Source organism: Ursus arctos, unplaced genomic scaffold, assembly GCF_023065955.2.
Source record: "Ursus arctos isolate Adak ecotype North America unplaced genomic scaffold, UrsArc2.0 scaffold_8, whole genome shotgun sequence".
NCBI lineage: Eukaryota > Metazoa > Chordata > Mammalia > Carnivora > Ursidae > Ursus > Ursus arctos.
Window position 1 is genome coordinate 16,253,179 of NW_026623100.1, and position 71,002 is coordinate 16,324,180.

General features: G+C 49.7%; 1 protein-coding gene and 1 pseudogene across 1 annotated transcript; one reads left to right on the forward strand and one right to left on the reverse strand.

Moving 5' to 3' along the window:
- Window positions 1–1,083: 1,083 nt before the first annotated feature.
- Window positions 1,084–48,036, reverse strand: KCNK12 (potassium two pore domain channel subfamily K member 12). The gene is made up of 2 exons (XM_026486338.3): window positions 47,646–48,036; window positions 1,084–2,091 (listed from the first exon to the last, which is right to left on the reverse strand). Exons 1-2 carry the CDS (start codon window positions 48,034–48,036, stop codon window positions 1,190–1,192), a joined length of 1,293 nt encoding a protein of 430 aa, XP_026342123.1. The 3' UTR covers window positions 1,084–1,189.
- Window positions 48,037–49,134: 1,098 nt separating this feature from the next.
- Window positions 49,135–57,813, forward strand: LOC113268414 (uracil-DNA glycosylase-like; annotated as a pseudogene).
- The last annotated feature ends 13,189 nt before the right edge of the window (window positions 57,814–71,002 follow it).

Below are 71,002 nucleotides of genomic sequence, written 5' to 3' on the forward strand. Positions count from 1 at the left end.
CCACCCCCCGCCTTCCCCCACCTCCAATACAGACTGTGCGTGGAGAAAACAAATTCACATGACTGTCAGTGGGGGCCAAACAGGGTTTAGAATGGGATCTGTCCCCAAAACATTATGGGCTATGGAGCCAAATTCTCTGACATTTGCAGGATGGCTGCTTTGGGCTCCTGGTGCTGCGGAGCCTGACTCAGAGGAGGAGAACCGGGTTGTGGAGGCTGCACTCTGCACCCTCAGGGGGAAAAACGAGCTACTCAACGGGAGTCAAGAAACCAAATCCACACCAACAAAGCAAGATCCTGAGAAGACTCAGACGTTCCTGATTAGTAATGGAAAGCATTCCCAAGGACAACGCTGGTGAAAGAAAGGAGGGTTGGGGGATTCTGAGATGTGCCCCAGCCGCAGAGATCAGCCGGCTGAAGCAAAGCAGGGCTCCTGCAGCCTGAGTGCTCCCCTCCCTGCCGGCCACCCTGGGTTTCTGGCCTTAGAAGTAGCTGCCCTGTGTGCTGTGCGCAATGCACCGACTCCAGGCTGAGAAAGGCCAGCTGAGCCCCTTACCATCCCAATATCCAAATCTCGGGAAGTGCCACAGTCCGCAAGTCGGTGCTATGTTTCATCTCATTGCATAATACTACACCATTCTCCGTGTGTAGCGGCTGTTCTATTTATATACATCGGTAGGCAACATATGGCTCTCCCCACCCCCACCTGTCAAAACTGTGACTACATCACTTCTGACGACCAGAAGGAAGCTGCTAGGCTGGGCCAGGATTCTAAATGCTGCGGAGGTAATTCAGAGCCATGAGAAGTTGCACCATATGCTTTGGGGTTGCCGGCTGCTTATGTGCATGGGGACAGGGTTTAGTGCCAGTCCGCGAAACCCAGGGATGGCCCTCTCCTCGCTGCGGTTTGCACCGGCCGAGGGTCTGGGGTGCCATTCTCTCTCTCACTGGAGGAGAATCTGCTGGGGCCCACAGTTCTTCAAGACGGGACCCACGAGGAAAACTGGCTCCCCCGAAACCTGCCCTGGATAACATCAGGCCTGGCCAAATAGTATTTCTTTAAAAAAAATTTTTTTTGGTTTGATTTTATTGGGTAAAGATTAAGAAAGCGCCAGCGTCTGAGAGAAGGAAAGCAAACCACGGCCGGCGGCACGCTAGCCTGCCGAGGGTCCGTGGCGCGGCCCGGCGGTCTACCTGGAGGCGCTGGTCTCCGCCAGCCGGTTGTTCATGATGCCCAGTGCGCCCACGCCGCCCGAGAAGCCGTTCTGGCGCGTGTTGACGCACACGTTGCGCGGGTAGCCGTTGGCCGTCTCGGACAGCTGCTTCTGCAGCAGCGCCAGCGACACCTTGTTGGAGGCCGTGAGGTCGCGCATGGAGATGAGCTCGCCCGACAGGCGGCGGCCCTCGGCGTCGCTGTCGCGGGCCGCGGGGTCGGCGCCAAGAGCGGCCAGGCGGCGGCGCAGCCGGGAGCCCGGCGTGATGGCGTTGCGCCGGGAAAGGGGCGCGCCGGGCGCCGGGCAGCAGCGCGCGCAGCAGCGGCAGCTCAGCTTGCGCAGCATCCAGTTGAGCACCTGCTTGATGAGGATGGAGATGACGTTGAAGAGCGAGTAGATGCAGCACACGCCGAGCAGGATGAAGAGGAAGTTGCCCAGGCGGTAGAGCCCCTGGTTCCGGTAGGCGGCGTGCTGGCTGCTCACCAGGTCCCCGAAGCCGATGGTGCTGAAGGTGACGAAGCAGAAGTAGAGCGAGTCCACGTAGTCCCAGCCCTCCACGCTGGTGTACATGGCCGAGGCGCAGCACGACAGCAGCACGGCGAACAGGCCCAGGATCAGCAGCACGTGGTACACCGACGGCTTCCAGCCGGCCAGGCAGTCGGCCTCGGAGAGCGCCGAGCCGCGGCGGAAGGTGGCGGGCAGCAGGCCGCTGCGGCGCAGCTGGCGCTCGCGGCAGGCGCGCATGATGAAGGCCAGCAGCGAGATGATGCGCTCCAGGAAGAGGTTGAAGAACAGGATGGTCCCGGCGCAGCCGAACAGCCCGTAGGCGATGAGGAAGGCCTTCCCGCCCACCGTCGCGGGGGTGGTCATGCCGAAACCTGTGGAGACAGGGCAGGGGTCAGCGAGGCCTTGGCTGGGCAGGTGGTGCCTGCTGGGGGGCGAGCCGGGCGGGCGTCCGCAGGTGCTGCCGTGGCTTCTACCCTGAGTGGCATCACTCAGAGGAGGGGAAACGGTGTCTAGCCATTTCTCTCCCTTGGCGGCGCTAGGCTTGTTTCCCGATCGGCGCGACGCCTAAACTGATGTAGGAGACACGGCCCCTCGTCTTGGGGATCTGGAGATCGAAATGCGTGGGGCAGGATGGTCACTAGGAAGGACCCCTAAAGACGCATGAAACGAAACCTGTGCACAGGTGCAGACCACTGGGATACCTGCAAAGCTACAAAGAGATGTCACTGGCTCTCCCACCCCCTCGAAATTTTTCTTTTCTTTTGAGGTAACCAACGGCACACATGGGCCTACCTGGGGCAGAATTCCATAAAGGCTTCATTTTAACTGATCCGGATTACTAGGGACCAGGTAGAGTGTGTTTAGTCCAGGTAGCTATGTGTGATGGTATCTGAAAGGGGGTTTATGAAAACTGACAAAAAGATTGAGAATGAGTCCACAACCTTCAGAGAGTGAGCTGGCTCTGTCATTGAGTGTCCGACTTGGGGCTCAATCCCAGGACGTGACCTGAGCCGAAGGCAGAGGCTTAGCTGACTGAGCCACCCAGGCACCCCTATCAATGGATTTTTGCAGAAGGCTTGACTTCCCACCAGCGTGCTGGGGCCCTTGCCATCCAGGGCAGCACAGCTCTGCCCCTCCCACCTGAGCTCTCAGCCCACTGCTGGGGTGATCTCTTTGTGGAACGCATGTTTGCCTCACTCTGGTTATAGAAGGGGTTTAATCTCTCGGCACAAAGATTCCCTGCTGGTTGGAGTCTGAACTGGAAATGGGTCATCTGTTCCAACGGCACCATGGCACCTTTCATCACCTATGCAGCAGAATTCAGGGGCATCCCTGTGAAATTTATGCCCCGCCTCAGGAGGGCTGCCTGCATGCTGCTACTAGTGGGGCGAAGCCAGCCCTGGGAACTGGGTGGAGAAGAATTTTGTCTCACTTGGCTTACTATTTCCTTAAAAGAGCCAAAGGGAAATTTTTTTTTTCAGTAATTCCGTAAGCCTATGTACTAATCATTCTCTAGATTCCCTGGAGGAAATCTCAATTGCCTAACCACAGTCTTCATCTTATGCTTAATGACTTAGGAGAAAAGCTTATGATGATACCCATGTTGAAGAAGATGAATTATATCCCTAGATTCAGATTTTGGCCACAAGAAAGTAGAAACAAAAACAAAAACATCAAAACTATATTATCAGTGTAACCAATTTAATAGAGGGATTTTTCCACACTTTAAAGCCAAACCGAAGGGGTGCCTGGGTGGCTCAGTCGGTCAAGCATCTGCCTTAGGATTGAGCCCTGCATTGGACTCCCTCTGCTCAGTGGAGAGTCTGCTTCTCCCTCTCCCTTGCCCCTCCCCTGCTCGGGCTCACTCTCTCCTGCTCTCTCCCTCTCTCTTTCAAATAAATAAATAAAATCTTTTTAAAAAATCTTAAAAAAAAAATAAAGCCAAACCCAAATTCTTGAATTCACCAAGAAATCAGCTCTGAATCCATATGGTTATAAGTGGAGTGAAAGTATTTGTATTTGTGCGTGTGCGTGTGTGTACAGTGTGTGTGTGTGTGTGCACATTTATATAAAGTCCTCGATCGATGACCCAAATATCCAGCAACATAACCAAGTCACGGTCTGTTCATACAAGGAAATAGCAATGAGAAAGCATCAATCACAACTACGTGAAATAATATGAATGGATCTCACAAAAAGACTGTTAAAGAAGCTGAACACAGAACACCTTCTGTATTATCCCATTTATAAAAAGCTCAAAACCGGGCCCCTGGGTGGCTCAGTCAGTTAAGCATCTGCTTTGGCTCAGGTCGTGATCCCAGGGTCTTGGGATTGAGTTCTGCACTGGGTTCCCTGCTCAGCAGGGAGTCTGCTTCTCCCTCTACCCCTACCCCCTTGTGCTCGCACGCTTGCACTCTCTCTCTCTCAAAAATAAATCTTAAAAAAAAATTCAAAGCCAAACTGTAGTAATTTTTTAAGGGATACATTCTTGGTTGGTAAAAATATAAGGAAAATCAAGGAAGTATTTTTTTTGAAGTTTTTATTTGTCTGAGTAATCTCTATACCCAAAACAGTGCTCGAACTCATGACCCCAAGATCAAGAGTCAGATGCTCTCCCGACTGAGTCAGCCAGGTGCCCCCCCTCCTTAAGTTTTTTTTTTTTTTTTTAAAGATTTTATTTATTTATTTGACAGAGATAGAGACAGCCAGCGAGAGAGGGAACACAAGCAGGGGGAGCGGGAGAGGAAGAAGCAGGCTCATAGCTGAAGAGCCTGATGTGGGGCTCGATCCCATAACGCCGGGATCACGCCCTGAGCCGAAGGCAGGCGCTTAACCGCTGTGCCACCCAGGCGCCCCCCTCCTTAAGTTTTTATTTAAGGGAAGTAATTTCAGTTAAAAGTCAGAATTGGAGTTTCCTCTGGGCGTGGTAGGGGGTAATAAACAGGAGGGGATACGGGGCCTCTGGGGTGCTGGCTGTGTTTTGTTAATCTGGATAGTGGTTACGCGGGTGTTGTATAATTACCTGCGTGTTTTGTAAGGGTTTGTTGTTGTGGTTGTTTGTACTCTCATGGTAAGAAAAACTTAGAAAAAAACCCCTAGACTCTTAACTGTAAGGGATCTTAATTCTGATCTACCTCACTGTATAGGTGAGGGAGCAGGGGTAGAGGGGACATGACCTATAGCTTGCTGGGGACAGATACCATACCTGTGTCCTGGCTTCTAGCCTGGTGCCTAGACCATTCTACCGGACACTGCTTCTACACGCTGAGGAAAAATAGCACCTCTAATAGGGGATCCCTTTGCTAGATTCCAGAAGAAATGGAAAGTCCTGAGCCTGGAAATTTAATACTTGAGAATATTGAATGGGATTTTCCCAATCTTTAGAATTTTTAGCTCAAGTTTCAAAGCTAAGAGTGACATGTGGTATGTTATCCCCTATTTGAAAGAGAAGTTCTAGATGCATCTATGCTGGATTACTAGAAGACCAAAATGGGTCTGCTGACTAGTACCCCCAGCCCCACCTCCAGGCTATATGGAAAGGCTAGAAAGTGTCTAGGGATAATGGGAGATGTCATGAAGTAGCAGAGTTGTTGCGGTATAAGGTGCCGTGTCATCCTGCACCCACCAGCGGGGCAAGTGTTGGGGGTGCGGTCAAGAGCACCTCGGGCTCCAGCAGAGGAGGCTAGCTGAGCTGCAGACACAGGCAGGCCCAGCCAGGGCCACTGGCTGCAGGATTGTGAGAGTTTTGGGAGAGCCAGGGATATTTCCTAGAGTCTGAAGCTGTGCTGGAGAGTTCTCTGGATGGGAGGCTGGCTGGAGCAGCCCACACAGGCAGGGGTGGGAAGAGGGGAGCAGTCTGCACTTCCGATGATGCATCAAGGATGTGTGAGAGCGACATGGTCGAGTGGATGTGCGGAAGGCAGCCAGATCTGAAGAGACTCTGCCCAAGAGGGTTGCTGCCTGATGGAGGGGCCCCTAGCAATAGGAGGCTAAGGGGTGGGGTGTTGGGACAGCATTCGAGGTACTCACAGGAGGTAGGATGGAGAAGGCACGCCCACTGAGGGAATAGTGCAGGGCAGTGGTCTCCAAAGACCCAGAGATGGGCCCCAGGAAAGGGCATGTCTGTCCCAACAGTGACCATGGCAGCACCACCAGCAATAGCTAAGAAAGGATTATAGTGGCTGCAGCGATGTCAGACCAAGAGCGAACAAACAGAATGCCCCGCTCACATCGCAGACCCCTGAGCTGAGGGCCAGGCCTGAGGTGGAGGGAGAGGCCGAGCTTTGATTAGACGTGAACTTGAAGACTGGATTCTTTCTTTCTTTCTTTCTTTCTTTCTTTCTTTCTTTCTTTCTTTCTTTCTTTCTTTCTTTCTTTCTTTCTTTCTTTCTTTTAAACGATTTTATTTATTTATTTGACAGAGAGAGAGACAGCCAGTGAGAGAGGGAACACAGGCAGGGGGAGTGGGAGAGGAAGAAGCAGGCTCCCAGCGGAGGAGCCTGATGTGGGCTCGATCCCAGGACTCTGGGATCACACCCTGAGTCGAAGGCAGACGCTTAATGACTGAGCCACCCAGGCGCCCCATGAAGACTGGATTTAGATTAGATTGAGATCAGATTGGGTATTTAAGACTGAGTTTCAATTTTAAAACAGCTCGTACTTAAGAAAAAAAGGACTAGTTGGAAAACTCTACAGCATTTGGCCAAGACGTGAAGGGATCCAAAGGGAAGTTCTTTAAGACATTAGATGAAGACGGGGCCATTTCTGGGGTCAGCCCATTGAATAAACTGGTTCCACCTGGATTCGCTCGCTGCGGGAAGCCCACGGCCACCCCACCCTCTCAGCGCCGGCCCCGCAGGCCTCCTAGCTTCATCTCTGCAACAGTTCTGAGGGAGGAACACCCCACTCCACTGACAGGAAACCACGGACCAAGGGGTTAAGTCGTTGCCGAGGCCCCACAGCATGGAAGGGTAAGCTGAGACCGAAACCCAGGTCTGCCGGGCCCACTGCCCACATTCTTCCCACACTGCTTCCTGAGGGCACCGAGGGGCCTCCACTCCTCCTAGAAAACCTCATTTCCATCCTCCAGGCCTGGCAGCCAGGACAGTGCTTTCACGGGGGGAGGCTGACCCTCAGTCACGACTCCTGTCCCCAGGAGTCCTCTTTTCCCTGGTGGCTCTCTTTCCACTGACCATTGCTGGGGAGAGGAGCAACTCCTCCTCTTTAATGTTCCCACCAAGGTGGACTCTTCACCCCTCTTGTGGCACAGTGAGGACAAGCACGGCTTTATAGCCAGACTCAAACCTGGGCTTGGTTAGGGACAGCAGGAGGAATGTGATGCCGAGGGGACCGCTACTTTTGGCTAACGGTCTGGCTGATTGCCCACAGGCAGGGGACTCCTCTGGCCCTTGGGGCCCTCACAGGACTGCCCTTACCTCACCTACCCCCGAGTCAAAGGCCATGCCCTCTGTCAGAAGCATCCTCAGATTCCTCCAAACTCCCCCAGGTTTGGCTTCCCGGCCCCCCTCTGGAGCTGCAAATCTTTTTCTTTTTCTAAGATTTTATTTATTTATTTAAGAGAAAGATAGAGAGAGAGAGTACACAAGCAGGGGGAGGGACAGAGGGAGAAGGAGAAGCAGACTCCCTGCTGAGCAAGTAGCCCGATTTAGGGCTCCATCCCAGGACCCCGAGATCATGAACTGAGCAGAAAGCAGACATTTAACCAAATGAGCCACCCAGGCACTCCTCTTTTTTTTTTTTTTAATTTTACTTTTTATTTCTTTAAAAGATTATTTATTTGAGAGAGAGAAAAAAACATGAGTGAGAGGGAGGGGCAAAGGGAGACCAAGGAGCAGACTCTCCGCTGACCAGGGAGCCCAAAGTGGGGCTTGATCCCAGGACCCTGAGATCATGACCTGAGCAAAGGCAGATGCTTAACCAATGGAGCCACCCAGGCACCCCTGGAGCTGGCTTTCTTGTTGACGATGTGTCTCTTCCCTTGAGGATGGGACTGAGAACGAGATGAGTTTCCCCACTGACCATTCTCCTTCCCTGAAGGGGTGTGGCCTTATCCTAGGGCCCCCATAAGGCAGCACCACCAGATGCGCCGCTGGAAGACCAACATGCACCCGTTCGCTCCTTCCGCAAACACAGTTTGGCAGGCTTTGTGCTAGGCTCAGGGACATGGTGGAAACCCAGACAGACGTAGTTCCTGCCCTCACAGAGTACCTGGGATGTCTTCTTCAAGGTTTTGTACTGACTTCCATTCCTCTGCTGCCTCAGGCTCACCCCTGGGCCGGGGCACGGCGTGTCCCTGCTGCCCCCACATAGAAGCTGGGCCAGAGCTTCTTCTGGGATCTCCTCATGGCCATGACCACAGGCCCGAAATGGTGCCGAATGCTTGATTGGCTGTGGTACCAACCTCCCAGAATGAAGAGGACAGGCCGGTTAGGAGTCTATCTGACAGCACAGAGGGCACCCAATCAAGTATCCCTCTCACCAGCCCTATTCCTGAGGTCTGGTTCTGTGCCCACTGTACCTCCTTTTGCTTTCCTACAGACGACACTGTCTGCTCAGCTCAGATCAGGTGGAGGTGGCAGTTTACCCTCCTTCCCCCATTCACATCCACAGGCTCAGAGCTCTGGTGGGGGGGGCGGCGGATGGCGGATGGCGGCGGATGGCGCCTTGGGGTCAGGTTTCTGCTGAGGGCCGGAGGGGAGGGCTGTCGGTACCTAGCGCTGCTGTCTAGTCAGGTGCTTCCCAGAGTGGAGGAGCAGTCCCCCAAGCTCCGGCAGTCTGTGGGGAGCCAGGCTGGCTCTGGAGAGGGGCCTTGAAGACTCAGCCAGAGAAAAGGCAAACCTAGCCATCCTGAGAGTCCCTTCCTTCCCCCAATCACACCCTGCAGAGGCGTAATCTGTCCCCGGGTTCGCACCAAGCCTGCTGTTTTGTTTATGCCACAATTGATCTGCCATCCCAGTTTGCAAAGAGCAGACACTTGGGGGCTTTATTATGCCACTTTGACAAAAGCTGTGAAGCTCGTTCCCACAGCCTGTCTGGTGCCGCCTTCGCAAATGGGGCCCTGGTGACAGGGCCTCTGGAGTTCAGCTCAAAGAGGCTGGAATGCAGATGGGGAGGCCACTACTGATCTGTATTGGGTGCTCCTGGCCGGCAGCCTCTGTGCTGGACGCTGGACACATGTCCTCTCATCCAATCCCCCCAACCACCCTGTGAGGGAGGCATCATCAGCCCCAACAAAGACATGGGCTAAGGGAGGTGAAGGTGGTCGGCTGAGTTTCAGTTTGTAAGTGGCTGAGCTGACCCTGAAGCCCTTTTTGCTGGGCCAGACAGAGGGGAAGCCTTTGCTCTTCACCCGGGGAACATTTTTCTGCTGGCTCTACAGTGTTGACTTAGAGAAGGAGAGATATCATTCATAGCCCAATCCAGTATACTTTTGAGAGTAAAAAGAGAGCTAGTAATAATTACCCCAGGACAGCATGTAGAAATAAGAAATATAAGAAATAAGAAAGAAACGGGGACATAGGATTAAATTGCAGATTCCAAAGCAGAGGCCGGTTAGCTCAGTCGGTTAGAGTGTGGTGTTAATAAAATGCAGATTCCAAGGCAGGTCCCACTCTAGAGGTTTATTTAGTGGGTCATGAAAAGGGCCCAGGAATCTGCATTTTAACAAATGTTCCCTGATGATTCTGATGCAGATGGGTTAAAGCCAGTTCTTTAAGAAACAATGTTATAAGGTAGCCCTGAATGTCCTACTGGTTTGAATCTGCCCGATTTCAAATATTTTGATTTAAATTTCTTAATTTCTTAAAAAAGATGGCCTTATTAAGGTGTAATCAATATATAAATTATAAGATATTTAAAGTGTATATTGTTGATTTAAATTTCAAGAGGCCTTAAACACTTGTGGTAGATATTATAGCTGTCTTTATAACAACACCTCTCACCCCCAACTCCTCTGTGAGGCAGCCAGACCACTTGAAGAACAGCCCCTAGTCCAGGGGCGGCCTCGGCGTTAGTCTCCACTAATGGACATGAACAGTGCCTTACCGTGATTGGCTCAAGGATGGATAGGCCTAGATCAATCAGTGCAGGGCGTTTTTCTGGCTACAGAGATGGGTGCAGGACCCCATGTGACCCCATTCAGGTGAATCAGATGAAAGAAGAGTTTCTCTGCTAGTTTTTGGGCGGTAAGATTGTTACTTGAGAGCTGCTCTGGATGTGGAGGGCGTGGGGAGTAGCCCCAGGAGTCACTGGCAGCCATCTGGACCATGAGGTGGGGCCAGCCTTGGATGAAGCTGACACTGCAGGAGGCCGAGTGGAGGCAGCTGAAAGAAATGAGGCCATCATGACCCCCACGAGCTGTCAAATCAAGCTGGCCATGCTGCCCAGCCTACATCTGGACTTCCAGGGGCTTAAGCCCATAAACCCCTTTTCCTGCTTACACCTTCCATGACACACAACCAAACACACTCCAACTGCTGTGAAGCTTAAGGACCTGGGCAAGCAGCTCAGGGTACAGGAAATAGGACCAGTCTTGAGCTCAAAGGTTTGACCCCCTGTTGTGGCCTCTATGGGCCAAGTGTGAAGCAAGTGGCTACCATAACTTCTCTGAGCCTCCATTTTTTTTTTTTTTAAAGATTTTTATTTATTTGACACAGAGACAGCCAGTGAGAGAGAGACAAGCAGGGGGAGTGGGAGAGGAAGAAGCAGGCTCCCAGCAGAGGAGCCCGATGTGGGGCTCGATCCCAGGACCCTGGGATCACGCCCTGAGCCGAAGGCAGACGCTTACGACTGAGCCACCCAGGCGCCCCCTGAGCCTCCATTTCTTCATCTGTAAAATGCAAATCTCCCAATGTGAACGCTTTTTGTAAGCAGTAATACGCTATGCCAAAGTATGCTCCTCAAGACGATAAAATAGACTTAATGGTGGTGGGGAGAATTCCCAAAATTGAAAAGAGAAAAAAAGGTGGATGAATGTGAAACAAGTTTATTTATGGCAGGACTTTTCAGAGCGCTTATTGTGTTACTGTGATTTATGAATCCGAGGGGTCTGTGCTAACACTATCCAGTGTTCCCCATACTAATCTGACCACAGATTGCATTTAATTGCCTCTGGTGACCTTGAATGTTTCAAAGAATAACCTTGGGGAAATGCTGCATTCTACCCTCATGAAGACTTAAGGATGAGACATTTAAAAAACGCTTGAGGAGTACCCACATTCTTCAATAGTCACCGTGACAATGCAGTGCCTAGAATAGCCCCTGCTATGCAGAACGTGCTCGAGCTAAGCTTGTCGAGTGAATAAATAGACTCTCCCTCTGCTTGTTTGGAACAGTGATTCTCAAACTAGATTGCCTAGGACCCACCTGGGGATCTTGTTGGATTCTGGGGCAGGGCTCCCGATTCTGCATTTGTAACCTGGCTTCAGGTGATGCCACTGCAGCTGGACAGTGATTTTTATTTTAAGTAGCAAGCACAGATCTGACTTACAGCATTAATTACCTTTTGGGGCCTGTCTCCATAATGAGACTGAATGAATCCCTTGCAGGTGGGGCCACTTCATATCGGCTATTTGGAACTATGTTTCTCAGGTTTGAATCCTAGCTCCACCACTCCCTGGCTGTGTGTCTTCTAGTAAATTAACCTCTCTGTGCCTCAGTGTCCTTATCTGTAAAATGCAGATAACTTAAGGACCTCAGTTTTTTGTATTGAGTTAATAATATGCAAAATACTTAATGCCTCACACATTATGAAGCCCTTAATAAAGATTTATTATTAATCTTTCTGTGCTCTACAGTGAACAAGGGAATCCTATGTAAAGTAGGCAGTGATAGTGATTTGTTAACCGAATGACTGAAAGTAAAAATTTTAAGAACCTCTCAAGGGTGAGAGCTATCACAGACAGTGGGAAAGCAGAGGGGTGGGGTCAATGGGCAGGGATGGGCAAGGCCTCATTAGGGTTGCCAGATAAAATACAGAATTCCCAGTTAAATATCAAATCACTTTTTAGTATAAGTATGTCCCAAACACTGCATGGGGGACACTTACACCAAAAAATGATTCATTATTGGGCACCTGGTTGGCTCCATCAGAGGAGCATGTGACTCTTGATCTTGGGGTTGTGAGTTTGAGCCTCATGTTGGGCACAGAGATTACTAAAAAAATAAATAATTATAAAATAAAAATTATTCTTATATTTAAAAAAAAAAGGAAGGGATATATATTAGGGTCACCTAGCTGGCTCAGTCAGTACAGCATTCAACTCTTCATCTCAGGGTTGTGAGTTCGAGCCCCATGTTGGGTGTAGTGATTACTTAATAAAATCTTTAAAAAAATTCATTATTTATCTGAAATTCAAATATGACTAGGTGTCCTGTATTTTTATTTGCTCAATCTGGTGACCCTACCCATGGCTGCACTTATCTGCTTGCCACAGTTCTCTGGGAAGACTTTCTCAACATCTTCATCTCATTTGATCCTGAATGGCTGGAGGAAGGATTAACAGCCTCACTTTAATAATCAAGGAACCTGGGGCCCCTGGGTGGTTGCGTCGGGCAAGAGCCTGCCTTTGGCTCAGGTCATGGTCCCAGAGTCCCTTGATGGAGTCCCACATTGAGCTCCCTGCTCAGCGGAGAGCCTGCTTCTCCACCCCTTTTAAGCTCTCTCTCAAATAAATAAATAAAATCTTGAAAAAAAAAAAAAAATCAAGAAACCGGAAGCTCACTGGAGGCTGGGCCTTGCTCAAGGCCAGGCTAGCAGCCAGGCCTTCCCGTGCCCTTCTCTCTCCAAGCAGGGAGCAGTGGGACATTCCGGTGGGCTGTGGGGTGGAGGGTCCGACTGCCATTAGGCTGCTCTGTGGCTAGAGCCAAGACACTGACTCTCAGGCAGAGAGAGGGCGGCTCCTCCTTGGAGGAAGGCTGGGCACTTTAGAGGGCATCAGACCAGAGAGACTTCCCTGGGACACGAGCCCCAGCCCTGGAACCTCGGGGCTGCCTATTCATCCTGGTCTAATCGCTACCCTGGGGCCAGGGGCGGGGGGGGGGGGGGGGGCGCGGCGCGGGAACAACCAACCAGTCTGGATAAGCCCCGAACATTTTGGGAGAGCTGGGGCTGAACGAATGGTCGGCAAAAGTCACTAAACCATTGCGAGAGGAGTAAAAACGCGGCGGGGGCTAATGATAGCTGACATGTACTGAGCCCTCACTCCTTCCGGGCCCTGGGCCAAGACTTCTTGTATATCCATGCATTTCATCCTCACGACGACTCCGTGAGGCACTGGGTTTCATTCATTCAAAGTCACAGCTTTTTTTCCTTGAATTTTAACATGCCTGAAACCAGGATGCTTCTCACAATTGATGACCTGACATAGTTTATTTGGCAACATTTTAAATTCTTAATGGCACACAATACTGGTGCATTTATAATCGATGCTGCAGTCATAATCTCAGGTGGGATGAACCACAAGTGGGAGGTTCTTAACCATCCCCATTTGTGAGATTAGCCGATGTAGTCACATTTAACAGATAAAGGCACTGAAGTTAAATAACTTGCCCAGATCCCACAACAAGGGGCAGAGCCAGGATTTGAAAGCGGAGGAAGGAGCTTGCAATGTGGTAAGGGAGAGAGGCAAGTGCAGGGGAATTCCGAAGAAAGAGAGGTAGGTTGCCTCTGGCTGGAGCCGCCCTTGTTCACTCCCGGCTGGGCTGCACCGGACAATCACCGCGGAGACGTAAAACCGTCCCCAGTGCGCAGGCGCGCCCACACCAGCGCAGGTCAGAATCCGGGCTGAGGTCCTCCAGATGGAGGGTCTGCGAAAGGCTGACGGAGGAAGGCGAATTTGTCCAGAAGGGTGGGTGGGGTTTCGAGAGGAAGTAGAGGCCTGGCCTTGAGAGTAGCATGCGCCCTGGAAGAGTGCCGTGCACAGGGCGGGGTGTGCGAGGGCCTCAGCCTGGCCCCCAGACCGTGTCCGGTAGCGCTCGCCTACGGAGTGCGTGACTGTGTGGAAGAAGGAAGAGGACCGTGTGGGAGAACTTCCCATGCACCTTGCTCTCAGACTGAACTTTATGGAAGCATTGTGGGAGTGAGTCCTCTAGAAGCTTCTCCAGCATCTGAGCCTGACATCCGGCAACATGCCCTGCCTTGTACAAACTTACAAGCTCTGGATACCTCAAGCTGCGTGAGACAAAACTGGCGAGTCTCCATTCCTGCTCCTGCAGGCTTGGGAAGGGCCAAGGTCACCTTTCTTGGAGCGCTGAGAGCAGAGGAGCAGGGACTGTGGCGTCAGGCTCTCGCCACACTTGCTAGTGGCAACATGGACATGTTAGTTCTCTCTCTGAAAATGGCCTGCTGACTGCCTGCCTCGGAGGGTTATTGTGAGGAGTCACTGAGGCGGTGGTTCCCCGGCTTCCCGCAGGGCCTCGGACGTGCTGAGCGCTCACCAAGGACAGGCTCGATTGGCAGACAGCACGGGAGAGGCACGGCCCTTCATCACAGCTCCGGGGCATCAGGTGAAACGTGCGAGCCCAGGGCCAAGCCGGGACTCGAGGTTTCAGCTGCCAGAAAAAGCTCTCCCTCCATCTACGCACCCCAGACCAGACGCTCCCACTGACTGCTTTCACCTCCCTCCGTGGGTCTCAGTTTGCTCGCAGTTCCAGGTGAGTGGCCGCACCCCCTCCGGACGCATTTCAGGCTCTGGCCCCTGAGCGGGGTGGGAGGCCCAACCCCAAATCCGGTGTGGCAGCGGGATGAGAGGCTGGAAAACTGGATTGTTGCGGCCAAGCTGAGGCTGTGGGCTGGTGGTGTTGGTTGGCGCTTATGGATTTGTCTAGATTGCAAACTCCATGGACAGCTTCCCGAGGACAGCAGCCCTTGGTTCCCTTCTCTCCATAGCCGCTTGTGGGGTGTTGGGGGGGGAGGGTCTTACACTGGACTCTTGGTGACTCAGGACAAAGTAGCGCTGCTAGCAAAGGATCTGGAGAACATGGGCCCCTCCTTCTCCCGTTTCCTTTTGGCTTGTTCTGGGGAAGGCTTCGGCAGGACCTTTGGTTGAGGAGAGCAGGTGGGGGTGGCTGAGAGTGCAGAGCCCCCCCCACTTCCTCCAGCTGCAGGCTGGTGATGTTTCACATTAGCAAAGTTTTGGTAAACTGTGAGCAATGGGCAAGTGACCCCGAAAACCGGTTGTGAACCTTGGCACGGCTTCCCTGGCCCGCCGGGCCGACTCGAACCTCCTCCTACTCTCTGCTGCTTCTGTGGGATTAAGGTTTTCTCTCCTCACCAGAAATCATTCAGCAAAATGAGTTATTAAAAGCCAGTTAACTACTCTTGCCTCCGGGTAGCTCCTGCTTAACAACCTCTCCCGGGGAGCAGCTGTCAAACCCGGGCCCCGCGGAGCTGGCGGGGAGATGAGTCATTTACATGGAGCCCATCCTCCGTCCTGCCCCCCAGATCTGTCCCTGCCTCTCTGATGACTAATTCTTCTCAGGGATGAGATCACTGCCCCTCCTGCCCCCACCCTCCCCAAAGAGCAGAGCCCTAGCCTCAGCCCAGGGTTGGGGGAGAGGGCTGACTGCAAGGCTAGGGGAGGCAGGCACAGTCCCAGATGGGACACGGGCCTGGCCAGCAGGAGCCGGGAGTCGGCCTAGTGACATGGGAAAGCCTCAGGCCCGCCCTGGCCTCGCTCCTTGCTTGTGGACCTCTGGAGCCCGCACAGGGCTGGGGTGAGGCTGCTCGTTCCGGGAGGAGCTTGAGAGTTCGCCTGCTTGGAAGGGTCACTCCAATGTCAGTTGAATCTCCTGTCACCTCAAGTCCCATATCATAGAAGAGCAGAGGTTTTCAAGCCCATGGTGGTTCCCGTATAGCAGAGTCTTGCTCTCCCACGGACAGTTCCACCTCCTCTCAGTCCCGTTTTCATGCCCCCGGTCCTTCATCCCTGCCTATGGAGCTGCGAGCCACATTTGAAGGAGGGCCTCCATGCCCTGCTGAAGGGGACACAGGGAAGGAAGTCGGGTCCCTGGGAAGCGGGGTTCTGAGCCCTCAGGGACAGGCTGCCCGTGCACGGGGGGGGGGCCACTCTTCAAGGCCCTGGTGTGTATGAGGAGCCAGTGTTTGGCTCCTCCCCCTGCCCCTCTGCACAGAAGCAGGCCTGTGGGCTGCTCCAGGGGAGTGATAAAGACGAAGGCATGATGCGGACAACCTCACTGTTGAGAGCTGCAGCTGGGGAAGTGCTCTCGACGGTCCCCCGCAGAACCCCGAGCCCGCCCTGGTGCCCACTGACACGCCCCTGCCCTATAGACCGGCAGACAAGCTAGAGGGGCTGCCACAGCGTCTCCGCACAGGGGTCTCTGTTAGGGCCTGGCTGTGTTGGGAGGGACTGGACTTGCGGCTTCTGGACTGAGGCTAGGGGGTCAGGAGTGCCTCCTCCTCCAAATGGGGCAGGGCTGCTCCTACTGCACATTCTGCTCTCAGCCACCTGCAGGGAAGGCTGGTTGATCACTGGCTCACCGGAGGTGAGGGATGGAGGGACTGGGTATGGAGACCTACCCCATGCCCGGCATTCTGCTGGTGCTTTCCCGGAGGTGCCCCTAGAGCAACTCCTGGAGCAGGTGCTTCTGGTCCTTATTCAGGGGAGAAAACCAAGGCCCAGAATAGTCAAGTAATGAACAAAAGAACATCAGTACATAGGTCCCAGACCCCACACCCGTGGCTCTTGCCATTCCCCTTCTTGGGGCCCTACTCGGCCTTTGGCTCAGCGAATACACTGTATCGTGCCCTGAAACACCACACCCTGACGGGGAACTGTGGCCAAAGTGCCTACCCTGGGTCTGTGGCATGAGTGTGCAACAGATCCTGAGTGACAGGACATGGAAGCTGGGGCTCCGTGGTGTTAGGGACCTTGTCCAGGGTCACAGACCATGGCATGACTGGGATTCCAGCTCAGGTCTGCCCAACCCCAAATCCCATGTTCCGCATCAGCTCGCCTTTAGCTTCCCTACCCCCATTCACAGAGAAGCCTGATGCCTTGGAGCCCTCCTTCTGCAACTGTCCCGGGTGGACTGTCCTGCTCATGCTGCACTGAGCTCCCAACAGGAGGACCCAGAATTTCTCAGACTGGCGCTCAAGGCCCTGACCCACTTTTCTAGCGTCATCTTCTCTCTTTGAACCTTCTTCCTCAGGCGCTCAGGTCCCCTCACTGCCTTATGCAGACACACACATTCATTCACCAGGAATTCCCGGAAAGCCTGCTCTGTGTCAGGTGCTGTGGACAGGAGGTGAGCAAGATGGGCAAAACTGCAGCCTGCACAGAGCCTAGTGTGGAGCAGATGTGCCACAGACGCTCCCCGCACCCCGCCCCTGTGCCTTTGCACCTGCCATTCCCCACCGTGCAAGGCCTGCAGTGACTTCTTTGCTTTCTTTATACCTCTCTGAAGCCCATTCATCACCTGGCGGCACGTTTAGCTCTGTGGTGGCCCCTGTGCTGTTGACCATGTCCCAGAGTGTTCTTTACCCCTTTGTGCTTCTCTGTGTTGCCTTGTTGACGAGGACCCAGCCCTTGTCTTTTATTTCCTCTCTCCCTCTACAACGCAGGTGCTCAGGGAACAGCTGCTAAATTCCCAGTGGAACTGGCACTTTGTCTAGTGGTCACCAACAGGGCCCGTCCCAGAAACATGGTGTGCACCTTTGAGTGAATTCATCTCACATGTTTTTGAGATTTGCTCTGTGCCAGGCATGGGGCGGAGGGGAGCACTGGATGGACAGTATCTATCGTCTGGGCCCGGCAGCCAAGGGCCACCAGGAACACACCTGTAGACACACAAAATTGAGTTTCCTGACTCACTGTGACAAGGGAGATGTACACCATGGGGAGCTGGGGGGCATCTCCGGCAGCGGGTATCAGAAAGGACTTCTTTAGGATTTGGGCTTGAGTTAGGTGAGTCTGAGGGGTGCTCAAGGAAGCAAGGCTTTGCTCTGGATTGGATGCTGCCAGGGATAATTCGAGGAGTGGACATTTTAATAACTGTCACCTAGAAGGTGGGAATAACAGAGCAAGGCCACAGCCGCGGTTGGTAAAGCAGCAGCAGTGTCTCAGAGTAAGCAGAGGGGCGTGTCTGGTCATGTGGGCGGCTTGGGTGATGTTCTTCCGTGGTCTGTGTTCAGGCGTGACCATGGGTGAGTGATCTTGTTTTTGTCTTACTGCACTGTGGTCATCAGGTGGCCTTCTCTGCTGGCAGTGTCCTGTGGACTTGCTGATGTGCCATGTCCGAGCACCCCAGCCTAGATGTGAATGCGGGCCCCCTCCCAGCTCACGGGGGCTGCTTCCGTCTTTCTCAAAATGGTTCTGCACTCCGCATTCCCTGAAAGCATGTTATTGGATGCCATTTATTTTTTTTTTAAAGAAATTCCTTCTAAGTCTTTCAGTTTATTAATAACATATATTAATATGTTAATATATATATTGAGCCTGGGTGGCTCAATCAGTTAAGCATCTGCTTTTGGCTCAGGTCATGATCCCAGGGTCCTGTGATCGAGTCCCATGTTGGGCTCCCTGCTGGGCAGGGAGCCTGCTTCTCTCTCTCCCTCTGCTTGCTGCTCCCCTTGCTTGTGTGCTCGCTCACTCTCTTTCTGACAAATAAATAATAAAACCTTAAAAAATATATATATATATGCATGTGTGTGTGCTTGCACGTGTATTTAATTCTGTAAGTGGAACACACCTCTAGGTTATAGAAATATGGGTGATTTTTATTTTAATTTTCTTCTGTATGCTTTTATAAATATTTCACATTTCCTCTGGTACAAATGGGATAGTTACTACTCTTGAAATTGTAACTTTTCCCCCAACAATGATTTTTTAAAAAATGTATAAATGGGGCACCCAGCTGGCTTAGTCAGGAGAGTGTGTGACTCCCAATCTTGGGCTCCTGAGTTTGAGCCCCCTTGTTGGGCACAGAGATTACTAAATAAATAAATAAAATTAAAATGTATAAATAAAAATGAATGAAATAGGCCCCTGTTCTCAAAAGAATGACCCTGATATCCTATGAAAATGACAGCATGGGAGACATCACAAGAAGCCAGCAAATAAGAGAAGAGGCCTGGGGGGCTTCCCAGAGGAGGTGCCGCTGGCTGAGGAGTAAACCTGCCTTAGCCAAGCAGGTGGAGGCTGGGAGATGGAACTTTCAGCCGTCATATGGATTAGACTTCTCAGGGAGTACGTACAGTATGAGGAGGAGGGCCTCTGGGGAACCCTGAGGGTAGAAGAGGAGCCTGTGAAGGAGGCTTTCACGCACTCAACAAATATTTATTGAGGGCCTACTGTGTGCCAGGTGTTAGGCTGGGCTCTTGGGATTCATCAGCAATTCAAACAGTTCCCTGCCCTCACAAGGCTTCTATTTCAGCTTGGAGATGGATAATAAACTACAAACATAATATGCAAGTAAATTGTGTTAGAAGTGGCTGGTGCCCTGGAGAGAAGAAAAACTAGAGCTGGCTAAGGGGGTGGGGGTCCCGTGGCTGGGAGGGGGCACCTTGCAGCATGAGGTGGGGTGAGTCAGGGCAGGCCTCACTAAGGAAGGAACATTTGATGAAGCCCTGGAAGGAAATGACGTCTGGGGTAAGAGTGTTCCAGGCCAGTCAACAGCCACAGCGAAGGCCCCGAGGAAGGGGAGCTGGAAGTGGAGGATGAGAGCAGGAAAAAGAAAGAAAAGACTGGGCAGGTGGATGAGTCAGCGAATCTCTCATGGACCCTCTCAGAGCAAAGTTTAGCTCACACAGATGTCCCAGAATGTAAGAAGAGCTATCACTCTCATTTGATTTTAGCATGAGAGATAAACAGATAAGCTAATGGTCTTTAAAAAAGAGGAAGAAATATAATAACTATTCAAGTAGATCTCAAGGGACAGCAGAAATGCTGAATGTAACTAATAACTACCTTTTTTCTCTATTAAAATCCCATGCCATTTTAGAAGGAATTAAGATTATGAGAACAACCATCAGTTGCTCAGTGTACAGAGCAAATTTTTCTGTTTTATTTATTATTGAGAGGGAGTGTGCACAAGCATGAGTGGGATGGAGGGAGGAGGAGAGGGAGAGAGAGAATCCCAGACCCTGCACTGAGCATGGGGCCCCACTCGGGGAAGATCTCCTGACCTTGAGATCATGACCTGAGCCGAAATCAAGAGTCAGACACTTAACTGACTGAGCCACCCAGGCGCCCTACAAATTTTTGTTTTATTACATATAGTCACCACTGTTATCCAGGAAGGAGAATGGCATCACCATCCCCATTTTGCGAACAAGGGAATTGATTCGATTGGAAGTGATAAAACTTATCTGACCTTGGACTTCCTCAAGCCTCAGCCAGAGTTTGTACCTCCTACCTCTCAACCCCACGTCTCAAGCCTAGCATCTTTCAGTTATAACAAGAGAAAAATTGGAGGGCATATCAGTTTGTATTTGACATATAGTGTTCATATGCTCTCAATCAACGTTTGGCTATTAACATTTTTTTTTTAAGACTTTTACTTATTTATTTTGAGAGAGAGCATGGGGGGCAGGGAAGGGCAGAGGAAGAGGGAGAAGCAGACTCCCCATTGAGCCTGACACAGGCAATCCCAGGACCCTGGGATCATGACCTGAGGGGAAGGCAGAAGCTTAACTGACTGAGCCACCCAGGCGCCCCTAGTTATCAACATTTTTACATGACAGTAGCAATAAAAATAATAAAGCCAGCCTCTCTGGCTGCTGTATTGAGGATAGCCCAGAGGGTCAGGATCTCAGAGTCCAGTTCAGACGCTGCAGCACCAAACAGGTGGGGGTGGCCCCAAGCAGGGCAGTAGCCAGAAGGGGACTAGGAAAGGGGGGACAAAGGGAGGACACAAAAGCAGGAGAGAACAAAGTCACTGAAGCTAGAAGAGACAAAGGGTTTGAGAAGCACAGATGAGGGAGCATGGGGTCAGAGACTTCTAATCAGATAGAAACCTGACAGGTCCCCTGGGATTTGGCAACTGGGAGAAGCTGGCTCTAGGCATGAAAGGAGGGGGGTAGGGCCTCATGGATGCCAGGCTGCAGGGGGTGCAGAGGTCCTGAAAGGAGAGGAAATGGACCCAGGGGAGGAGCCTGCCTTTGAAGCGGCTTATTGGTGGGGGGCTGGCTAGGACACCCCCACCTGGCAAAGCTCCAGGCCAAGACAGGTGCTTGACTTACTTTCCCTCAGGGAGTGTTGCAGTCTTAATGTTTGTGTCCCCACTCCTGAGGTGATGGCATTAGGAGGTGGGGCCTTTGACAGGTGATTAGGTCACGAGGGCTTCTCGCTCATGAGTGGGATCCGTGCCCTTGTGAAGAGACCCCAGAGAGCTCCCTCATTCTCGCCATCATATGAGGACACAGGACAGGTGTCCCCTAGGAACTAGGAACTGGGCGAATCTGCCGGCACCTTGAGCTGGGACTTCCCAGCCTCCAGAGCTGTGAGGAATAAATACAGTTTCAGCCACTCAGTCTCTGGTGTGTTTGTCTAGCAGCCCGAACAGAGCAGGCGGGGAGGTTGAGTAACTGCTCGAGCGTCAGAAGACCGCAGTTAAAATTCCAGGCCCTGGAGTCAGAGATTCAGGTTGTCCCCAGCTCCACACTCACTCCGGGCTCCCTGCCACGCCCGTGTCTTCGTCTGTCACATGGAGACAGCAGGACCTCGCAGGGTGGCTCTGGCACTCGGCGGAGTGGCCATCCGTCAGTGTGTCCAGTGTGCAGTTTACACGCCCTGCAAGGGCGGAGAGGGAGAAGCGCCTAGCTCTGCAGACCTCGGTCTCGGAGGAGATACAAACAGTGCTCCTAAAATTTCAGGTGTCTGATCTTGCTTTTAGGCACTCACTGCCTCAGTCCGTTCAAGCGGCTGTACCACAATCCTACACACTGGTAGCTCCTATAAACAGAGGTTGACTCCTCACAGAGCTGGAGACGGGAAGTCCAAGATGAAGGGGCCGGCAGATTCGGTGTCTGGTCAGAGCCCTCTTCCTGGCTCACAGGAGACTTTTCTCTGCCTTCGTGAGGGATCATGAGGGACCTCTCCAGGATCTTTCTTATAAAGTCACGAATCCTATCGTGAGGGCTCCACCCTCATAACCTAATCCCCTCTCAGAGGTCCGGCGACCTAACACCGTCATCTTGGGGATTAGGTCTCAACATCAGAATGTTAGGGGGACACAGACATTTCCGACCATAGCACCCCTACTTAGATGTGCACTCACCTGGTCTCTCGCTTCTGTAATGTGCTGTGCCTACCGTGTGTCAGCCATGAGGTGTGTTCACTGTACCGAGGGGCTTCGTGTCTCTCTTGGAAAGTGGGAGGACACAGGCTCACCCCATTAGAGGCATGAACAAGAGCCTGGAGGCTCCAAGCAGCAAGCCCCCTCTCATGGGGTCTCCAGATGCCGTCTCTATGCTAAGGCAGGTCATCAGAAAACAGCTACTGTGGACCATACTGTCCTTGCTCCCCATGGAAATGCTTTCAGAAGTGATTTAATGTTTTACCGCCTGCCTTTAGGAACACCAGGTTTGTGTCTTCTGCAAAACCAAAGAAAAAATATCATTGCCCACGTCCCTGCTTAAAGATGCATGAGGGGCGCCTGGGTGTCTCAGTCAGTTGGGCATCCAACTCTTGACTTCAGTTCAGGTCATGATCTTGGGGTCCTGGGCTCGAGTCTCGAGTCGGGCTGCACGATCAGCGGGGAGCCTGCTTGAGGATTCTCCCTCTCTTTCTGGCCTTCCCATACTCTCTCAAATAAAAATAACTAAATCTTAGGAAAAAAAAGATCCTGAGATTTGCTTCTCCTTGGATGTAGGATCTGATATGTTGGTTTCCTAGGGGCACCTGTGCACTTGCTTCCTTTTCCTGAGTGCTGAGCGCTCAGTGTGCCGGCTCGGGGGAAGCTCGGAACCAAGGAGTGACCAGCTGCTGTAGGACTGTGTCCCAGCCCTTGGGACAACTCTCATCAATTTGAAATTATATTTTAGCTCCTTTCACCCCTCCTTGCCTCCTTCCCTCGTCCTCTTCCTCCTGTGCACAGACCTGCTGAGCGCCCGCTCTGAGCAAGCACCGTGTTAGGACACAGCCCTGCCCTCTTAGAGCTCACCGTTCAGCTTATTTCTAGTTTTACCATGAAGTGTGTTCAGACTGTGAAAAGAAGCTGGCTTGTAGTCGTATATAATAAGCAGCAACAATTTCCAGAAATCTTCAGGTCACACTGATCCCACCAAATACATGGAATCTCTTTCTCTAAGGTGGTCTTTAAAATGCAGACCACCTCTCCTTCACCGAGGAAGGCTCTGACAGGTTTCATTCTGAAGGCAGGGGGATGACCCTCGATGACCTCTTGCTCCCTCCAGATTCTTGTGTTGAAGTCCTAACCCTCCAGTTCCTCAGAACATGACTGTATTTGCTCATAGAGCCCTGAAACAGGCAATGAAGGAAAAATGAGGCCGTATAAATAGGTCCTAAACTGGACTGGGGTCCTTTTAGGAAGAGGAGATTAGGACCCAGATACATACCGAGGCAGGACCACGTGAAGACACACAGAAAAGACAGCCACCACCTACATGTCAAGAAAAGAGGCCTCAAAAGAAACCAGCCCTGTGGACACCTTGATCTTGGACTTCTGGGCTCCAGAACCGTGAAAACAGAAGCCACCCAGCCCGTGGCGCTTTGTCCTGGCAGCCGGGCTGGCTGCTGGAGCCTGTGTGCAAGGCTGCACCCTCGCTCAGCCTGGTGCTTACAGCAGTGGTGGCGGCAGGGAGCTCGGATGCACCGCTCCGTTTCAGAGCCTGGATCAGAAGGCTGTGTTTATATTTATCCTGCTAACTGCAGGGGACTGTTTATACCCAGAGCAATAACCTCCCGGGTGAGATGAGGGCAGCCAAGGAACCAGCTGCTTCCGTCAGACCTGCTGGCTTCCCGCAGCCGGGCGCACGCTGTCAGGCCCACGTGGCTCTCAGGTGCCACCTCCCTGCAGGCTCTCTGCGATGCCAGCTCTCCTCACCCCCCACGCCGGGCTGGGGCTCAGGGGCCGGAGTCTGGTCTTCCTGGAGCACAGGCGGATTGCACAGAGGCTGACTGCGTCTCTCATGCTCTCCACAGTGCACGCAGCCCAAGGACTCCTGCCTTTGCAAACAAGTCTCCATTCCTAGTCTCCCTCTGATTCAACATGATACTGGGTGCTCAGGAGGTGCTCAGTAAACAGAATAAGGAGGGGTTTGGGTTTTAAAGTTAGTCTAGACTTCTACCTTTGTAAACTGTAAAGTGCTTTTGCCGCCCATCCTCCCTTCTTGCTCCCCTTCCTGGGAGCTCTGAGGGGAGGGTCTCCTGCGACGGGGCCCAGGCACTCGGGACATTCAGGGGTCTCACAGCCGGCCTGGCCTTCCAGGAGCCGATGAGAGGTTTCGGTAGGACTCTGGCCCTGATGTACAGATTGTTATTTTATGGGAGAGATCACCGCCTCACTGTGACCTTGGAAGTCCCTGTCTGGGTAGAAGTGAGACGGGAGGACCCAAGCCAGGTGAGGGGACCCAGGCTTCTGCTGCCTGCAGAGAAGTCAAGTGTGCAGGGAGCCAGTGCTTGCACGGTTACAAGCGAGCAAAGACACAGACAGGCCTACAGGTTTTCAGCGCCGGCTGGAGGAGACACTATCTATCCTCCTGGGTGGGTGAATACACGGGTCAGTCTGCATGCTGACACGCACACGTGTTCTCTTTAAAGGGGTTATTTGAGGTGGGAACGCTAGTTTACTTGAGCAGGTGTGTCGATGTAACTGAAAAACGGAGCTGTCAAAGCAGTGCCTCGCAGACCCTGTTACAACCACGGTCACCCCCGGCCCAGACGACAACTACATTGTTGAGCTCTGATTCCTACTCTGTGTCACTTTCCTCACTAGGTTTCTGTGGGGGTTTACGGTTGTAAAGGTCATCCTCACAAGCAGTTTGCTTTCCTCCCAGCCACCTGAGGTGGGTGTGATTACCCCGTTTTTAGATGCACAATCTGAGGACCAGACAGGCATGGTCTGAGGCAAGAAAGGGGGTGAGGTGGTGTCAGAATTTAGGCCTGTGACCCCACGGTGGCTGACCCTACCCCACTTCTGGGTCTCTGACAGCACTGTCTCAGGGCGTCAGAGCAGAAACTCATCGGAAGCTTGGCTGTCCCACTAGGTGCTCCTGCCCCTGGCTGGACAGATGCCCTGGAAGCCAACGGGGAATATCCCCCAGGCATGTGCTCTGTTGGCTCTCTGGGAGGCAGGGCAGCATGGGGATCACGGACTAGCCCTCTGGGAGCCAGGCCAGCGAGCTAGGGCATGGGGATGGGTCATTCCCTCCTCCCCTCTGCTATTATGATTCTGGAAGTCATTAAAAGAATGTGTGCCATCTTTCCAGTCTATTTCTCATCTCTCTGCAACACAGCAAGGTGTCGTCCACCCAGACTCAATTCTTACAGCTCTGTCACTGATGAGAGAAGGTCAGGGGCTCTTTCCACCAAGGAGCCAGAAGGACGCCCATCACCACTCCTAGGAGCAGGGGTCCCCAGATGTGGCACCGAGTCCCCAGGGCCTGTCTTCCCTCCGCTCTTGGCAGCAGTGAAAGGCCAAGCAACATTCTAGAAATATGGCCACCAATTTCACCTGTCTTTCTTTTGGACTGACTCAGCGGTCTCAGAGGAGAGCGAAGACAGATCTCCAGCCAGATGACAGACACTCAGACGTGCCCACACTCCCACTTCACTGCCTCATCCTCCCACTCCCTCCTCAACACACACACAGTATCACACACAGGGATAAAGCTAGGCCAAAGGGATTCTCATCACATCAGCTCTTCGAATAGTTTCAGCCTGTTCTTCGGCAAGGCCTTGTAGCCCGGGGAAGCCCTGGCCTCTGCGCGCAGGGCCCGCGCTTCACCAGCTCTGAATGACAGGGATTGCGGGTGGCGGACTGCGGACAGCATCTGGGAAAGCCTTTCTCCTTCACGCGGCACTTTCCCAGGCTCTAGAGATGGCTAGCATTATTGTTCCCAGGGTTCTCACTAAAACACATCAGTCCTATGTACTTTCCTGTCTGAGTAAGTCATAGATTGCAAAAGCTATAATTTCATGGGATTTGTTTTAAATGCCCTTTGTTGGCAGACGTGGGCTCAGCATGAGCACTCTGTAATTTTCCAGCCTCCTAAGTGGCCCCCCTGTCGCTAACACGTACCACGCACCAAACATAACCCACCCTCTTTCCACCCTGCAGACAACCCGATTACTCACTCACATGGTCTTCACCAGGGCCCTCCTGGGGTGGGGGGGGGTCCCTGGCCTAGGTCCTGTGGGGGAGGCATTCGTGCTTCTGACAAGCAACGGCACATCCTCTCCAAAGAATACTATGCATCCAACAACAGGGATGCTTTTAAAAAGTTTATTTCTGTATTACGTATCAATAACGTAAGACCTGAAACGTTTCTCCAGAAGAACGACTCCAAGGCAAATCTCTGTCATAGTTCTATTTGAGTGGTAGAAGTATTGGAACATTTTTTCTTTCACTTCTATGTGCTTCTCTCTTTATCAAATGTTCAATAATGAGCATATAGTATTTGAATGGATGAAAGACTATGTCATTTTTTAAAGGCAGGGTCTAAGCGTCTGGTGGGGGGGGGCAGTCATATGTGTGTGTGGTCAGTCACTGGCAGGAGGGAAACAAAGGTGGGTCATTGGAGCCTGGATTATCAGGGTGGGCACATGTGAGGAAGAGGCCCTTGAATGCTGTGTGGGTTTTGGAGAAGTGAAGGGGGGAGGACAGGAGAGGGCTTTCTGGGCAGAGATGATGTCATAATGAAGAACAGGGTGGGGGGGGGTGCATCGTACCAGATCACTTGACTAGAGCTGAGGGCAGAGCAAGGAGAAGCTTGGAGAGGCTGGGGCCAGTTTCTAGAAGCCTGGAGGACACCAGGCAGGCTGCTCCCAGAGGATGGACCCTTTGGGAGGCCTGGATACAGCTCCACATGTTTCCTCAATTCAGTCATTTACTAAGTCCCCTTTCTGTCTCTAAATCCCCCATCATTCTGGCAGCACCAGCTTTGTGGCTAGGCGGGGTGGGCAGTGGGCTGGCTGAGGAGGCAGGGACCCCGGGTCAGAGTCTCCTTTCTGTCACTGGCTAGCTCTTTGATCTGAGAAAGCCCTTTAACTTCTCTTTGCTTCAGTTTTCTCACCTGTGAAGTGAGGGTATGAATTGCACCTGTTTCCATAGGACCGTGATGAGGATTAAATGAAATAAAGTATGTAACGCGCTTAGCATAGAACTTGGAAACGTTGACCATTTGTGCTGTTAGAGAACAAAGAACAGGATTTCTAAAGATAGGAGATGAGGAAGAATGGAGAAGAGAAAGGTGGTAGGATAAAATTCCCAGACTGAATTTCACTAAGCTTCCTTTGTTTTCTTTGGGTAAATAATTGGCTCAGGAGGCCAGCTGGCATTATCTACGTGTTCTCTTTGGGGAGGAACCCACCCACATTAAACTCCCAGAGAGAGACAGCTAGGTACAGGGAAAAGCTGTAAATGAAACCCTCATCATAGGTGCCCCAGGAACAGAGGAACAGCCCCTCCCCTGTCAGAAATTTCCAAGGGCTTCCAGAGCCTAGAGCTGTGGGTCCCACTTATCTGGCTTAGAGTCTCACAACTCTGCATTTATTGCAAAGGCGTCTGAATCTGTTTGTTCTCAGCCATAATCACTTTCTCCTACATGCCTGTGCTATTAGTTTCCGAATATATGTGAAGTAAAACCACAAATGCATTTAAAAGTGGTATTAAATTAATTCAGAGGACTTTGTGTGTCAATATGTATTTTCCCTATTAATTAACGGATACTGAAAGTATATGTAACTTCTACCATATGGGTTCAGTAAAAAATATTTCTATCGTATGGGTTCCGTAAAAATATTCTAAATAAGTAAAAATATTTATTATGTAAAAATATTTAAAGTGATCCTCACCTTTTAAAAAGGTTTGGAGACTTTTGGTTTTTAAGATGATCATTTAATCACCTGGATTGATCCCCTCTCCCTCTAAGACCCTGTTAAAATAACAGTAAAGGGATAGAAAGGCATAAAGCAGGAACAAGACTGAAAATGGGGGGCGCCTGGGTGGCTCAGTCGTTAAGCCTCTGCCTTTGGCTCAGGGCGTGATCCCGGCGTTCTGGGATCGAGCCCCACATCAGGCTTCTCCGCTAGGAACCTGCTTCTTCCTCTCCCACTCCCCTGCTGTGTTCCCTCTCTTGCTGGCTGTCTCTCTCTCTGTCAAATAAATAAATAAAACCTTAAAAAAAAAAAAAAGACTGAAAATGGGGAGGGAGGTTTCCAGTGGATGAGGAATCTCAATATACTTCTGGAAGATGACAGCAGGTGAAGGAGTGGTGATGGGTGAAGGTGGGTGTGGCTGAGGAGGGGAAGAAGATCAAGTGCCCCAGAGAACCCTGAACAGGCTTGGGTGAGGGCAATACCGCAAAGATAATGGCTGGCTGCTCACTAAAGAGACATCTGAGCCAACAAGCCCCACCCATGCAGTCAGATTTTCTAGTTTTTACTTGCAAATGTGAATGGATAGCCACAATTCAGACATTTGCAGAAAGCCTGTGACCTCCTTCTGTTGGTTCTCCTCCTAGCTTAGCCACTCCTTCAGCTTTTGGACCGCTAAGACTCAGTCTTCAGATCACTTCTGAGTCCCATGATCACTCCCTTGGCTGCGCATTGGAGTTTCCTAAGGACTTTAACAAGATATACTCATTTCTATGTCCTACCCCTAGAGACAGTTGGATGGTGAGGGTAGGGTGGTGGTTAGACATTAGGACTTTAAAAAGCTCCCCAGGTAATTTTAATATGCAGCCAGGGTTGAGAACCACTGCCTAGCTGATCTTTGACAGGGGGTCAAATGACACTTATAAGAGTGTCATTTGCCTGCACGTTAGAACCATCTGGAGAACTTTAAAAAATATCAATTTCTAGGTCCAATCCCCAGAGATTCTGATTGAATTGGCTTAAGGTTGAGTCTGAACATTGACTTTTTTTCTAAGTTTCTTAAGTGTTTTTCATACCATTGCAGTCAGGGTTAAGAACCATTGGTTTATAAAAAATTGGTATCTCAGCCCTGAACTCTCTCTTGAGTTCTAGACTTGCATATCCAACTGCCTAACTGATATCCGACCTGAAGTCTAGCAGGCATCTCAAAATTAATATCTTCAAAACTGAGCTCTTGGTTCTCATCTCCATCCCAGCAATTCCCCTTCTTGATTTGACTACAGCCTTCCTAATCTCAGTACATGACAAATCCATCCTTCCAATTGCTAAGGTCAAAAGTCTTCAAGCCCTTTTTGATTATTTTCTTTCTTTCACACCCTATATCTGATCCATTAGCAAATCCTTCCATTCTATCTTTGAAACATATCCAGAATTTAACTACTGACTTTTGCTTCAGGCCATGAAGGAGCAGCTGGATCCAGACATATCTCCCACCATAAACAACTAGGAAACTAACAAATCTATGAAACGATTATTTTCAAACACTGGAAAACAGGAAGTACAAGATTATGATCCCTGAGAGAAGGGAAACAAACAAGGTGAGATCTTTGATTGCCCTGGTTTTTCTGCTTGGAGGCAATTTTCAGACAGCAATAGAGGAAATGGGGATTCAGATCGAGCCGAGCACTCAGTGAATTGAGGAGACAGAGATTGGAGTTCAAGGACAAGGCAGCTATCACAAAGGCAGTACTTGCAGGATAGTGTATGGGAAAGGAAGGAACTACCAAGAGAAAGAGCATAGGGTTTTCCTTGAGTCTTTGGCTGAATAACAGTCTGTGCAGGTGTAGGGTGAAACTTCTTAAGACCAAGAAAAAAACAACTTCCAGGAAAGGACAGCTGCTGGAGATGTGTAAGCCAAACCATTTCCAGAGCTCTTACGGAGCTGGGAATCCCCTGAATTCCCACCAGCCAGGGTGCAAAGGTTTTAATGAATACACAAGGCATTCAGTAGAGGCCCCAGAAAGGTTATGCCTTAATAGTGTGGCTAAACTAGCCCCAGAGAAGAGTCTTCTTTATGTCTGTCTTTAAAAAGTTTAAAACAAGCCTAGAAAAGACCAGATGTATCTGTCAGTAACTCAGCTGTCTGCCAGGACAAAGTCCAACGCTTTTTTAAAAACAAAAAAAGTTTATTTGAGAGAGTGAGCAAGAGAAAGAGTGCGTGCATGAGCAGGGGAAGGGGCAGAGGGAGAGGGAAAGAGAATCTCCCAGAGATTCCCTCTTGAGCATGGAGCCCGATGCAGGGCTCAGTCTCACGACCTTGAGATCATGACCTGAGCAGAAATCAAGAGTGGGAGGCTTAACCAGCTGAGCCCCTAGGTGCCCTGTCCAACACTTTTTAAAGGAGTATAGCATAATCAGGCATCAAAAATGTAAAATTTACAATGTCTCTAATAAAATTATCAGACATGCAAAGAAGCAGAAATCCACAAACAAGAGAAATTAGTCAGTAGAAAATGATCCAGAAATGCAAAACATTAGGGAACTAACAAAGACATTTAAACAGCTATTATAAATATGTTAAATATGTTCAAGGATTTAAGAAAAAGAGGAACATAATGAGAGAAAGAGGAAAAAATAAAAAAAGAACTAAGAATTTCTGGAGATTAAAAAAAGAAAATTTCTGAAATGGAAATTTCACACACTGGATAGGATTAACAGTAGATTAGCCACTGCAGGAAAAAAAAGAAAAAAGATCGAACCTGAAGACATAAGCAATAGAAACTATCCAAAATGAAGCACAGTGAGAAAAAAAAAGTCTGAAAAACAAAACGGAAGTGAAGAGTTTCTGTTACCTGTGAGACAGTATCAGGTGGTCTAACATATGTGTAATTGGAGTCCACAAAGAGATGGTGGGGGTAACAAAAAGAATATTTGAAAAACTAATGGTCAAAAATTTTCCAAAGTTGGTAAAATTTATAAACACACAGACCCAAGAAGTTCAGTAAAACCCAAATAGGATAAATACAAAGAAAACCATGCCAAAGCACATCAGAACCAAATTCCTGATAAGCAGGGTTGAAGGAAAAGTCTTAAACGCAGCCAAAGGAAAAAAGGCACTTACTTACATATAAACAAAGATAAAAACCATAGACTTCTTGTCAGAGACCATGTAAGCCAGGAAACAATCTTTAAAAGGTGGAAGGAAACAAAACAACCCTTCAACCTAGATTTCTATACCCAGTGAATATATCTTTTCTGAAAGATCTAATCACTTCTTCCTGGCTCGCCATTAAAATCTGGTCCAAGTCACCATTGTCTCTCACCTGGAATATTACAAAACCTCCTGACTGGTTTCCATGCTTCTGCGCGCCCTTAAAGTTTTTATCTTGAGCAGTAGTCAGAGTGATCTTAAAATATAAGTCAGATTATCTCCCTCCTCTTCTCAGTACCCTCCAGTGGCTCTCCATTTCACTCAGTAAGATCCAGAGGCCTTGCCATGGCCCACAGACCCTGCATGATCTAGTCCTCGGTTGTTCTGACTTCACATTCTAACACTCTCCCACTTGACCCTCCTCCAAACACTAGTCCAGCCACATCCCTCACTGCTGCTCCCCCAACAAACCAAGGAAGCTGGTGCTTAAGAACCGTGGCTGGAATACTCTTCTTCCAGGCAGCCGCACGGCTCACTGTCTTCCTTCCCTCTGTGTCTTTGCTCAAGGGTCATGTCATCAGAGACCCTTTTAGATCACCCAAAAACCACACCCCCATGTCCATCACTCTTTATTCTCTGAATTTGCTTTTTTCTTTTTGTAGCCTTTATCACCATCTGACACTTTTCTAAAAATTTTTTCCTTGTGATGAGATTTTTTTTTTAAAGATTACCTATTTATTTATTTGACAGAGGGAGAGAGAGCAAGCACGTGTGAGCGAGCACAGGCAGGGGGAGCGGCAGGCAGAGGGAGAGGGAGAAGCAGGCTCCCTGCTGAGCAAGGAGCCTGATGTGGGGCTTGATCCCAGGACCCTGGGATTATGACCTGAGCTGAAGTCAGATGCTTAATTGACTGAGCCACTCAGGTGTCCCTGACACTTATTTATTGACTGTTTTCCTCAACTAGAATGTTAGCTCTTTACAGTGGGGACTTTGTCTACTTGTTCACGGCTGGTTGTAGAATGTGAAATCAATCATTTCCACGCATACACACATATACACACTGCATCCCTGCCTCACGTTTTTCTGGAACTCTAGTTCTAGACTCCTTGATGCATAAAACATTTTGGTGCCCTCAAAGGGGCTGGGAGGAGCTCTAAATGACTTATGTTTTAGTACAGTGGCACCACTTTGGGGTTGGAAACCCTGGAAACGTTACAAAAGGAAAAGGCCAGGGCCTTGCAGATGTTGGCTCATTCAATCATATTACATGGAGAAGTTGGGCCTCTCTCTGCAGGGTCTGAATCATCTCCTTCCTCCCTTCTCAGCCCTGGGGAGCGGGGCAGGGTCAGGAACTGGGATAGAGCTAATCAGAGTACTCAGCTCCAAGTCTGCAGCTGGAGTGCCCTTCAGCCATCAACAGCTATAAAAGAAGAATTTTTTATGGAAAAACCATTTAAAAAGAAATAAAGCAGAGATTTGTTTGGAGGTGATTCTAGGAACAAAGACGCCATGAATTAAGGTCACTGCTACATACCAACCTCTGTTGCAGACTTGCCACCCTTCCCTAGTGCCTTTCTCACCTGCGGGGCACAGGAGGCCGCCCTCTGCAATCTGAGCAGGGAGGGGAGGGCTGCCCTGCTGAGCCCAGATTTGGAGGAGGGGCTTTCTCCTCCGTCCTCAGTCTGACTTCACTCCCCACCTTCCGTGCAGATGGAGCATTTTCAACTGCCTTCCCCCCATTCTTAGACATGCACAACTCTGGATGTATCGTAGACATCCCCAGGCTCACTTTCAGTCTCTTTCCCTGGATCCTCATATGTGGCCTTGATGTGGAGAAATGGGGGGAGAACAGAGAACAAGAAAACCCAAGAGTAGTAGAGATGGTGTTAAGTCATGTTGAGTGCCAATCACTAGATCCTGCCATTTGGTTCCTGCAAACACCTCCCTCAGCTTCTCTTCTGTTCCCTTCCAAAGGCCACAGGATCCCCAACCCCTGTCCCTAGCCCCTTCCACCCAATTCACTCTGCACACAGATATTACCAGCATCCTGGATTGCCATATAAACAAATGAATAAACATTTATAGACCCCCCTGGCCTATTATGTGAGGGTCTTCCCTGCAACTCTGTGAGGCAGAAATTACTGTGGGAAAGATCTGTATGTAGCTGCTAAGTCCAGTGTGCCAGATTCTGCTAGCTCTTTGTTCAATGTGTGTACACTGGTAGCTATAAAATAAAATTATAACCATCATAGATCATGAGCCACTTAGAGCTCATGAAGAAACAATACACATTGGCAATCCTTTTGAATGAGTTTGGAATCACATTGCAGTTCAGAGCTAAATATACAAACTAAGTACCTACTCCTCAAGGATTTACCACCCATATAGACTTGTAAGCTCCCCATAAAGTGCAGGGGACAGCTGGTAGTGGGCTGATGTAAATGTTCGAGGTGAACAGCCAAAACGAGGTACTTCACAATTATCTGGTTGTTTCTAGGCAGTCTAGAGAATGACAATTTAGACTAAATAGATTGCCTGATTTAATGACCTACTGTATAGTGACTAATCGGCCAGAATGTGGCTCTGAAACACTCGTCCTCACATTGCACTCCTGTCAAGAACATGTAATGGCTCCGTACTGCTCTCCACGCCAAGTCTCAACATTTCTGCCTGGCTTTTCAAGGCCCGCGTATATGACCCAAACCTAGAAAATCAGTTTTACCTGTCACTGCTCTGTAACATGCCTGAGACAGGCTGGTCCTGATGTCGCTCATGGTTCTTCCAGGCCTCCCTACCCTGCAGCCTGAGAGGTGGTGTCAGACACAGAGGAGTGAGCAAAGGCTCTGGGGTCAGAGAGCTCAGCTCAGGGTCCAGCTTTGGCACTCACGGTGTGACCTAGGTCACATTATTAATAAAAACACTAGCTCGCTTAGAGTGTTGATTCAATGCCAGGGCCAGACTCAGCACCACACTCATTATCTCCTATAATTCTCCCCACAATCAGTGAGATAGGCGCTATAAAAATAATAGCTGAAGGCAATGGAGTTGCAGGAAAAGCTCTCTACCCTTCCCCTGTCTGCCTAAATGTAGGGTATGAAATTTCCTTTTGCGAAGATGTCTTCCCTTCCCTCAAGTGTACCAGAAAGAACTTTCAGTCACCAGAGACACTCTTATCAATCACCCTAGTACTGCATGAGATTGAGTCTGCATAAGAAACCCTACTAAAATAACCATTAGTTCCCCCTGCTTACAACTTATCACTCCTAGAAAGCTAAACCCCTTTCCTTTGTCTTATAACTTCACAATTTATTGCTCTTCATTTAAGATGGCATATAAGCCCCTACCCTAACTACTTCTTTGGGTATTCAGTTCTTTCCTTAAAAGGTCTCCATTGTATATACATAATAATCCCTTTCTCCTGTGCCTGGCTTTTGTCAGTTTAATTTGCAGGGCCCCAGAAACTGAATCTAAGGGGGTAGAGGAAAAAGACTTTCCCTCCCCCACTGGTGAAATGAGATTGTCTGAAGAGAGAGCAGAGAGAAGGGTCTGAGGACTGAGCATGGGGCTCCCCAACACTGAAAGGCCATACAGAGGAGGGGGCCCAGCGAAGGAAACTGAGGAAGGCAGCCAGTGAGGATAAAGGAGAGCATGATATCCCAGAAGCCAAGAGAACAGAGGATTTCAAGAAGGAGGCGTGGTCAGCCTTGTCTGATATTGCTGAGATGCTGAGTAAGATAAGAACAGGGAAGTCATCATTGGATTTGCAGGAGGCTGCTGGGAATCTTGAAAGCTCAGACTCTGGATAGGTGGCCTGACCTCTTGATTTATATGGATCCGGAGGAGAAGGTAGGGGAGGAAGGGAGATGTTGACTCCCCTTTTGAGAAGTTTTCCTGTACATGGGAGCAGAGAAAGGAGGAGGTAGCTGGAGGATGATGCAGGGGTCAAGACAGGGGTCTATTAAGAAGGGAGAAATACAGCATGTTTGCATATTCATCGAAGACACTCTGATAATGCTTGGGAGTGGGTAATGGCTGGAACAAAATCTTTGAGCAAGTTAGAGGGGATGGGACCTAGTGAAACAGGCATTTGAAAGTGGATGAATCATTTGCTATCATAACAAGGAAAGCAGCTCCACGTGATGAGTGGATTTAGGGGTGCGAGGGTAAGAGAGTCCCTGTCTGATTCCTTTTATTTTCTCCATGAAGTATGAGCAGAGTGAGGGGTATGGGAGGCTGGAGGTTGTCAGGGCGGGGAGAAGCGGTGAACTGACATGGTAGGAAGGCGGGAGGAGGGCCTGCCGGTTGGAGTGTCCAGCTGGTACTGGGGTCACTAACGTAAAGTTGGATCAGCCAATATGTTGGCATTGTTTTCTCCCGCCACATTCAGCTGCTTGGGTGTGGGAGAGGAACAGGTGGAAAGCTGGTGTTTTTGATGGTGGCCGAGTGGGGGTAGAAGCACAGCACACAGGGAGAAGGGCAAGGAAGGTAAGGGTCCCTGCAGAGGGAGTAAATCCGGGCTGGATTAGAAAAGAAATGAGGGCCCAAACAAGATGACAGAAACGTAAGAGCAAGACACCACAGGTTCTGAGGTCCCAGGATCACTGTTTTGGGGCAAGAGAGGAGGAGACCTGGAAGGACAGGAGGTGGCGGTCAGAGGCAGGGATGTTTGGAGTCAAACGCTTTGAAGGTAGGGCAGGGTCATAGCAAAGGCAGAGGAAGAACCTCGTACCCACAGAGGGGGACAGAGAAGAGCATGGTGGTAGAGGAGACAGTCGAGGGACATGAGCCCCAGGGTCTTCGACGGGTCATGCTCGGCAGATGGGAGCAGGGTGCAGGGGAAGGCAGTGAGCAAGGCTTCTTCAGTGATTGAGCAGCCCGGCTAGTGAAGGACAGACCTGTAATTCACACCCCAGACCGGGGCTCTCGGCCCTCTCCCTGTCCCCTGGGTCACACCGCAAGGCGTCTGCTGGTAATGCAGATTTCCTCCTTCTGCCCGCGGAGCCGTGAACGACACCCGCCGTCCGCTGACCAGCACAAGCCGGGAGCTTCATAAGGTCCCTTCCACACAGCAGGCATGCAGTGCAGTGTGCTGCCCCGCGGGTAACGGGACACTAGCCACGTCAGCTCTTGGCACCCCTGCTTCCGAGGTGCCCAGCAGGCCGTGCAGAGTGCTAGCTGATTGGACCACAGGCACTTGCCGTTAGGGACTTGTCAGGGGCTTGGGGCTTGTGTGTAGGTGGTGATGGCAGCAGAGGGGACTGTATGTGGCTGCTGGGCTCCTGACATACTGGCTGCATGGTGCTTTTCACTCTGCGTGCACTGAGGTGCCTGGCCCTACTTCCAGAAGCCCTGGGGTGACTTCCTCCACACACTGAAGCTTTCTTGGACAAGGCGAATCATCCTCTGATTTTCACATTTTACTTTTTCATGAACGGGTGTCTAGGTAGATTTGAGAATCTTGGAAACAGCCATTCATCTCACAGATATTCCTGGGGCCCCTCCCATGGGCCAAGCCCTGTACCAGCCAACGGGAGGCACAGCAGAGATCAGAGGACGCATGTCCCCCCCCCCCCCGCCCCCGGCTGCTGGCATGGTAGGACCCTGCAGTTCTGCGTCCAAAGGCAGGGTCCTCTTCCCTGCCTGCTGCCCGGGGCTTTCAGACCTGCCCCAGGACTGGCTCACCTGCCATCTCACCTTTCCTTCTCTACCCTCCATTTAAAAATAGAAGCCAGCCATCAAAACCTGCATGGTCTCCAAAATGTACCCTGCCCTCCTCAGAAATGCCAACAAGCTCGACGTGGGCAGAGTTTTGTGTGTTCCTTTCCCTCTGGGCCTGGGCTGTCTCTGCAGCGTTTCTGGCAGGCCCCGGTGTGAGGAGCTCGGAATTCAGAACACTTGGCAGCAGGAAATGAGATCGAGGCCATTTGGAAAGGATTAGGAAGAAGTTGCACGGAGTGCGGTTTGGGGTTTGTGTTTATCTCAACTGTAACTTTCCAGAAAGCTGGGACACCCAATTCCAATAAAAGCCTCCCCAAGTATTTTTGGGAGGTATTGTGATGGCGCTGGAATGTGTGGGTGGGGGTGGTTTTTCCCAGTTCATGCAGTGCGTTTAGTTACTGGGAAACTTCTGTCCAATTTGTGAACCAACATGTGGTTCCCAAGGGATGTGCCCTGGGCAGGTGGGGAAGGTAGCACTGCTGGGTTGAGGGCCTCCTTCGGGCTGGGGACCAGGGGCTGTGGCCAAGGCCAGACAGGGAATCAGAGTTGGTGGGAGAGCTGGGACCAGGAGCTTGCCTTCGTTGTTCAGGACTGAACTTCTGCTACCACTCCTGGGGCGACAAGGGCTGAGGCTCAGAATCGGCTGGTGTGGTTGCACGCCAAGGATCGTGCAGGACCCCAGGCAGGGTAGGAAAGGACCAGGCGGACTCAGAGAGCCACGGAGGCAGCACTGCCAGCCAGGGGAAGCCCCGGCAGCACGAGCTGGCTGCCTGCCGCACATCTGCCAGCCGCCGAGAGGTCGTTCAACCAATGGCCCAGCAGAGGGGCCAGGACCCAGCCCGCCCCTCTGGCTCCAGGGCAGAGGGAGATTCCTGGAGCCCACCCTGGGCCCAGCTTTTTGCATTAAAAAAAAAATTTTTTTTTATTACTATGTCTAGCAGTCCAAGGTTTTCAGTTACTCACACTCATTTATTCATTCCATCCATTCAACATACGTTGATTAATCACCTATTTTGTGCCAAGCATTCTGCTCCATGATTTACAGAAACTATCTCTTTGCTTTAATTATCTCCATCCATCTCCAGACACAGTGCCCCTTTAGAGTAGTTGTTCAGTGCATGGCTATTATTAACTGTAGCAGTGACAAGCCCCACGAAGACAGAGCTCCTAACCTGGAAGAAGAGGGAGAGTAATTTCTGACACCTACTACATACTGGGTCCTGTGGCAGCTTTCGACATAGGGAAACTGGCATAGAGACAGATAGTTACAAGTCTGGGGGCAGTAAGAGGGACTTCATAGAAGGTCTCGCGCTGGTGGCCCCCTTCGAGCTGGGCCTTGAGGACCAAGTTCACTGGGTAGAAGAAGATGGAGAGAAAGGGAAGAACATTTCATGTTGAAAGAACAACACTAGCCATGGCCTGGAGGCTTAAAGTGCCTGTAGTTTGGGGGTGGGGGTGAGTGGGAAGGGTTGGGGGTGGTGTGGGGTGGGGGAGGGATGACCAGAATTTAAGAGTGGCTAGAGGCGGGAGGGGGGTGTACATTGGCAGGTGCTTGGTTTCATGCACTCCCCTAACAACTGGGTAGGTTTGCTTCCAGGACATGACCTTGAGCAGAGTCTTCCATAAAGCAACTGGCCCTCGGGTACTGAGCTGGCCGAGTCCCCAGACTTTGCTGGCTGGTGTGCGGACCTTCTGGCTATTGGGTTTTGTGTTCCTACCTCTCCATGTCCACTGATGCTAGCCCAAGTGCAAGGCTGAGGGCCCTCAGGTCCCGGGGTCCCCTCTCTGGGCAGGAGCTCGGCACAGAGTTCTACCCAGGCTCCCAGAGTTCTGGTGAACTCTGCACAAAGCACTGTGCCTGTCTACCTTCTCTCGTCTGCCTGGCAGCCTCCCTCACAGAGAGGAGTAGGTTGTAAGGGATGGAAAGCAAGCAGCCCTTAGTTCAGTGTAGCCATTGGGGCTGCAAGGAGCACAGCATAGCCAAATCTGAGTCCCTAAATTGTGCTTGAGCCCTTGCCGATACCTCCTCATGTTCTCCTCCTCCACCCTACCACCCAGCAGATCCTAAAGTGGGCTCTGATCCTTCCCCATCTGGGCCCAGGGGCAGCAGAGAGGATGCTGGGGGGTCAGGAGTCCTGGCTCCTCTATGCTGCCAATGCCTCACTTGCTGTGTGACCCCGGGCTTGTCACTTGACCTCTCTGAGCCTATTTCTTTGTCTGTGAAATGGGATAATAGTGTCCTCTTTGGTATCCTAGGGTTTTTGAAAGGTTTCTGAGTAAACGTGGGTGAAAGCACAGTAAACCGGCAAGCATGGCAGTGTATGAGGGGGGACCATCAGTGAGAGTACTGAGGCTTCAGCTCTCCCTCTTGCTCCCCACAAGAAAGTTCCTGGCTGCTGGCAGGGTAGAGTCTGGATCGGGGAGATGCTGGCAGCCCTGCAGGGTCCCCTGTCCTGCCCTAGGAGTCTCTGACCGGGAGCGCTTTCTCTGCCCCTCAGGGGAGCTGAGGTAGCCCCCCAGGGAAAGAATGTAGGTGCTGTCAGGGCCTGATGACCTGGCGCACCACCCTGGCTCCCACCCACGACAGGCTGTTTGCTGCAGTGCCGTCCTCAACGGCCTCCGCCCGCAGTCCCAGCACCAGGCCCACTTCAGAGAAGTGTGGCTGGGCCCAACTTCAGCCCGTGCTGGGCTCTGCCTGTCTCAGCTCCCTCACCTGCCCCTAAGCCTGGGCACTGCCAGGAGGCCCCAGCCCACCAGGGAGACCAGGAGGGTGGGCAGGGGGTTGGCCTGCCAGGACTCCGTTCTGGGTGTGGGGAACAGAGAAGTGCCAGAGGGCACTGGTCTAACCCACCACTCAATCATTCATTCGGTTATTCACTACGTATGTTCTTTAAAAAGATTAAAGAGCACACACATGTGAAGAATTATTGAGACATTTTGGTTGAGAAACAAAAGAAAATGCATTTTAAAAAGCACCCTCCCAGGCCAGTTATGTAACTGTGCAGGACAGCAACACACCCCAGAGACACTGGCCAATGAGAGGGCAGCAGATGCCACACTGCAGGGGTGGCTGAGGCCCAGAGGGTATGCACAGGATGCTGTATGCAGTTGAGCTGCAGGAGATGAGTAGTGCCTCAGTTTCCCTCCTGCACAGTGAGGCAATGCGGGGCTCACCAATGGGGTCAGCCCAGCTCTGCGCAGCTGATGCTTCCTGAGGGCTGGCCAGGCACACGGCGCATACGGCCTAGCTCGTTCGGTCCTTATAGTAATACCCCATGGGACAGGAAGCAGCATTATCCTCACTTTGCAGAGGAGACCCGGGTGCAGAGAGGTACATCCACTCACCAGGAGCACAGCGCTTGTAAGTGGCAGATCTGGGACTAGAACTCAAGCAGGCGGGCTGCAGAGCTGGCGTGTTCGGTCTCTACTACACTGCACTGAGACAGTGTGAGCAAATCGCCTTCTGAGACATGAGGACATCAGAGCTGGAAGGGACCCCAGGGACTCTCGGAGTCCTTTATCCTTTTAGGAATGGAGAAACTGCGGCGCGTGGTGGTGATGTGTCCTGCCCGAAGCCACAGAGCCAATGAGTGGCAGAGGCAGGTCTCAGCTGCCGGTTCCCGATTTGCCACTGCCTTTCTACACCCTGGCTAGTACAGGTGTGGCCTGGGGCCCAATGAGAGGGGTATCCCTGGGAGCTTGTTAGGAATGCAGAGTCTCAGGTTCCCCCAGACTTATGGGGCAGAAATCTGCATTTTGACAAGAGCTCAGTGATCCACATCCACGTTCTAGTTTGAGAAGCCCTGCTCTATGCTGCTCTGCCTTCCTGGTCTGCTGTATCTGTTACTGGGAGTACAACGACATTGCATCCAGACACGGTACAACCTGAAATTAGAAAATTCTGGAAGCTCCGTCCCAGGCTCACGTGGGGGTGAGTCCTCTGGGATCTGGGGGAGGCAGACAGAGCAGTTCCCCCAAAGCTTGGTCCTTCTTGGACTCAGGTCCACCAGTCACTGCTGACCTGCTGCTCAGCTGGGAGCTTAGCCCTGAGCTGGGGGTTGCTAAGCCCAGGGAAGAGGTAACACTTGGACAGGGTCCAGAGCATTGTCCAGCATCGCCACGGATGGCTGGTGGAGGAGGCCTGGGAATGGCAGGTTCAGGATAGAAGTTCCTGGGGTGGAGCCTGGCAGCAGGGCTGATAGCCAAGAGCTTGCGTGGGGCTGAGGGCCAACGAGCTTTGGTTCTTTCTCTGCTCTCCCAGCACCTTCCTGCGCACTGAGAAAGGCTCTTCTCTGTCCCATGGAAAGTCCTATGTCCTCACAGCCTCGACACCCTCCACCTCCCCACTCTTCCCTGCACAGAAACCCCACCATTGCCCTGAGTGAAGTCAGAGGTTGAGGCAGCCTAGTGTGCCCACTGCAGCCCCACACTCATTCTGGTTTGCTGGCTGGCAGCCCCCGTCCCCGGCCTGGGCCCTGGGGAAGACTGCGGGCTGGGAGTGACCACAGGAACACAGTGGCCTTTTCTCTCTCCCAGCTCCTCTGAATCTGAGGCAGCTACACAAGGGCAAGGAGAGTCCCACGGTAGCTGGCAGGGCTGGGGGCACCGAACCCACCTTCCTACACAGACCACCTTCAGGTGAAGCAGGAGCTTCTCCCTGGCGGACACCTCCAAGGCCCCTGACTTATTTGCTGCTCCTCTGATGCCCTACTCTCCTCTCTACACGCTCTTCCCCTTTCTCCTCGATGTACGGTTTAATGCTCCTCTGACTTGCTGTGGAACCTTAGGCAGCCTCTCCCCCTCTCTGAACCTTATGTAAAAGGAGGAATAAGGCTAAATTGGCCCTCTTCAGGTGGGTCTTGGAGGAGCTCTAGGGCTCCTCGGAGCAGCCTCCAAGGAGAGCGTAGTGTCCAAGGGGGGCCTGATGGGCAAGGCTGCAGCACCTACCTCTAATCAGAGCAGCTTTGCCACTGTCTGTTTTCTCTTTTCTTTTCTTTTCTTTTCTTTTCTTTCTTTTCTTTCTTTAAGATTTTATTTATTTGACAGAGAAAGACACAGCGAGAGAGGGAACACAAGCAGGGGGAGTGGGAGAGGGAGAAGCAGGCTTCCCGCTGAGCAGGGAGCCCGATGTGGAGCTCGATCCCAGGACCCGGGGATCATGACCTGAGCCGAAGGCAGATGCTTAACGACTGAGCCACCCAGGCACCCCATACTGTCTGTTTTCTGTAACGGGATGTTTGTTGGCTTTTTTTTGGCAAAATGGTCTAAATGCTTGGGAGACATTCTGGAGGACTTTTATAGTACTGTCCCAGCTGGAATCCCCTAGGGGTTGATCTTTGCTCCATGTGGCACAATTCTGGGCCCTTCCAGGCTGGGGTCCAGTCAGGGCTACGGGGAAGGATGCTCTCCGTCAGCTGGCTTGGCCCAGGAGTGCAGGGGACAGGAGGGAAGAGAGTCCAGGTATTGGACCTCTCAGTCTTTGATGGCCTGGCAGCTACTCCCATCTGTTCCTCTTTCCTGCCCTTCTTCACTCACCCAAAACTTCCCAAAGAAGGCAGCTCTTGTTAAATCAGTGGAGGCTGACAATGTTGAAGCCACAGCCTTGTTCAGGGGTGGCTCAGCCCCTGGGACTGAATGCAATCCCAGCAAAAACCAAGTGGCCTGTTTCCATGGAACAATCAGCTGGATAAATGTCCAGTCTCCGCTAGGCCATGGAGAGGTGTAGGCTTGGCTTGGAGGAGACCAGACAGTCCCTCACTCCGAAGGGGCTGGCCACAGAAGCCATGAAGATAGCAGTATCCACCGACTCAGCAATTTCACCACTGGGAATTCAACTCAAGGAGATATTACAGGAAGAAAAGGCCATCTGCATAAAGATGATCACTGTGGCATTACTCAAAATAGCCCTAAACAGGGAACTACCCAGCTTCCCAGCAATAGGGGTAGTAAATTATAGAACATCAACCAGATGGAATATTATGCACCCACTAAAATTAGCCTGTGAAGGCTATGTGGAAACATGGAAACAACACTGATGATAAAATGTTAATGAAAGAAGAGCGGCTCCACACAGATCAGTACTCTTTCTTTTCCCTACAAAAGGTGTCACGGAGAACGACAGCTGTATTATGAGTGACTCGCTGCCTTGTTCACTGAAGGAAGAATGATTGTCTCCCATGTGCTTGGGCCAGGGCTGGGTGCTGAGGATGGAGCGTGGCTGAGAACGCCTTTCCTGCTCTCCGTCTAGTGTCTCCAATCAAGTCCTGAATCTCTTCCCTAAATGTCTTTCAAAATCGCCTCAGCGTCATCTTTCAATAAGAAGTGGGTGATGAAGGAAATAAGGGAGGAGAGGTGCTCCTCTCCTTCCCAGGAATGTTCCCTGGCTCCTGGGATCAGAGCCACTTCTGACTGGATTACATACATGTCAGAAGAAAACCAAATGTCAATGTGGTAGTGACATTTCGGTCTTCTAATGTCTTAGTTTCCTTTGAAGCAGAAAGAGTTTTAAAAATCCATGTTAAAAAGGAGGAAAAAAAGTTAGGACTCGTTACTAATCTCGCGGCTGAATAATTAAGTGTGCCTAATTCTGAAAGTAGCAGGCGAAATTATGCAGTGCCGAAAGTGACAACTCTCATACCTACACCATCCCGTCTATAGCAGCGTGGTTTTAACGTTACAGCTAAACTACGCTGCCAGAAAACCTAATAAAAGGAAGCAAAAATATTTCTGTTTATATCAAGCTGCCATTTGAGAAAGACTTTTAAATATGTTCTTCCCCATGTGTAAATCTGACAGCAGTTGCATAATTAAAACCCCAGTGGAGAGTTTCCTTTTAATCTTTTCAAAGTAAACCGGTAAAACATCCTTTAGGATGTGAAATGATGGATTAATACGTGGCCATCTTTGAGCGAGAGCACTGCCTCCAAGAATATTGTTTAGTGCTAAAAGAACGCAAGCCACCATCTTTATCTGTAGGAGTTCATGTAATCACAGGAGAGCAGGTAACGACGTACCCAAGGCCACACATGCATCTGTCATGAGTTATGCTCGTCTTGGATTTTGTTAAATGGAGGACTGAATAAACGAATGCGTTCGCATTAAAACAAACTTGATTGTAACCCCTTAAGAATATGTCACATGGCATAAATGAAAGAAATAATAATTACCCAGGATTTCAGTTCAGTGTGAGCAATCAATATGAATGATTTAGAGCACAAAGTGGTTTTTTATTTTACTTGAGCTATTCAGGTTGACTTTTTAAATGGCCTCAACTACTGCTGAACAGTTACTGGCAAATTCTTCCTAGATCTGTACCATGTGGACACACATGTGTCTATATGGTTGCAAACTGCCTAGCTCGGGGTGCAGGCCCTGTTCAAGCCAAATGTCCAGACAAAGATTTCGTCTTATCATGAAGTTCCATGTACCCCTGAATACATATAGCCACACCGGAATTTTTCTTCTGTGTCTCCCTCTAGCTGAAGGCCCATTCCTGCCCCTTCTTTGCCTTCCCTGGGCACGCGTGTGCGCACACACGTGCACACACACACACACACACACACACAGTGGGGCGAAAGAAGGCAGAAAGCGGGTGGTTTCTGTCTTTGTACCATTCTGATAAACATCAGAATGTCTCCTTAGGAGACACCTCTGTCTCTGACCTTCTTAGTATTGGCTCTTGCCTTGTCAGCTTACACCTGCCAGATGCTTCTGGTCTGTCTGACCTCTAAGATACGTTTGATCCTTTATGTTTTCTCTGGACTTAATCAGTTGTTGGCCTGACCAACAGACCAGTCCTCCTGCCCACACACACCCACACCATTAAATACTTCAGTCTCAAACAAGGATGTGCCCACCAATTATATGCATGAAATTGGTAAACCAAACACTGCATTACATGGATTCTGGACCCAGCCGAACATACAATGAACCATGACTTAAGTCCCTTAACACTCTGCACCACATGGGATTGGACTAAAGGTCTCCTCCTTGTTCTAGTCATCTTTAGTGAAAATAGCCAGGATATGCTGCCCATAAACACTGTGATCCGTCTGCTGCTGGAATATGCTTTAACCTGTGTCTTGTAGGCTAAGCTTTAACTTTTCAAAATGTAGCACTGGGCCTGACATACACAATACATCATATTTATAGAAGAAATAAGGGTTTTTTTACACTAAAATCTAGATGCATCATTTAGCAGGGTCCACACAACACCGAAAAGGAATCTGTACGTGGTAGCATGGACCATACACACCATGATCTTACACTGATCAGATAAAACTGAGTGCATGCGAATTTCCCTCCTCACTGGATGAGGTGACAGGCAGAGAATCCTGGGACTGCCCATTTTGGACTAAGCTTTGGCTCCCTGAGCTGCTAAATCCATAAAAGCACCAATACTAATTGTCTCTGAAGACTCAGGGCATTTAAGGGAAAGAAACTATGTAAGCAGAAGAGAAACTGACGTAGGTAGGTCTTTACTTAAATCTCATGGAAGTACGTTTTGCAAGAGAAGGCTGAAATGACAATCATGCTACTTTGGGATTCAGCAGAACTTATCTGACGGACAGAAGTAACCGATTGAACTACTGCCCCAGACCACTAGGGCAGGTGGATAACTGACAGAGATCCTGAGACTCGAGTGGCTGTCCTGGCATCCCTGCAAAGGTCTGGTACAACGCTAAGCTGTCCACAGGCTAGTTCTGGTCCCTGAGTGCAGCTCCCCTGAGAGATACATGCCTCCCTGCAGCAGATTTTGGAAACAGTGTGCTGGGTCATTCGTAACACAGCCACATGCTTGAGAGTAGCCCTCCTACACTGCTTGCCTACATTTGAAAACACAAATCAAGAAAGAGAACATAGCTCCTTTCTGCTTGACTAAAGAACAGCCAATCCTGCCAGCAGATTAAAGGCTGAGGCTTGGAACAATTTGCCAACACACAGACTTGATTTTGTGCAAAGACTGAGAGAAGCTTTAGAAGCTGTGGCTGGGCAGTGAGTGAGAAACTGATGGGAGCTCATCAGAGAGGCGCCAAGACCTCAGGTCATTGGCATGGGGCCCCATTTGGGTGGACTCACTGCCTGTAGGGGAAAAGGATGCTAACACCTTTCCCTTTAGTCTCTGAGTTCCATTAGGAAGCTAAAGCCAGAGCGTGTAAGTGGAAGAGAAATGCTGTCACCACCCAATATGTGTACAGGTGTGCCTCTAGGTGGAAGAAAGCAAAAGGGTGTGTTTACAAGAGGAAGAGCACAAATCAGTAATGAACGATGAATGCATGATGTCATCCTCTAGGACTAAGCATCCTTAGTACTTTTAAAGCACTTAAAAAAAAAACTCTAGTTGCTATAGCAACTTGATGCAGCTCTTAAGAGGGGATTTTTTTGAGGGGGTCATTTTATATCTTCAATCACCATAACAACATGATATAGCTTTTAAAGGGTATTTTTATCCAATTTGTGTGTGCTTTGGGCTTGGGCCATATTTGCCTTTTCTACTTAAAATAATCAGATCAAGCATGACACACGAAAAATCATTGAAGGAACGGAAGCCCTTTCGTAGACTATACATATACACTCAGAGAGACATCTCTAGCTGCTCATATCCTGCACATGGATGAAGGCTTTCTCTCTGTCTCCCAGCAGCCATCTGTGATGGCTTACACTGGCCAGTTAGTCTGTGCCCGTCTCTGAGCTGGCATAGCAAACTAGCCCAGAGCGTACTCAAGGAAGGTGTGTCCATGCAGTCCCTCACTCCTCAGCCCAGTGAGTCCAGCCCCCTCCTCCAAAACTACCAGGAGATAGTGCCTTGGGGTTACCAGTGATATGGCCAGCCGAATGCCTTCTTCCACCCTAGGACTCAAAGCAGGAGCAGATGGGACACAAAAAATCTCACCAAAGTGGAAATCCTGTATTTATTCTGCACTCTATAGTAGCTGGGGAGGAGGTCTGTTCACATGACACCTGGAGTGCAGGGAAAGGGGGGATGGGGAAAGTGGGTGCCAGGAGAAAAAGACAAGGAAGGGGTGGGGTGGGGAGCAGTAAGAGGCTCCAGAAGGGGTAAAAGTGAGGGAAGTGGGGGGCTTATTAAAGGAGTATTTACACAGCATGTTGTGTATGGTTGTGAAACCGTGAGCTGTTTATACCGAAAATAAGGAAAAGGAGTAATAAAAGTATAAAGAAACCACCCCCTCCCCCACTCCATCCAGCTACCCCTTGGTGCCACTGTTGGTTGGAAAAGATGGCAAGGTAACAAGAGAGGTCAAGAAATTGGAGAAGTAGGGAAGGGGGTGGAGGGAGAGGGTGAGAAAACCGGAGGGGGGTGCAGAATAAGAGCGCTTAAGTCCTGGCCTCCAAGTCTAACGGGCTTTTCTTTGGGGGAAGTGCAGTGTAGACCGTAGGAGAAGCGGGTGGGAGGGAGATCAAGGAAAGTGGTTGCCCTCCCCAGGGTAAAATGCTAGATGATACTGAAGGAAAACGCGTGGCAAAAGAAGAAGGAAGGGTGAAAGAAGGGATAAAAAACAAAAACAAAAAACCGCTGTGAGTGGTGGTAAAAGGGGCTTCCCAAATCATCTGGATGAGGAAACAGACCCAGGGGGCGCGAGAAATAGAAGGAAACAGCAGGCCCTGCACGCTTGTTCTCTCACAAGTCCTCTTAGAGGAGAAAACTGAGGCGCACAGAGGTTAAGTCATGAAGCTGGCAAGCGCTGGAGCGCGCGGGCGGCCCTCGGTCAACCCAGCGCCTGGCTGTGGGTTCTCCCCATTCGGCCGCACTGCCTGGCGTGTCACCGCTGGGTGAGCGCCAGAGATGGGCCTCTCAGGCCACTTCCCGCCCCGAAAGCCGGTTAAGAAAGAGAAGGGTCAGGAGGAGAGGGACGGGCGGAGAGGTGAGGGCAAGACGAAAGTAGGCGGTGGGGTGTTGTAAGGGGGGAGCCGAGGGACGCGGACCCAGCCTCGGAGCGGTGGAAAGGACGGCAGGTGAAAGGCACGAAGAGGAAAGACGCGCGCGGGGCGCGCCGCTCACCTATGGTCGATACCACGGTGCCCACGAAGTAGAAGGCGCCGGGGAAGTCCCAGCGCGGGCGCAGCGCGTCGGCTCGGACGCCGGCGGCCAGCGCGGCCTCGTAGTGCCGGAGGAAGGCGCGCAGCTCCGGCTCGGCCACGCCGTGCGCTGCGCTGAAGTTGCGCAGCGTGGCGCCCCAGCGCGCCCGCGCCTCCGCCTCGCCCGGGCTCTCGAGCGCGGAGAAGACTGTGGCGCCCGCCACCAGGTAGAGGCCGATGAGCGCCGCCAGCAGCACGAAGCGACCCGTGTCCTCGTTGAGGTGCGAGCGGCGGCAGCAGCAGCAGCAGCAGGAGGGGCGCGGCAGGCGGCGGCGGCAGCGGCGGGGCGGGGGCCGGGGGCTGCGGGAGGACATGGTCCGGAGCTCAGCCCCGGGGCCGGGGCGGCGCTCGGGGCCCGGGCCGCGACATCCCCCCCGCGGGAGCAGAAGCGTGAGGATGGTGGCCAGGGATCGGGGGCCGCCGCGGAGCCCCTTGCCGCCTCCCCCAGAGCCCGGACGGCGGGGCGCCTCGCCTCCGCCTCCTCGGCGCTCAGGCCGCACACGGGTCCCGCGGCCCTTCGGGTGCCCGGGCTGGGACGCTCCTCTCCGCGCCCCGACGCCTCGCCGGCTCCCGCGGCTCCTCGCCCGCCACCCTCGGGCGCAGGGGTCTGAAGCTAGGCCCCTGCCGCCCTGTGGCCGGCGTCCGCGGGGCCCCGGGCCTCATACTCCTCTCCAGACAGGCCGCGGGCTGCGGGGGGGTGGGGGGGGCGGGCTGAGGAGCCCGGGATCCTAAGACTGGGACGCCGCAGCAGGGCACGAAGAAAGCCCCCGGGGGCGTCCCATGAAGCGTTCGCCTCTCGGCGGCTCCCAGGCGCAGGCTGCGCGGGCAGTCCGCTCCCACCCCCGGGCCTGAGCTGGCGGCGTCGGCTACGGAGCCTCAGAACAGAGCCGAGTCCCGGGAAGCGCTCCCTTTCCAGCTCCAGCCGGAGAGCCGCCCGGCACGGAGAGGCGGAGTCACCGGCGCCCGGGGCGGGGTGTTGGGGGGGGGGGAGATAAGGATGGGAGGAAAGGGGTGGGGAGTTGGGCTGCTGCGACGCCTCCCGGTCGTTCTGGCGGCACTAAATGCGGGCACAGAAGCAGGTGTCCGGACTGCGGTGCTGGCTACCACCCTACCGGGGAAACCCGTCCGGCCCCTCCCTGAGTTTCGGCTCCGGAATCCCTTTCTTATCTCAAAGCTGCCGCCAAACTTTGCTCAACTTGACGGTGCCCTGCGGTCTTAGGGGTTGGGGGCCACACGTCGCGAATCTTCCAACACCCGATTCTCGGGCTGCAGTCCGAAGTTTAAGTTCCCTCTTTCTCGCTTCCTCTTCCTGGATCCTTCTGCAGCGCTAGGTCTCTGAGGGTTCCTTTGGGGGAATGATCCCGCCTGGGAAGGAATGGGGGTGGGTTCACTAGGCTACGCGCGACCTGAGAATGAGGGCGTCTCCTCCCCTTTCGACCGAGCGGGCTGCCGGCGTCAGCACCGCGGACAGCGCATCGGTGCGGCAGCTCGGGGGCGGGCGGCGCTAGGGCTGCGGGGGGCCTGCAGCGCCGGGCGAGGCCCGTCACCCTGCTGTGCGATGCTCCCCAAACCCTGTTTCCCTTTCTCCTTCCCCTGTGTTTCCCACCTCCCCGCCCCAGTCGGCGGCAGGTACAGTCGCTGAGCAGCGTGCTGACAGGGTGACGACGCTGCGGAACAGAGACAGGGGAGGAGTCAAGTGCGAGTAGGGGATCGAGGTGCCACCGGAGGAGGAGGCGTCCAGACCCACCCTGCTGCTGGGTCTTCTTTCGCCACCCCTGCTCCCTGACTTCTCCAGCCCGGGGTGGAGGAGCCTGGATAGGAACCTGACTGCGGCAGGGTGGGTAGAAGAGGTGCAGGGGAAGCTCGCTAGCGGGCTCCCCCGAGGCCGGCGTGGGGGGTGGAGGAAAGGGTGTGCTTTTGAGAGCGGTGGGGGCGGGGGCGGGGAACCGTCACCCGCTCGTCCCGCCGAGACCGGGAAACAGCGGGTGCTCTGCGCTACCGAGGGAGCTTCTCCGCGGAACACAGTCCGGACTTGGCCTGGGTTACAAAGTTCTGTGGTGAGGAACGCCCTCGGTACGGACGGAAAACCATCCTCTTCGGGCAGCCAGCCCCTTCTCTGTCTGCCACCTTCCCATGGTGATGATGACACTATGCAGATAACAGAAAATAAAAACAATAATGGTGACTGTGTTTAGACACCCTAGGTGGGTGAACTGTGGCAGAATGTAGAACTATCTGTCCTCCACACTAGAAAACATTCAAGCTAAGGTCGACCCAAAGCGGTGGCAGCATCGTCAGTCCCCTTAAGGGTCAGGGTGCTCAAAGTGGTTCCTGAAAGAGCCTCTACTACTCACTGAGCATTTCCCAGCTTAAGAACTAGTACCTCTGACCCCATGCCCCCACATGGAAACTGGGGTGGGTGGGGCATCATGGGGAGCAGGAGAGCTATCAGAAAGCTAAAAGGCATCTGACTTGGGGCTTTGGTTTTCTTAAACCAGGCACATTGGAGACTTGGATCTTCCTAGAAATGCTGTTCCAGTTTGTCGATAGAGCCAACTGCACTCCCCTATGCGTTAGGGAGGGACAGAGGAGAAGAGACTCCACCACCATAGTCAGAGCTAGGGTTTCTGGTTGTGAGTGGCATGTGTCAAGTTTTGCAGTGATCTTCTTAGAAAGGGGCAGGGGAAACTTTGCATGAGGGGGAGAATATCTCGTTCACAATGGGAGCTTTAAACAAACACAAATTATTGCCATTGCAGACTGTTGCTATTATTTGTAAAATGCACTTTGATTATTCTCTTTCCAAGTCTTTGCCTCTCTTGGGCTTTACAGTGGTGTTGCCCCAACTTCTTCTCTCTTCCCTACAATACTCCCATCTCTCTGAGTTCCTGCAGGCAGGGAGGACAGCCCAATCATGGACCTTTGGAGCTGGATTCCACTTGACTGGTAAGCCCTGACAGAAACCCTGAGAAGTGTCATTCCAGGAGTTGGCAATGGAAGCCTCCAGATGCAGCTGAAGGGCATTGCCAGACCTCTCAATGGCTTTCTTTGACCAGACTCCCAGAGCAGGGACAGAGTGCTTTGCTGCAGTGTTCTGTGCCTCTGGACCAGCTCCTCGCCCAGTTGGCAGAGGGCCTGCCTTGTCCTCCAGCTTGTTATTCTAGCTTGATTAGCAGCAAACCCCTGGCATCAATCTCAACTCTGAATGATCTAATCAATTTATATAATAGGAAAATGATGAGTTCCCTGCACATAGGCACGGGGTCCTTTGGAGGACCAGCCCCATTACGAATGCCACTTTTGCCCACTGAATCAATATTTAAGTCACTGACTTCCAGCTGGCTATCCTCAAAGCCTTTACCTTGGCCCTGAATTGCTGCAGGAGCCTCTGAGGGATGCAGGCTTGCTATCTCAGATGTCTCCGTTTTTAGCTCCATCCTGCTTGCATCTGCCAGTCATTGCTGTGATCATGCCATTTGATCTGATCATGTGACTAATGTCCCTAGATCACAGTCTTCCACAGCTCCCCCAAAGCTATAAAGATTTAGTCTTTTAACCCTCGGGGCTGCCATTCAAAGACCTTGCTGATGTGATTCCCAGCAAATCATTCTAGCCTCACCTTCTGCTATGTCCTGCTTATCCCCCAAGTACTCTATACTCCGCCCAATCATCAGGCTTATGCTTGTGCTGTGGCCCCTGCTGGATCTTCTTTCTCCTCCTCTCCACCTCTTCAAATATACAGTTCAACGCAGGTTAGGACTTACTTCCAGAAAACTCTTCCTTTGTAGGATATTTTGACCCAATCACTTTGATGCCATCATTTCAATCCTAAGATAATTTGATTCTGCTATGTCCTTGAGAACCTCAGATAAGACGCTTGAGCAGGTACAGGTCTTCACCTTTTCTGTATCTCTCTGATTTTTATAAAAGAAAACACAATGACAGGAGCATTAACCAGGAAAACTAGGGAAGGTTAAATGCCCCCAACTGGTGATTCTAACCCTATGCACATACCCAAGATTAATGGAAAGATACATCCACACAAAAGCTTGTCCATGAATGTTGGTAGCAGCGTTTATCAATAATAGCCAAAAAGTGGAAACAACCCACCAAGTTCATAAGTGTCCATCAACTTATGAATGATAAATACAATGGGATATATCCATACAATGACATATGCAGCAATAAAAAGGAATGGAGTACTGACACATGGTACAACACGAATAAATCTTGAAATACTATACTAAGTGGAAGAAGCCAGTCCAAAAGATGACTTATTGTATGATTTCAGCTGTAAGAAATGTCCAGAATAGGAAAATCCACAGAGATAGAAATAATTTAGTGGTTGCTTAGGGCTGAGGAATTGAGGAGGAGAGGGAGTGACTGCTAATGGAAGTTTCTTTGAGGGTGATAAAAATATTCTAAAATTGTGGCAATGATTACACAGTTCTGCTAATATACTAAAAAGCGTCAAATCATATATTCTAAGTGAGTGAACTGTATGATATATGAATTACATCTCAATAAGCTATTACAAATACAACTAGTTAATCAATTTTTTATTACAGAAAAGGAAATAGAAAAGAATTGATCCCAAGGAAAATTATTTCTTTAAAATAAAAAAAATAGGAAAAATTGGGGAAAGTTCAGCTGCACTAAAGAGAAAATTGATTGTGAAATTAACTTGAATGAAATAAGTTTGCTCCAGAAAATACTTCCTCTTAAAAATTAATCTCTGTTGGTGAAATTCTCATGAAAAATTCTGCATTCCAAGTAGCAAATTCAGAATGTCCTGGGTGCCTCCAAACCTCTTTGATCTTCCTGCTCTCAGAACTCCTCTATTGTTTATTGCTCATTGGCAGTTAGTTGTGTAACAAGATATTATACACACACACACACACACACACACACAGGAAGTCTGGGTCTGGAGTAGCTGATTATCTTTATCATGTGAAGGGTCTCTTGAGTTGTATAATCGCAGAAACCCTCCTCCCCTCATTCTCCTGGAATTAGGAAAAGGGAAGACCTTTTATGCTTTATGTGATTTCCCAAAAATTTCCTCACACCATGTTTCACAGAGCTGGTGGCTGAGGAAGACCAAGCTGATTCCACCCAGGACCTTCTGGGATGGAAAGGAATGATGTCTGATTTGTCTTCCCTGAATTTGAGGTCAAAGAGCCTTGTTGAAGAAGGGTATAAGGGGTAGTGTCTAACCACAGCCCAGGAGCTGGGAGAAAGGCCCTTCAAAATGAAATTATTCTGAGGATGAGGAGTTGGACTGGAAGCTAGGCTCAGACAAGTGTCTAAATGCTTTGGTAGCAGAGGTTTTAACTGATGCCAGATGTCCCGTAGGAACATCTCCCTAGCACTCTGTGGGATCTGAAGACCAGAGTTGGTTGAGCCTGGGCTTGTGACCTGAGAGGAGGGTATCCTTGGTGCCCAACGTGGCACCTCATGGTAAGGTGTGTCTGAGCAGTGATAGATAAGCAGTGCTGCAAATGGTACAGAGGTGCTTACAATAACGAGTCGATTATGCTTCTTTTCTTTCCAATTGGCATTTGGGGGAGGGGGTTCCTTTTGGACTGAATAAGCCTCTCTTTTCATACTAATCCTCTGTCTAGATTTTCTATCCATTATTAAAAGTAGGTGTTTAGGGGCAGCTGGGTGGCTCAGTTAGTTAAGAGTCTGCCTTCGGCTCAGGTTATGATCTCATGGTTCTCTCCTCAGCAAGGAGTCTGCTTCTCCTTCTCCCTCTGTGCTCCCCAGCCCCTGCTCATGTTCTCTCTCTTAAATTAAATAAATAAATAAATAAATAAATAAATAAATAAATAGATAGATATTTAAGTCTTCAGCTATTATCATAAAACTCATTTCACCCTTCAAATGTGTCAGTGTTTGCTTCATATGTTTTGGGCCTCTGTTATTTGGTACATATATGTTTATAATTACTATAGCTTCTTGATGGATTTACCTTTTTTTCAATACGTAACGTCCTCTTTTAGTCTATTGTAACAATTTTTAATTTAAAGTCTGTTTTGGGATGCCTGGATGGCTTAGTCTGTTAAGCATCTACCTTTAGCTCAGGTCATGATCCCAGGGTTCTGGAATTGAGTCCCGCATTGGGCTCCTTGCTCAGCAGGGAGCCTGCTTCTCCCTCAGCCTGCCATTACCCCTGCTTGTGCACTCATATGCACTCTCTCTCTCTCTCTGATAAATAAATACATAAAATCTTTTTAAAAAATTAAAGTCTTTTTTGTCTGAAGAAGACATCCAAATGGCCAACAGACACATGAAAAAATGCTCCACATCACTCGGCATCAGGGAAATACAAATCAAAGCCACAATGAGATACCACCTCATACCAGTCGGAATGGCTAAAATTAACAAGTCAGGAAATGACAGATGTTGGCGAGGATGCGGAGAAAGGGGAACCCTCCTACACTGTTGGTGGGACTGCAAGCTGGTGTAGCCACTCTGGAAAACAGTATGGAGGTTCCTCAAATAGTTGAAAATAGAGCTACCCTACTATCTAGCAGTTGCACTACTGGGTATTTACGCCAAAGAGCAAATGTAGTGATCCGAAGGGGCACCTGAACCCCAATGTTTATAGCAGCAATCTCCACAATAGCCAAACTATGGAAAGAGCCCAGCTGTCCATTGACAGATGAATGGATAAAGAAGATGTGGTACACACACACACACACACACACGCACACGCACACAGAGGAATATTATGCAGCCATCAAAAAATGAATTCTTGCCATTTGCAATGATGTGGATGGAACTAGAGGGTATTTTTAGTGAAATAAGTCAATCAGAGAAAGACAATTATCATATGATCTCCCTGGTATATGGAATTAAAGAACAAAACAGGATCATAGGGCAAGAGAGGAAAAAATAAAACAAGACAAAACTGGAGAGGGAGACAAACCATAAGAGACTCTTAATCATAGGAAACAAACTGAGGGTTGCTGGAGGTGGGCTGGGGTTGGAGAGATGGGTAACTGGATGATGGACATTAAGAAGGGCACGTGATGTCATGAGCACTGGGTGTTCTATAAGACTGATGAGTCACAGGTCTGTACCTCAGAAACCAATAATACATTGTATGTTAATTGAATTTAAATAAAAAATGTTTTAAAAAAATAAAGTCTAGGGGCGCCTGGGTAGCGCAGTCGTTAAAGCGTCTGCCTTCGGCTCAGGGCGTGATCCTGGCGTACCGGGATCGAGTCCCACATCAGGCTCCTCTGCTGTGAGCCTGCTTCTTCCTCTCCCACTCCCCCTGCTGTGTTCCCTCTCTCGCTGGCTGTCTCTCTCTGTCAAATAAATAAATAAAATCTTTAAAAAAAAAATAAAAAAAAATAAAAAAAAAATAAAAAAATAAAGTCTATTTTGTCTGGAGTATAGCCACTCCAAATCTCTTTTTGTTACTATTTACATAGAATGTCTTTTTCCACCCATTTACTTTCATTTTTTAAAAAAAAATTTAAAAAATTTTTTTGAGAGAAAGAGTGTACACAAGTGGGGGAAGGAGCAGAGGGAGAGAAATCCTCAAGCTGACTCCCCACTGACAGCAGAGCCTGACTGGGGACTCGATCCTAGAACTCTGAGATCAGGACCTGAGCTGAAACCAGGGGTCAGATGCTTCATCTACTGAGCCACCCAGGTGCCCCATCACCCATTTACTTTCAATCTGTTTGTGTCTTTGGATCTTAAGTGAGTCTCTTGTAGACAATATATAGTTGGTACATGAGATTCCTAACTGAACTTGTTAAAAATGCCTGAGATTGTTCAGCTGCTTCCTGGTATATTCCTCAAAAATCAATGAACAGACATTTATTGAGAACCTGTCAGGTACAAAACAATGTGATGTAAGTGTGCTGAGCTCTGCTGTCCGTTCAAGAGCTTAAAGCCTGGGTCAATAGTCAAGATACACATAAATGAAGCAGTAGAACCATGACATAGCAGGTGCAGGTAGGAGCTGACTGTGTGGTACTCATCACAGATAGAAAGGTGCCTGTAGGGAGGACCACAGGAGTCAGAAGAAGCTTTGAGTAGCAGGCAGAATGTGGGCAGGTCCTGAAGGATGGGTAGAGCTCAGATGGGCTGGAAGAAAGGGAGCATCCCAGCCAGGAGAGTTGACCTGAGTGCTAGTGTGGGGGCAGGAAAGAGCATATTGTGTTTAAGGAACTGTGGCAAGCAGAAAGGAAAGTTCCTCTGTGTTTTACATGACTTCATTGGCTGGCCTGTCATCCTTTTAATAAACCTTGAGTGCATGCAATAACTGACCTGTGAAACCCAAAGGCGAGTGTTTTCCTTCCAGGGTGAGTGTCAGATACCTAATAGAGCTGGATTCATGAAGCCAGTTTTATGGCAAACTTTCAGTTTCCATACACCACACGGAGGGGGCTGTGAATCAGGCTGTGTTTGCAGAGGAAAGAGGGACAAATGAGGAACATAAGTGGGTAGAGAGCCCCAGGCTCTAGTGTCAGGACCTCCCTGGGTTCGTTTCCATATCTGTCTTTTCGACGAGTGTACCTTTTTTTTTTTTTTTAATTTTAGAGAGAGAGCACTAGTGGGGAGGGGCAGAGGGAGAAGGAGAGAGAGACTCCCAAACAGGCTGAACCCGATGAAGGGCTCGATCTCACGACCCTGAGATCGTGACCTGAGCCGAAATCAAGAGTTGGATGCTTAAGTGACTGCGCCACCCAGGCACCCCTGTACTGTCATCTTTATATCAGCATGATGCTCAAGGATTAATGAAGCCACTGATGCCTGTCTGGTTATAAGGAGCTTGGAAATGAAGCCCAGAATCCTAGAGTGAGGAGGTGCCATGAGGCCACTGGGGACCACTTCTTGCCTCCTAATTCTCTTGTCCATCCAGAAATCTGTGAGCCCTCTCTTCCAAATGCCAAATCACTTCTTAATTTTTAAATGTCTATTTCAACTTTTATTTTAAAATCTGACCCATATTTTTTGTCTATAGGTAAGACCATACGTGTATTGATTGATTTGTCCCAAATGGATTTTGACATAAGTTTTTAAAGACTGTATACATAGGCCAATTTCGGACCGCCACAAGCTGGTGCGTACCGCGGGTTCCCACATGGCTGGCCTCGGCTCTCCTGGGCTCTGGGACCATGGCCCAGAATACGTTCTACTCCTCTCCCTGAGTCCTGCCCAGAAGCGATGTGCCCGCAGTCCCCAGCCAGCCCACCTGTGGATGGGCGGGATGGCGGTAGCTTAGCAGAGTGGGGATGCGGCAGCCAGCCTGGCCAAGAAGGCCAGGGCCACGGAGGAGGACCCCGGCACACCGCCCTCCTTGCAGCTGAGCCCTGAGCAGTTGGTCCGCATCCAGAGGAACAAGGCCGCCCTGCTCAGACTCACCACGCACAACGTGCCCGTGGGTTTCGGTGAGAAAAGACGACGCTCAGCACAGAGTTTGGGAAACCCTATTTCATAAAGCTAATGGGACTTGTTGCGGAAGAAAGAAAACATTATCCTGTTTATTCACCCCACAGCAAGTGTTGACATGGACCCAAATGTGTGCCATAAGACGTGTGAAGGTTGTCATCCTGGGATAAGATCCGTATCCTGGACCCAACCAAACCCATGGGCTCTGCTTTAGTGTTCGAAGACCCTTTCCACCGCCGCCTAGTTTGGAAAACAACCTTTATTTATTTATAAATAAAGAGCTGTCTACAGATATAGATGGTTTCATTCATCCTGGTCACGGAGATTTATCTGGGTGGACCAAGCAAGGTGTTCTCTTACTCAACGCTGTCCTCACGGTTCAGGATCGTCAGGCTAATTCTCATTTACTGATGCGGTTATGTCCTGGCTAAATCAGAAGTCCAGTGGCCTTGTCTTCTTGCTCTGGGGCTCTCACGCTCAGAAGAAAGGCAGTGCGGTCCATAGGAAATGCCACCACGTGCCACAGACTGCACATCCCTCCCCACTGAGGGTTCTTCGGATTTAGATATTGCTCTAAAACCAATGAGCTGCTGCAGAAGTCTGGCAAGGATCCTTGTCCATCGACTGGAGGGATCTGTGACCCTGAACTGGAGGGCTGTGTCTGGGCAGTTTTCTAGAAGCTGCTATAGAAGTATTTGGCAGGAGTGGCAGCTTGATCGAGACAGAAGCAGCAAAGGCTCTACCGTGGGTAGACAAACATATGGCTGTCTTTGCAACATGGCTTTGGCCTAAAACCTGAGGTCATAGTATCTGGGAGAGCGTGGAGGTCAAATACTTGAGACTTTTTCTGTCATCTTTATGGTAAAAGGGAACAGGGGACAGAAGGGCCTCTTTGGTACAGCTGGCTGCTACTTGTTTTTACCTGGCAGGTTAGACTTGAGGTTGTTACTGTGTCAGGTGCATTTATCTAAAAAGCCCCCCCCCCACCTTTGCCCTACCTGGCATTCCAATTCTTGGCCAAGTACACTGCTCCCTTGATCCTTCCTGGAACCCTCAGGCCCCTCCTTGAAGGAAACAGGAGGACAGTTTGCAAGTGCCCAGAAATTTAGGGATGAAAATTCCTGAGGACTGATCCTCTCTGTGAGCCTTCACAGACAGGCAGAGGGAAGTGAGCTGGGGCTTGTTTTTACAGTTATCCTCTGGGTGTTCCTAGGACTGAACGGTGGAAGTTGAACTGGAAGAAAGAGAAGGGGAAATTTTTTTTTTAAAGATTTTATTTATTTATTTGACAGAGAGAGAAACAGCCAGCAAGAGAGGGAACACAAGCAGGGGGAGTGGGAGAGGGAGAAGCAGGCTTCTCAGTGGAGCAGGGAGCCCGATGCAGGGCTCCATCCCAGGACCCTGGGATCACGCCCTGAGCTGAAGGCATATGCTTAATGACTCAGACACCCAGGCACCCCGAGAAAGGGAAATTTTTTAATTTTATTTTTTTAAGCAAGGAAATGCTTTTCTCCTAGGTGTATCCTGAATTGGGGTTTTTAAGGCAGCAGAGACTGCCAAATGCTGTTTTTTATGGACTGAAATCACATGGGGATTTTTTTTTCCTGCAACACTAGTGAATTTTGCTGTTTTAAAAATACTTATGCAGATATATATATATATACACACACACACACACATACACACATATATATAGTAATTCTTTGTTGGGGAGACAGTTTTGTTAGGTCTGTACCTTCATCCTAGATCCTATTAGAGATGCCGTTGATGTGTTAGCCAGGGAAAGAGTTAACCCTGAGTGAGTTTGGGAATAAAAGATTGTTGGTTTAAAAAAAAAAAAAAGACTGTATAAATACTGTGTAATTAACATAGAATAATTGAAAAATTCAAGGGATGCCTGGGTGGCTCAGTTGGCTAAGTGTCCTCCTTCAGCTCAGGTCATGATCCCAGGGTCCTGGAATTAAGTCCAGCATCTCATCGGGCTCCTTGCTCAGTGGGAGCCTGCTTCTCCCTCTGCATCCTCTGCCTGCCCCTCCCCATGCTTGTTCTCTGTTTCTCTCTGACAAATAAAACCTTAAAAAAAAAAGAAAAATTCAATAAAGTAAAAAAGAAGAAAACAAAAACCACCCCAAATTCCGTCCCGTTATCCCGAGTGAATTACTGTTGTTAATCTTTTCCTTTTTTTCTTTTTTTAAAGTAATCTCTACACTCAATGTGGGGCTCAAACTCCTGAGATCCAGAGTCACATGCTCTACCAACTGAGCCAGCCAGGTGCCCCTGTATTAATTATTTTAATGACTCCCCTGCCTGGTTGACTGGCTCTATCTATCTATCTATCTATCTATCTATCTATCTATCTATCATCTATCTATCTACATATATTTAATTTTGCTAAAATTATGGGATATTTTACATTATAGGTTGTTCAAAATTTTTTCAATTATTTCTCCCCCACCAATATTTCAATTCGAACATATTTGTTGAGCACATATTATGTGCCAAGAACAACTGTCCCAAGTACCCAGGATTGATTAATGATCATGGAGCTTATGTACTTCCATATCTGTATCTGGTCATTTATCTATCTATCTAACTATCTATCTAGTATCATTTGTAGACATTGTGCCCTCCCAAATGAAGTTTAAGCTGAATTTCATATTGGCCGGTCTTCCTGAATTTTTTAGGTTCCCCCTCTTCCCTCTCCCTTGTCTTTTTTCATCACTCTTTCCTTCCCCATTAAGAGATCAGTAAATGTTTGGGTTTGGCTTCTCCACGAGACTGCTCGTTCCTATTCGATTCTATTCTCCACCTCTTTTTTAGTAGTAATTTCTTATAAATTAACATTTTCTTGGCACATACTATGTTGCAAGCATTATTCTAAATGCTTCAGATAGGTTAATACTTTTAGTCCTCACAACAGCCCTATAAAGTAGGTATTACTATTGTGCCCATTTTACAGATAATAAAATTGAGGCATAGAGGTTAGCTAATTTGCCCAAGGTTACACAACTAGCAAATGGCAGAGCTGGAATTTGAACCCAGGCAGCCTGGCTCCAGAGTCCATCCAACAAATAGAGTCCATGGGACTGTGGGATTAGTGGGGCAGGCAATCAGCGCCTGCCAGCGAAACATTCTTGATGAAGGACACAGCTCACCGAGGTAAATCTGCATTAATAGGATGCCACAAGGGGTGAATTTATGATTGTAAAAGGCTTTCTGTTGTACAGTTTGCTTTCTTCCCCCCCACTGGAGATGAAACAGTCCGTAAGGACTGTTTTTATATGTTTGTGAACTGACCAGGTCGGTTGGTTAAAGGGTTAAGAGGCAACGGGGAGCATAGTGAAGCTAAGTGGGCTGAGCAGAGTGAAGACAGAGGTCAGCCTTGTTTTCTAGCTCCCAGCCTCTCCATCCTACCAGGCACTCTCCAAAACTATATTCTTCATTCACCTCCTGTCCTTTTCTCCAGCACACTGGACTCCTTCCACATTTCAAAAAGATTGCAAATCATCTCCCTTGTCCTCTCGAGAGAAGTGTCCTGTTTCTTAGGCAAGGAACTAGACAGAGATAGTTAATTAAATTTTCAAGTAAGTAGGCAGTGGCTTCCTTACTTCGCTGCAATGGGGGTTCGCCCTGGATCTTTAAAAAGAACTTTGTAGACTAAGCGGATCTGAGTATAAGTTGGATGCTTGCCTGACTTGGGCCCGGACAAAGGGCCTGGTTCTCACATTTTCCCTCTCTCTGCCCTACTCCCACCTCCTTGCTTCTGGAGAAGCTCAGTGCCTGCAGTATTCCTCATCCAGGCACAGGGCCTGAGTGGGGACAGGGGTGGAGTCTGTGAGGTGGGTCCTTCCCTGCCCTGGAAGATGGAAGCCTCCCGGAATGAATGCCTTCTGTTGGATATATTCCTTGGTCAATCATCACTGAGTCTGTAATGGGGGCCCTGGTGGTTCTAACTGTGTGCACAGAGAGAAGGAGCAAGGAAGATCTTGGGTGGGCCACAGGTTGCAGAAGGAGGTCCAGGAGAGGAGGACTTCAATCCTGTATGAGAAAAATGGGAGCCCTAGGGAGGGAAGGGACAGGGGAAAAGGCACTCTTGTTTTCTCTCTCTTACTAGCTCTATGCTCCTGGACCCAAATCCACTATTTATCACTGAAATAAAACTCCAGAGGGTCAGCGCATTCCTGGTAGAGCAAAGACTGTTCAATGGTCAAACAGGTGATTAGGAGGGGCGCCTGGGTGGCTCAGTTGTTAAGCTTCTGCCTTCGGCTCAGGGCGTGATACCAGGGTCCTGAGATCTAACCCTGCATCAGGCTCCCTGCTTGGCGGGCAGCCTGCTTCTTCCTCTCCCACTTCCCCTGCTTGTGTTCCCTCTCTAGCTGTCTCTCTCTCTCTGTGTCAAATAAATAAAATCTTAAAAAACAACAACAACAACAACAGATGATTAGGGGAAAGTCCACATAGCCATTGGAGCTGTGAGGGATGCTAACCATGTTTTCTAATCTGGAGTCAGGACACATGGTCTGATCCAATGATATTAGGGCTGTGCCAAAGAACTCAAGACCCGCAGTCAGCACCACATACACAGAAATCATTTCCCGCATGCTGTGTCCTTCAAAAATGTCTCAGCAGGAGGAGATTGGGGGCAGGAAAGAGAAGGGCATGAGAAGTCACACTCTTTGTGGTCCCAGAGTCGATATTGTTGTTTTGCCCATCCAGACTCCTTCCCCTTCTCAATCCTCTGGTTTGGATGGGGCAGGTCCTTTGCAGCTCACTCCCACCCATACCGCATCCCCACCATAGGGATGGCGAGACCCAGCCTCACCGAGCAGTGCACTCCATCCACCTGCTCAGGCAAATGAGATTTAACCTGGGACTTTTGACAGGTCCTTTGGAGAAAATGAAGCTCTCATTCAATGGCGATCACTAACTTTAGGGATAATGTCTGGGTGGAGGGTCCAGAAGCCAGCATGTGGCCACGCCTGCCAAGGGGGCAACTACCGGTCTTCTTTCTGTTTCTGTGGATTTACCTATTCTGGATTTTCCATAAAAATGGACTCCTACAATGCCTGACCTTTCGTGACTGGCTTCTCTTACTTAGCATCATGCTTTTGGGGTTCATCGACACTAGCATGTATCAGTGCTTCATTCCTGTAAGGCTGAATAATACACTGTTTTATGGATATACCATATTTTCTTTTTCCACTCACAGGTTGATGCACACTTGGGTTGTTTCCACCTTTTGACTGTTGTGAGCAGTACACGAACATTCATGTACTTGTTCAAGTGTTCGTTTGAGCACCTGTTTTCAATTCTTTTGGGTATGTGCCTAGGAGCGGATTGTTGGGTCATACACTAATTCTTTGTCCATCTTTTTGAGGAGTTGTCAGATTCTTTTTCCACAGCAGCTGAACACAAATCCCCTTTTTATTGTTCTGTGTGACTCAGGGAGAGCTGAGATGCCAAGGCTGTGCCCTTACTGTTCCCAGGGCCCCCAGGAGAATGGTCCTCACTGGCCTGGAGTTGTTCCTGAGCTGGTGACTCTGATGGTGCAAACTAACACCCAGGAATGATCACAGCTGAGGAACCACATCCAGTTGCTCCTAAGACCCCTGAGGAGCCATGTCCCAGAACAGCCTCTCTCTTCCTCCAGCTGCTGGGGGAGGCATTGTGGGCAATGTCCCTCAGTCTGCTTATTCATACTTTCCTCCTGGCTGGCCTCCCCCAGAGCAGTGCTGAGAGGCGGCAGGCTAATTTGGGCTGAATTTCAAGGAGGGTGGAGGCTGTAGAATGGTCTGTCTCTCCACAGACCCAGGCCTTTGGGTCCATCCATCATAAGGCGTGGGAATGCTGACCCAGGTGACTGTGGAGAGAGTCAAGCCAGGGCCAGGACTGTTGAGCTTTATCTGCTGCCTGCCCGCTATGTGACCTTAAGTCCCTTCCACTCTCTGGGCCTCAGTTTCTCAAGTGTCAAATGAGAGAGGCCGATGACCGTCTTGGGGCTGGGTACCTCCTACCCCACCTTGCTCCCAAACTTTCCTTCTCTGAATCTTCATAAAAGTTTGGGATTCTGCAGTTCGCCAGAGGGACAGCAATAATCCAAACCACCCAGTCTGGCCCCTCGTTCCCGCTCTTGGTGTGCGTGTGCTGGTTTTGACTGGCCAGTGTGTGTGGGAGCTGAGTGCTGTCTACCAAGGGCATTCATTTTCAGCACCAGCTCCTGCCTGCAGCTGCTCCTCTGCAAACAGCAGCTGCCCAGCAGATACATGATGAGATGTGCTCCCCACACCTGGCCCTAGTGATGTTGCGACTTCCGGGGGCTGCATGGGGAGGCAGCTCCCTGTTAAACGCTCAACTCCCAGTTGCCAAGTTCATCTGCACCAACAGCCGCACTGCTGGGTGCCCCATGTGCCCATTCCCAGGGGCCTCGGAGGGCTGAGCAACCTTTGAGTTGCCTGTCCGTGTGTCTGTCTTTTGTACACATGCAAACGGCTGTGATGGAGCCTGGCCTTCACATACTAAGTATCCACCTGAGAACGCCTCTCTCTGATATTCTATTATTCGAATCAAATGTTCACTCTGTTTACAACATACATAAGTGTGTTTGACACACCCAAAATGCTATAGTAGAGTAAGGTGTATTGTTTTATTGCTATTATGTTATTTTTATTACCCAAATCTTATAAACCCAACAGACATAAGTGATTTTTCTAACTGCAGTTTCTTTCTTTCTTTCTTTCTTTCTTTCTTTCTTTCTTTCTTTCTTTCTTTCTTTCTTTCTTTCTTCTTTTTTAAGATTTTATTCATTTGAGAGAGAGAGAGAGAGTAGCAAGAGAGAGCATGAGCAGGGAGGAGAGGGAGAAGCAGGCTCTCTGCTGAGCAGGGAGCCCAATGTGGGACTCAATCCCAGGACCCTGGGACCGTGACCCAAGCTGAAGGCAGACACGCAACCAACTGAGCCACCCAGGCGTCCCTCTAATTGCAGTTTCATAATGATTCTCAACACCTAAATATTTGTAAGTTTCCGTATAGAAAACTAATGCTCTTGAACTGGTCTTTTGAATATGATGTGATAGAGGGCAGTGCTTGGACACCCTCCCTCTCTATGGGAGGGGAGGCATGTGTGGTTTGGGGAATGTCCTATTCATGTCACAGACCCCTGATTTTCAAAGCGCCAGTAAACTGCTTTATTGAAAGATGGGTTTTATGTGATCCCTGGGGCTCGATTGCCCTATGCCTTGATGTCCTCTCAAGGAGCAGATGTTACCAAGGCTACTGATGGGGTAAGTGCCCTTGACCACAGGCAGCGGCAAGAGGACTTAGTAATGAAGAGCTGAAGGCGGTGGACAAGGCCATGGTGGAAAAGATGGGCACTGGAGCTCTTGCTCTTTTAGTGCTATTGATATTGACAAGGGGATGTGGGAGATAGATGAGGGGGGTGGGGGCAGGGGTTCCTAAGCTCTTCCCCACCCTGAGATCCCAGGCTCTGTGGGAAAAGCTTTTAATTAGGATTGCAGCCCCTGAGGATTTTGTGCCATATGGCCCCACCCTGCCCAGGGAGGCGCTCTGGGGCTCTCACCTAACCAGCCCTCTGCATCTGCCCAGGCAGGGCCGAGGATGTGCTTTTGCCCACAGTAGGTAGTCCAGGGTAGGCACAGAGTGCCTATAGGAAGGACTCGCTCTTGATGGATCGAATGACTGTGGGTGGCAGTGTCAGGAGTGGGCGTACATGTAGGAGACCCCTGCCCCTAGCATTATCTTTATCCTTGTGGCCCCCAGGGACTGTGCCAGCTAGCAGAGCAGGATAGAGGCACAGGGAGGGTAAGACTGTGTGCATGGTGGGGATGCATATGGGACATCCATCCATCGATCCAGTTAGACCCATGCCGGCACCTTTCTGGACCCCTCCCTGCTCTCTGTCCCTCAGGCCAGAGCTATGGACTGCCCAGGGCCAGTTGGATCTGTACTAAGGGGAAAGGACTGGCAGAGCCCATGAGCCCCTTGCTTCTCATTTCTGCAGTGAGCCAGGAGGCTTGACCCAGGGGAGAACCCTCCGACCATGGTGACCAGGAGCCTGTGTTGAGTTTTCACCTAGGCAAACAGACAGCAGCCTATGTGATATAGCTTAAGAATTAGAAAACCAGTGACACCCTCATTATATTTCTCTTTGCTGCCTGAAATCTCATCACTAGCAGTTCTCACCATTGAGTTTTGATGATTTAAATGTTTATGGAAAGGGCAATGTTATACTTGAAGACCTGTCCCTCCCACATTCTATTTTTCCCATGATAGAAGGGCCCTGGAGTGACACAGCCCCCACCCCCACCCCTGGTCTGGAGCAGGATTTGGGGGGAGGGGTCCTGCAAGTGGGGCAGGTGCGTAAAAGACTGATGTTCTTGACTTGCCTGTTTTGCTGTGAGCATCACAGCAGTGCATGGAGGAGTGGACAGGAAGGGGAAAGGGGGAAGCTTTGTTGTGAGTGGCTGCTGTGAATTTTAATTCAATTCAGTCTGGCTGGCTTAATGATTCAATGTTGGGAAAACACAGTGCTCTCCTGGGAGGAGAGGTGTTTGGTATAAATAGAAGGTATTATCATTGTGAGGCAATTAGGGGGCATCCTGTAGCTCAGTACAGCTCAAGGAAGCAGAGAGAGTCCCAGCCGTGGGCTGTATGGCTGCAAGCCACGTGCTTTCATTTGCTTGTCCCAAGAAAAAGAGCTCTACCTCTATTCAGGGCTCACCATCAATGTGACCTAAGCAAATCTAGTGCCCTCTCTGGGCGCATTGGGCCATGTGCATTCTCAGGGATCGCTTGATAGGGTTCTAACCGTGCCGGTGAACTGACGGTAGTAACAAGCGCTTACCACTCCCACTCAAACTCCGAGCAGGAGGTGTGCCTTCCCCTAATACCATGTTCTTTATTTTTAAACAGCTTTATTGAGCCATAATCATTATACTGTACAATTTACCCATTTGAGTGTATGATTCAGTGGTTTTTAGTATATTCACAGATAGATGACCGTGACCACAACTTTAGAACATTTTCATCACCCCCAAAAGAAACCCTGTACCCTTTTGCTATCACCTACCATCTTCCTAACAACACCCAAGAAGCAACTCTCCTTTCTATCTCTGTAGATTTCCTTAATCTGGACTTTTCATATAAATGGAATCATTTAACATGTGCTTTTCTGTGACTGGCTGCTTTCACTTAGAGTAATGTTTTCAGGGTTCATCCATCTTATGATACATGGTTCCTTTTTATGGCCAAATAACATTCCATGGTATGGATATACTGCGTGTTATTTATTGATTGGACATTTGGGTTATTTCTACCTTTTGGCAATTATGAACAATTTTTTGTATGGACACATGTTTTCATTTCTCTTGGGAATAGATCTAGGTGTAAAATTGCTGGGTCATATGGTAACTCAATGTTTGATCGTTTGAGGACCCCCAAGTTGTTCTTCACAACAATTATTAAACAACTTAGATTAATTGTGGGCCTTCTAGGCAGTCATTTGACAGATACTTCTATAGCTCTTTCTGTGTTCCAGGCCCTGTTCTGGGAGCTGAGGAAGCAGCACTGTGAATGGACGGCCATCAGCCAGGCAGCTCTGGCACGGTAAGAACTCTGGCTTTTACTCTGCATGAAATGCAGAGAATTTGGAGGTTTGTTTTTTCCCCCAAAAGGTTTATCGAAGTATAATTTACAAACAACAAACTGCACACATATAGAGTGTACAATTTCATGAGTTCTTACATGTGCATGTATCTGTGAAAATATTACCACAAGACAGTGAACATCATCCCCATAAGTTTCCTTGCGTGCCCTTTTGTAATTCCCCGTCCTGCCCCTCCTTTGGTACCTACCCCCAGGCAACCACTGATCGAACTACAGATTAGTTGCGTTTTCTTTTCTTTTCTTTTCTTATTTTATTTTATTTTATTTTATTTTATTTTATTTTTTATTTTATTTTATTTTATTTTATTTTATTTTATTTTATTTTATTTTATTTTATTTTATTTTATAGTAAACTCTTTACCCAACATGGGGCTTAAACTCACGACCTTGAGATTAAGAGTCACATGCTCTACTGACTTGAGCCAGCCAGGTACCCCTAGTTGCATTTCCTAGAATGAAACAGTATGTGCTCTTTTTAGTGTGGCTTCTTTCACTCGGCATAATTATTTTGAGGCGTGTCTATATTGTTGGTTGCATTGATAGTTCGTTCCTTTTTATTGCTGAGTAGTAGTCCATTCTGTGTATGTATGACAGTTTGTTTATCCATTCCCCACTTGATGGACATTTGCAGTGTTTCTAGTTTGGAGTTATTACAAATAAAGCTCCGATGAACATTTGTGTACAAATCTTTGACCATATGCTTTGGTTACTCGAGGAAATATCTAAGAGTGGAATGGTGGGATCATATGGTAGATGTATGTTTAACTCACAGGAAACTAACGGACTGTTTTCTAATGTGATTGTACCATGTCTACTTCTACCAGCAGTGTATGAGAGTCCCAGTTGTTCCACAGCCTTTCCAACCATTGGTTTGGTCCCGCCTTCTTGATTTTAGCCACGATTGGTGTGTAATGGTATCGCTCATCATGGTTTTAATCTGCATTTCTCAATGACTAGTGATGCTGAGCCTGTTTTCACGTCTTTGCCCTCTGTATCTTCTTTGGAAAAGTGTCTGTTCAAGTCTTTCACCGATTTTTTAAAAAATTGCATTGCTAGTTTTCTTGAGTTTCAAGAGTTCATGTTATATACCAGACACAAGTCTTAAATTATTTGACACGTGATTTGCAAATATCTTCACCTAATCTGTGGCTTATGTTTTCATTCTCTCTTTTTTCTAAAAGATTTTATTTATTTGAGAGAGAGATAGAGCACAAGCAGGGGGAGAGGCAGAGGGAGAGGGAGAAGCAGGCTCCCCTGAGGACCCTGGGATCATGGCTTGAACTGAAGGCAGACGCTTAACCAACTGAGCCACCCAGATATCCCGAGCTTTTCATTCTCTTTACAGTGTCTTTCAAACAGCGGAAATTTTTTTTTTTTTTTGAGATTGTATTTTTAAGTGATCTTTACACCCAACATGGGGCTTGAACTCACAACTCCAAGATCAAGAGCCACATGCTCAACCAGCTGAGCGAGCCAGGTGCCCCACAAACAGTGGAAATTCATCAGTTTCTTTCATGCTTCTAGTGTCATAGCAAAGAAAACCTTGCCTCACCTAAGGCCGCAAAGCTTTCCTTCTGTTTTCTTCTACAAGTTTTGTAGTTGTAGGCTTTGCATTTAAGTCTGTGATTCATTTTGAGGCCGTTTTTTCCTATGGTGAGAGGCATGAATTGAAGTTCATTCTTTCGCATTTGGATCTCCAGTTGTTCCAGCGCTGTTTGATGAAAAGACGGTTTTTTCTCCTCCGCAATGCCTCTGTACCTTTGTTGAAAATCACTTGTGCATAGATGTGTGGTTCTATTTCTGGACTTTCTATTCTGTGCCATTGATCTATTTGTCTATCTTTATGCCAGTACCAGCCCGTCTTGACTAACTTTGTAATAAACTTGAAGTCAGGCAGTGTTCCTCCGGCTTTGTTCTTCTTTTTCAAAGCTGTTTTGATTAGTCCATGTAAATTTTAGAATCAGCTTGTCAATTTCTACAAAAGAGCCTCCTAGGATTTTGACTGGGATTTCATTGACTCTATGGAGCAGTTTGGGGAGAATTGACATCTTCACGGCATTGAGTCTTATGAGCCACGAGCATAGGATCTCTCTCCATCTGTCTGGATCTTGGATTGCTCTCAGCAGTTGTGTCATTTTCAGGGTCCGGGTCTCTACAGGGTACGTGTGCTCCCACACCTCTTAGCACAGAACGGTCACCTACTAGGTGAGCTCCACACCTACTGTTAGCCTGTAACAGTAGTTATTCTGATTATTGATAAATCCAGGACCCCCACCTGGGGCCACTTGCTGGGGATATGGAGGTGGTGATGAATGTGTAGTATCAGCACCTGCCCACTTTCCCTGCCAGAGAGCATCGTGCAACTGCTGCTTGGGGATTGATGAGCTTTTCTGGCTGCATCCTACAGACTGGCAAGACCAGCCCGAGTGCCCTGGAGCTTTAGGCCCAACCCAAGCCTGTCACCGACATCGACAGAAGTAGGGCCGAGCCTGTCTTGCAGAAAGTCAGCTCCTTCTTCATACTCAGCTTTGTGCACATCCTACCTGATGTGGACTCATCATCTCAGATCTGCATATGTCCCCTGAATCATTTTCTTGGACACTACTCGAAGTTTTTCCAGGAAAACACCCACAGATGAGAAATAGCCAGATCGGTGCTGTTGATGCCAAAAGCCAAGAAGTAGCATAAGGTAGGGTAAGTCTGGAGCCCAGAAGGACATGTGTGGAGCCTTCCTTTCTAAGATCGGTCAGTTCCCCTCATCCATGCCACATCCCCTCCTGCTGGGTAAAACTGTGGATGCGAGGCTGGATGCCTCCAGACTCTTATCTCCAAATAATTCCTGCATGGGGTGGGCTAGATTTATCCTTATATATCTCTATATTAATCAAGTTCCTCTCCTGCTCAAGAGCCATCTGTGATTCCCCAGTACCCTCAGGATAAGGTTCAAACTCCTTGGCTTGGTATTCAAGGAAACCCAACATCTGTTCCTTCCCCATGTGCCCACAACACTCTATTCCAGCCGGACCAATCTTCTTACTGGCCCCAGCATGCTCCCAACCCCAAAGCCTTTGCTCATGCGTGCCCTGTCCTGCCCTTCCCATACTCACCTGCTCAGATCTCAGCTCCCCTTAAAGATCAGTTCAAATCCTATTTTCCTATGAAATGTTACTAACAATTCTAGCCCACCCAGCTACCTTTCTGTTCCTTAGGTTTAACCAGGAGTTTTATTTACAACTTGATTTCATCTTCATTAGTTCTACTTAAAATAATTCACTATATAAGGGCACCCGGGTAGCTTGGTTGATTAAGTGTCTGACTCTTAATTTTGGCTCAGGTCATGATCTCAGGTCATGAGATCGAGTCCCATTTCAGGCTCTGCCTCGGGCTCCATGCTTGGTGGGAAGTCAGCTTGAGATTCTTTCCCCTCCTCCCCACCCCGCTCGTGCTCTCTCTCTCTCTCTCAAATAAATCTTTTTTTTTAAAAGATTTTATTTATTTATTTATTTGACAGAGATAGAGACAGCCAGTGAGAGAGGGAACACAAGCAGGGGGAGTGGGAGAGGAAGAAGCAGGCTCATAGCAGAAGAGCCTGATGTGGGGCTCGATCCCATAACGCCAGGATCACGCCCTGAGCCAAAGGCAGATGCTTAACCGCTGTACCACCCAGGCGCCCCTCTCTTAAATAAATTTTAAAAAATAAAAATAAATAAAATAAAATAATTTATTAACTAATAATAATTAATAAAAGTTCCCACTTTATGAGACATCAGATATCTATGCCAGACACCACACACACACACACACACACACACACACACTTGCACATTTTTTGCTATTTATAAACATTTGTTTTCTTATAAAAATTGTTTCTAACTCAAACATCAAAAAGTCTGGAGTCCCAATAGCCCCAATTATAGATGGTGACATGGACGGGCGCCTGGGTGGCTCAGTTGTTAAGCGTCTGCCTTCGACTCAGGGCGTGATCCCGGCGTTCTGGGATAGAGCCCCGCCTCAGGCTCCTCTGCTGGGAGACTTCTTCTTCCTCTCCCACTCCCCCTGCTTGTGTTCCCTCTCTCGCTGGCTGTCTTTCTCTCTGTCAAATAAATAAAATAAAATCTTAAAAAAAAAAATAGATGGTGACATGGAGATTCAGAGAGCCTAAGTAACTTTCCAAGTCCCATAGCA

Bases quoted from the DNA above. Each gene is read 5' to 3' on its own strand.
- KCNK12 (XM_026486338.3), bottom strand. From the start codon at position 48,036: ATGTCCTCCCGCAGCCCCCGGCCCCCGCCCCGCCGCTGCCGCCGCCGC. The intron at 2,092-47,645 runs GTGAGCGGCGCG...CTGTCTCCACAG, and splicing joins CACCGTGGTATCGACCATAG to GTTTCGGCATGACCACCCCC.